General features: G+C 41.8%; 1 protein-coding gene and 1 pseudogene across 1 annotated transcript; one reads left to right on the forward strand and one right to left on the reverse strand.

Annotated features, from left to right (window-relative positions):
* Positions 1–23,212: 23,212 nt before the first annotated feature.
* On the reverse strand, positions 23,213–23,312 carry LOC118075615 (U2 spliceosomal RNA; annotated as a pseudogene).
* Positions 23,313–53,169: 29,857 nt separating this feature from the next.
* On the forward strand, positions 53,170–59,438 carry LOC118088954 (ferritin light chain-like). The gene is made up of 3 exons (XM_035123245.2): positions 53,170–53,556; positions 56,838–56,984; positions 58,058–59,438. The coding sequence occupies exons 1-3, from the start codon at positions 53,383–53,385 to the stop codon at positions 58,553–58,555; spliced, it is 819 nt and encodes a 272-aa protein (XP_034979136.1). The 5' UTR covers positions 53,170–53,382; the 3' UTR covers positions 58,556–59,438.
* The last annotated feature ends 6,642 nt before the right edge of the window (positions 59,439–66,080 follow it).

Genomic DNA, 66,080 nt, shown 5'->3' on the forward strand with positions numbered 1-66,080 from the left:
ATTAAGGAAAGAAAATCTATTTCCAGTACCAGCATTTTATATATGTAAACCTGATGTCAGAAGGCTGGATCCTCGAGAAACTGCTGAGAGACCCCCACTGTTGATGCCTCTGCCCTGGCCCCTCTTTGCTAGTGCTCGCCAGTACTGCTAAGGCTGCCAGCCCTCTTCCTCAGTAAACCAGCCTAACTCCTACCCCACCATTTGTAGGAATAGCACTCCTTTACTGGCTAAAGGAAGGAGACAGGCTAGTCTCTCTCTCTCCATGTTGTTCTTCATGGGATGCAGACTTGCAATAGTGATTGGCCTTAGTTACTGCAGGAGGAACAGAGGCCTGATTAATCCTTCACACTGTAGGTTTTTAAGTCACCTCAGAGGTGGTGCTGTCTAGTGTGAAGAGACTTCCTGTGCCTTTCTGGCTACTTCAGCCATGAGAGTCACAAAAACACAGACTCAAAACGAAAAAGAGGGTTTTGCACTGTTGCAGTTGATACCAGCCAACTGTGTGGGGAAACCACTTCACACAGAGAGCTTTGCCACACCAATTGACACCTATGCTATCTTGTGTTCCAGCAGCGACATGTCCCTAGAGTAGCATTTGAATTGTGTCATAATCCTTATCACTCCTTTGTGCTGTTCAGAGGAGCCATTTCCCCCCTCCTTCTGAGTCCTGAAAATCTTACCAGGTTGAGTTCTCTCCTGCACAGAACACAACACAGTTTCACTGTTGCCTGACTCACTTTGATGTGGGCATTCCTCAGATTGTGTGCACATCAGCATTAACACTAAATTGTGCCGCTTGCTCATCTGCACTATGGTATGCCAGGCAGTACGTGTGGGTTAATCCCTGTTTATCCTTATGAGACATTGAGAAACAATGTCCCCAAAGGGATGCCAGCAAAAGGTCTGGAACAACACTGATCCGCTCCCTGGATTCTTGCCATTCTCATCTCCCATCATGAAGGATGGGCATTACTCACCAGGCTAGGGAAGAAAAAGTGATCGGGCTGCAAGCTGAAAACCATTATCCAGAGAATAGCTTGTTCCAGCTTTTTAACCCACCCTTTTAAACTCTGTTTTATTGTTATGTTATATATTATGTTGTTGTGACCTGCCCCAGGATCCCTTGTGATGAGGGCTATGATGTAAATGCCATATATGAGATTTAAAAAACTAAATTCCAGCAAATTCCGTTTGCTGGAAGCAAAAGGAGGGGGAGAGTGCTACCGGTAGTTCCCATGAGCACCTGGTTGGCTGCTGGACCAGACGAGCCACAGGCATGAACCAGCAGGACTATCCCTATGTTGCATTCTTCCATACTTCTGCTCCAACCAGAGAAAGTGAGGCAGGTGACAACTAGTGGAAGGGCCTTTTTGGGGATGACCACCTGGTCATAGAATGGCCTTCTCAGGGAGGTTTGCTTGGCCTTTTCGCTGCTAGATTGGGGAGGGCATTTTGTGGCCTTGTCTCTTTTTCTACTGTGGCAGCCATTATGCCATGCCTTCTCAGCAATCATTTTGTGACTGGTGCCCAAAGCACCTTTCTCAGAGGTGAGGCTCTCTGGGGGTACAATGTGGTCTCTTCATTCACATTGTTCATGGGATCCTCTTGGTGGAAGTCAAACCATCCAGTTCCAGGGGTGTCAGTTTCAACCCCACTATAATACTGTCCCCCTCACACGGTGCTCAAATGGCAATAAATCATGTGGGTGGGGGAATAAAGGAGGAGGCGTTTTTAGGTTAACATTGGGTTGTTCTTAAATGGTAGCTTACTTTTCCTTACTGGCAAATGCTTCCACTTGTGCAAGTCAAGGCACTCAGGTTTTTTCACCAATATCCCCACCCACTTGAGGTTTTTTGGTCACTTTTGCTGCCTGTTGGATAACCCCCTAGAACAGAATGGAACATGCCACAGAGGGTTATAGGAGGTAGGGGAGTGTAGTGAGAGCCAGGTGTCCTGACTGGTTGCTTTCCTCTAAGGCAAAGCCAGTGTTGATACATCCAACTTTTTAGATAGGGAGCAGGTCATGTCCCCTTTGAACTTAGCTCCAAATTGCAGCCTGTTTACTTTGACCCATAGAACTCAGTGGAAGCCACTGAGAACGGAGCCTAGTATTTGCATAGTCCGGCCCCTTCATTTACATCATTTCTCCCTGGGTTCCATTTCTTGGTTATTATAGTGTGTGGTGGAATCCTTGGACGTGTGTGTGTGTGTGTGTGTGTGTGTGTGTGTGTGTGTACACATGTCTACCTCAAGACAAGATCACTATGCCTTATCACAGCAAAACAGAAGACTGGAGAATTCTATATAAGGTTCTCCTACCAAAAAAAATTGTGGATCAGCTATGAGATTGATAATTCCAGGAAGCTAACCCCTTTCACCTACCTTTTAAGTGTAATCCATCTAGTCTTTGATTAATTATGTGCTCTTTTAAGAGAGCAACAAATGCCCATCCACTGAGAAGAGTAAAAATATCCACATGAAACCCGACTCCAGTCAACACAGCATTAATATCTCAGCTATCAAAGTAGCTTTCCTAGTCATGAGTTCCATCCTCCAGATTCCTGCTAATGATAGCCTACAAAGAGGGCCTGAATGCAGAAGAATGTGTGTATATGTGTGTGTGTGTCACTGAGTACATATTGCTTGTACAGACTTACCTTGACTTGGACCTTGAATGCCCCAAAATTATAATCTGCAAACAAAAATATCCAATTGCAGTGTAACTTGTAGGGGGAATCCAGCCACCCTGATCTGGCATGCTGGATGGGATTTGGATAGGCTGGACGTCTACTTCCACCCAGCCCTTCCCATCTCTGCCAGCCTCTGTTGGAGGGAAACCCCAACAGTGTGAAGCGCCCCAGTGCACCTGTCCAAAACAGCCACTGGCAGCCAGCAAGAACCCCTGGTGCAGGGTGTTTTAGGAGAGGGGCTGGACCATCACTGGATCCTGTGTGGACCCTGCTGCCATCATGTGATGGCAATGTGCCTAGTGTGGGCCTCTTTGTTGTGCCAGCCTGGGGCAGCAATGAAACATTCCCCGCACACACACCTTCTGAGCTGACTGGCATGAGCAGCAGAGTGACACTATTCCATCAAGCCTTGCTGCTGCTGGCCACGGGTTAGGATTGCACCCTTAGCTTCTTAATATGATAGTCATACATATTATAATACCAAAACAGAAATTCATTAGGTAAATAATGCAAATTATGCATCTTCAAATGGGAAGGGAGAGCAAAAGTTCTCCTGTTCTTAAGCAGCTCTGAGATGGGCAGATTTATTATTATTATTATTGTTGTGCCATTTATTCATTTTCTTTCTCTGTAGCCTCAGTACTTACCTAGGTGGAGATCTTATATCACAAACCTATTTCTGTAAGGAGTATCAGTGTGGAAAGTCTAGATGATGCAAAGAGGGTTTTTTTTTGTCTTGTATTTAATAGGAATATGTATTTATTCTAAGCTTTGCTTCAGGATATTTGGAACAACTCATATTAAAGAATATTCCATAGGAATTGTTGGAGACTTTCCAGACAAACATCATTGCATTTATTTATTTATTTACATTCTTAGTATTTTTCTGAATTCTGTGTGACAGAGATCACAGCATCTATCATGGTAGTTATTTTTAGTTTCTTTCTTTGTTATAATTATTGTTGACACACACACACACACACACACACACACACACACACACACACACACATATATATATATATATATATATATATATATATATATATATATATATATACTGGAATTGGGCTGTTCTCCATGTAAAATGTAGCTAAGTTTTTTACCTTTGGATGTAACCGGAGATAAATTCCTATTTCATCCGTTCTTGGAAACATAGCACTAAGACTGGGTTGAAATGTGTCTCTATCCCACCTGCAGCTAGAAAATGACAACACTGTTATCTGACAACTTCAGTCTTTTTTTAAAAAAATAGTGACATTTATATACTGCTTGATTGTAGGGGGGAATCCTCAATGAGGTTCAGAGAATCCAGAGAGCTGCAGGAAATTCACTGCCAAAGAAAGTATCATGACCCAATAATAAGCTATGCAGCCATCACAAAATATGGCACATTTCTGCTCTCTTAGGCTGCTAACTTTACCTGAGAGTAAATGTTACTGAACTCAGTTATGAGTAGACTTACGTTGTCAGCCTCTACTATGGTCTTTTCATTTCAGTCCTACATTTCTGGTTAAGATGGCACATTGTGATGGTCTTACCTTCTCTCCATGCAGCTGTTTTTATAACACTTAAAGGGCTTTTTGGTCCCCTCACCTCAGTTTCATCTGGGAGGGTGAGGGGTGTGTGACCACATGATTAAGTTTCCATCTCAATAACAATAGCAAGGATGAAGGATTTTTATTGTCCTATTCATCATCCTAGCAATAATGTCTCTTGTATGAGATTCACATTTTCCTGGGCACCTGTTGGATTTATCTAGACAGACAGATCCAACAAAAAGGGGTGAATGGAACTGATGGCTTACATCTTCTTGGATCCCATCCAGACAAGCCCTTTCAAGCATTTTTGCTTCTACCCCAGTCCAATTTATGGAGACCAAAATAGGGGACCCCCTGTGGTTTGAGTTTTTTAAAAATTCCATGTACGTTCAACTGTTTTTCAGGGATAAGAAAAACGCCCAAAGGACAGTGGGTTTTATAATGTGCACAAAGAAACGTGGGACAAAATTAAGGAGCAACAATAGAAGAAATCCCCTTTTATTAAAATGTGGTAAATAAAATAATAAAATGTGGTGATTTTTTAAGTTAAGTGAACAACTGTAAATTAAGACAGGGCATGAGGAAAAGAGTACAGTGGTACCTTGGGTTAGAGACGCTTCAGGTTACAGACGGTTCAGGTTACAGACTCCGCTAACCCAGAAATAGTACCTCAGGTTAAGAACTTTGCTTCGCGATGAGAACAGAAATCGCACGGTGGAGGCGCAGCGGCAGCGGGAGGCCCCGTTACTAAAGTGGTACCTCAGGTTAAGAACAGTTTCAGGTTAAGAATGGACCTCCAGAACGAATTAAGTTCTTAACCCGAGGTACCACTGTATCTTCAAACATGGCTTCTTTATATATATAAAATAGTGCAGGCAAAACATTTGAATATGTGCCTGTTTCAGGGCTGGAGAACCTTTAACCCTCCAAGGTCTTGTCCCCATTCAATGTCCATTTTAGCTCAATCCATGGGGGATCTAGACTAGAATCTACAAACACTCCCCTCCAGATGATGAACAGTTGTTGAAAGGCCAAATGGGGGGATGAGAGTCCTTCAGGTACTTTGGTTAGACTGCACAAATAAAATTGGTACTTCAAACTGCTGAGCAAGAAAGGAGTAGCTAGTGCAGATCTTTTAGCATAGACAATATATATTCAATACAGGAGAGGGGCTGTAAGCTACATCATGGGAGGGATGTTTCTCGGACTAAAGTGAAACTTGAAGCTCCCTTGTTATTTTTGCTATTGGATGCGGCATGTTGTTTAAGTAATCTTATTTATATTAATATTATTGAAATGTGGGGTTTTGTATTTTATTACATTTGCTGTTGCTATTTTTCAGTTATTATGAAAAATTGTAGCATTTGTTTGAAATGTATTGCTGTTTTCTTTGTTGTAAGCCACTCTGAGCTTGAATTTTTTGTGTGGAAAAGCAGTGTACAAATGAATGAATGAAGAAATAAGTGCAGATCTCGTGAACCACCTGCTATTTTAATGAAGCTGGGTGTGTGAGAGAACACAGTTTATTGTGTGCCTCCTCCTCCCTCAAATTTGCCTTTATTTTCTTGTACTTAAAGAAAATTGACTGCATTTAGCAAGATCAGCTTGAGACCATTCATTTTCAAGCATTAAGTAATCATTATTTCTCTTCAGCATGTCATGCCCACAGCTCAAATATGCAATCTTTTAGAAAACAGACAAATGTGTTACATATTTTTGACTGCGTCCATGTACATAAAATCTGTGCGAAATCTGGCGTGTGAAATCTCTCTGATTATATAAGGGCCCATGGATAATTCTGAACAATACTTGTGGAAAGTAAAAGAATACACACACACACACACACACACACACACACACACACATTTCTAGACATTTTAAATGATAATCTGAGCATTGTCCCTAAGGAATCTAGTGGATGTACTAATGAGTAAATAGTTTTAAGATTAGAAATCCGGGAATCTTGGAGGCAAGTGTTCAGATGAATAAAGTGGTGTGTTTTAAGAAGCTGGAACTGTGTCCAGGGGAAAATGGTGGGGAGGAAACATGTACAGCACAGCAGGAGGGCACACCATGATAATTAGGGAATTACAGCTGTTAGTCACAGAAAATATGCTGCAGTTGTGGGTCAAAGATTTGAGGTCATGGCACAGGAAGCAAAACTGTAATTTAGAGACTGTGAGGAACTTGGGGCACAAAGTAGAATCCTGCAAACTTCAGGCATCAAAACATATGTCTGGTCTTTGAGAGAACTCATTTGCAGAACTATGTGCATTGGCAACAGGACTGGGTAGCCTCAGATCTTTGATGACTAGGAACCAAACCCCAAGCTGAAATCAGAATTCCAACTTTTTACATGTGTTAAGGCTGCATAAAATAGGATAGCAGAAAACTCTCTGGTAAAATGTGCCAAATTAAATACTGTATCCGAATCCCCTTTGCAGTTGACCGCTATTTTATCTAGTTCTTTCCTCCCGACCTTCTTAGCTACCAATGCATAGAGTGCTACTTTATAAGTTACAAAGTCATCAGTATCGGTCAGCAGCCATTTCACCCTTTCCACCCTATTCAAGCGAGTTCCATTCGGAAACAGGGGTTTTATGAATCGGTCTCTTGGGTCTATATATATCGGGCACTGCAATAAATAGTGGCACAGGTCCTCCAACACAGGGTTGCACACACAGACAAAGTCTCTCTTCATAATGTACTTTGCCATAGCATCCATCCAACACTGCTGAGGGCATCGATAGGAATCGTAATTCTGTGAAAGCGATTCTAAGCACGGCAAAAATCTTCTCATGTGTATCAAGAAAATAAATGTTAAGGTTGTTTCTCAAGTGATATTTAATAGATGTGTCTGGAGAGATAAGTCTCATGTAATAATGACTGTCACGGTCCGGTCAGCGGGCGGTTGAAGCCCTGGCTGAGGACGTCAGGACCAGAGGCAAGATGTGGTGTAGAAGCAGGAACAGGTGCAGGGTTGAGGGTCCAGCAGCAGGCAGTCGCAGGGTCAAGGAGCAAGGCAGAGGCGAAGGTCTGGGAGTCAAGGAGCAAGGCGTCGGCAAGGCAAAGGTCCAAGGGTCGAGGATCAAGGCGTCGGCAAAGGCGAGGGTCCAAGGAGCAAGGCGTCAGCAAGGCAAGGGTCCAAGGAGCAAGGAGCAAGAGACCAGATGCAACCAGGCAGGGATAGCGTTGCGGTGGCAAAGAGCTGAAGGGAAATGCTGAGCTTTTATCCCTCCCAGCTCCTGCCACCAGGTGCAGTGAGATATCTCACCTGAGTGGTCACTCCTTGCCTCTCCAGCACAAGCTGAGGCCTCACCTGAGTGGCCACTCCCTGCTTCTCCAGCACAAGCTGAGGCAGGCCCCAGTCCTGCAAAGCACTACAGGCCCCAGAGCCTGACTCCTGCCCATACTCCTGACAATGATGTTGTACATGGCAGTCTGAGACATTAATCCATTACCAATCTAATGTTTTTGTGGTTTGCTGTAAGTCTTTGATTCAGCTAATCCTGTGTCTGGTTTATTTATTTCCCACACCAAAACAGAAAACGGGAACCAAAACATTTTTAAACATATCTTGGAATTTGTCCATCTCATGTGTGGTGGTGTGTGGTTAAGAGTGGTAGACTCGTAATCCGCTCCTCCACATGCAGCTGCTGGGTGACCTTGGGCTAGTCACACTTCTCTGAAGTCTCTCAGCCTCACTCACCTCACAGAGTGTTTGTTGTGGGGGAGGAAGGGAAAGGAGAATGTTAGCCGCTTTGAGACTCCTTCGGGTAGTGATAAAGCGGGATATCAAATCCAAACTCTTCTTCATCATCTCATGTTGTTTGTGATTTAAGGCACATGCTTTTCTAGGACAACTGCAAGATAACAGCATGGCACTGAGAAAGCTTTCTAGCTTTCAAAGGCAGAAATTGCAAATGGTTCTAGTCCCTGACCAGTAAGAGTTTGAGCTGTATCCAACATTTGTCACACTGAAAGTAAACCCATTGAAACTGACAAGGCTATTTTTGTTTTTGTTTTGTTTGTTTTTTATTTTAAAAAAACTTTATTTCAATTCTACAAACGATACAAAATAAACAAGGCAAAATCAAATAAACAATAAGCAAATTGACAAATCAATAAATAAATTGGCAGAATAACAAATAACAAATTAACAAAATTAACAAAATAAAGAAATTAACATAATATAACCTAACTTAATCCGAACCTTGACTCAAACCATAATTTCGGTATTTCAAATAAGACTTAAGTATTAAAGGAACGAGAATAAAGCTAAAATACTTACTTATAATACATAAAATACACAAAAAAGAAAATAAAAATACAACAAAAATACTTCCTACTATTCATGCATCACTTTCCTTCTTTCTTTCCCTCTATTCTTGCTTTAACTTACTTCTCACTCTTTATTTCATTAATTACATCATTATATCTAATAAAATTTCCTGCTTCTTTTTCAGTTTAGACAAATCACCAAATCGATATTAAATTTTTCTTTTTTAAAATACTCCTCTACACATTTCCATTCAATCATATATTTTTGTTTGGGGATGTTTCTAATTACCGGGGTCATTTTGGCCAAATTCATAAGCTCTACTAATTTTTCCTGCCATTCATAGATTGATGGTACTTTCCCTCCTTTCCAATTTCTGGCTATAAGTAATCTAGCTGCTACAATTGCATACAACAATACATTCTTTTTCTCTTCTGGGATATTATTCGGGACCATATTCAATAAGAATAATTCAGGTTTTTTTTCAAACGTTAATTTCAGCATCTTTTTCCATTTTTCATAGACATTGTTCCAAAACTTCCGAATTTCGTCGCATTCCCACCAGCAGTGGTAATAGGTGCCAATTTCCTTATTACATTTCCAGCATATGTTGGAATTCTTTTTGCAAATTTTCGCAATTTTGGCTGGTGTTAGGTGCCATCTGTAAAACAACTTTAATATATTTTCTTTTATACTTGAGCACGCCGTGAATCTCGTCCCTTCCTTCCACATTTTTTCCCATTGGCAACTATATATGGGCCTTCCTATATCTTGGGCCCATCTCACCATTGTAACCTTTACCACCTCATCCTTAAGTTCCCATTCGAGAAGGTAATTGTATAATTTAGACATTGCCTTATCCCCGTTTCCCAATAATAATTCTTGCAGCTTTGATTTATTCCCCAGAAAGCCAATTTTCTTATGTTTTTCGAAAATACTTTGAATTTGATTATAATGTAGCCAACTTGTACATTCCTGTTTTATCTGTTGGTATGATTTTAACTTTATTTGTTCTCCATTTTTTTCCAGAATGTCTGAGTAGGTCGGCCAGATTTTTCGTCTGCTGTCTTTGATCATCATGGTCATTTCTATGGGAGATGCCCACCAGGGCGTTTTCGGCTCCAGAATGTTTTTGTGTTGGGCCCATATTTTTAATAAAGATTTCTTAAAAACATGATTTGTTATTTCTTTATATCCCCCTTTCCTTTCTTCTAATAAATAATTATGCCAGCCCCACATGTTATTGAAACCCTCTAGATCTAAAATTTCTTTGTTTCTCAATTCAACCCAGTCTTTTATCCAGCACAAGCCCGCAGCATCATAATAAAGTTTTAGGTCCGGTACTCCCCATCCACCTCTATCTTTTGTGTCCGTTAATAATCTATACTGTATCCTTGGTGTTTCCCCCCCCCATATAAATTTACTTAGGCTTTTCCTCCATTTCTCAAAACATTCCTTCCTATCAATAATTGGTAGCATCTGAAATAGGAACAATAATTTAGGCAATATTGTCATTTTGATTGCCGCTATTCTCGCGGACAGAGTCAGATGCAGATTGCTCCACCTTTCTAAATCTTTTTCTATTTCTTTCCATTTCTTTTCATAATTATTTTCAAACAAATTTACATTTTTAGCTGTTATTTCAATTCCTAAATATTTGACCTTTCTCGCTATTTCCCATCCTGTTTTCTCCTCTAATTCCTTCTTATCTTTTTCCCTTAAATTTTTTGTAATGATTTTGGTTTTCCCCTTATTTATTTTAAAGCCCGATATTTTCCCATAATTATTCAAGATTTCTTTCAAATAATGTATATTTTCTAAGGGATCCTCCAATATTATGACCACATCATCTGCAAAGGCTCGTGCTTTATAGGTATTTTCTCCCACTTTTATTCCTTTAATCTTTTTATCTTCCTTTATCTCTTTTAGCAGACTTTCAATTGTCAAAATGAATAAGAGTGGCGAAAGCGGACACCCTTGCCGAGTGCCCCTCGATATCTCTATCTCTCCGGAGAGGTCCCCATTTACAATCAATATTCCTTTTTGCTTTTGATATATTGTGTTTATGCCTTTAAAAAAATTTCCTTCTATGCCCAATTCTCTCACCATCCTTTTCATAAAGTCCCAATTCACGTTATCGAAAGCCTTCTCAGCATCTAGGAATATCAGGGCAGTTTCTCGGCTGGGGTTCCAATCTAAATACTCTATCAAATTTATCAAAATCCTGACATTGGTGTTCATTTTTCTTCTAGGGAGAAAACCCTGTTGTTCACTTCCTATCAACCTATTCAATACAACTTTTAATCTACTGGCCATAATTCCTGCGAATATTTTATAGTCAATATTTAGCAAGGAAATGGGTCTAAAATTTTCAACTTGGTCTAATTTCTTATCTCCTTTTGGTATGAGGGTTATAAAGGCTTCTTGCCACGATTTGGGTATAATTTCTTTTTCCATTATTTTATTTACTAATTCAACATACACTTCTCCTAACTCTTCCTTAAACAATTTATAATGTTGGCTAGTGAGGCCATCCGTACCCGGAGATTTCCCCGATTTTAATTTACCTATGGTTTCATATACTTTCTGCAATGAAATTGGTTTATCTAATAATTCTTTTTCTTTATTATCTAATTTGTCTAATTTGTGGCCTGCAATATATTTATCTATTTCCTCCCTATCAATTTGGTCTCCCTTATATAATTTTTCGTAATATTTAATAAAACACTTATTTATATCCTCTTTTTTTGCCCAATTTTTCCCATCCATCCTAATATTTGTGATTATTCTTTCATCTTGTTTCTTTTTCAGCTGCCACGCCAGCATTTTGCTTACTCTTCCTCCCATCTCAAAGGTTTTTTGTTTGGCCCACTTAATTTTCTTTTCAATTTCTTGACCAAATAGCGTCGATAGTTCCGTTTGTAAAATTTTAAGCTCAGATACTATTTTTGAATCTTTGGGGTTTTTTGCCAATTCTTTTTCCTTTTCTTCAATTTTCTTTTTTATCATATTTTGGTTATTTTCCCGTTGCCTCTTTATTTTATTTTTCTGTTGTATATATAAACCTCGTATAAAGGCTTTGCTAGTGTCCCACATTACTTCCACCCCTACTTCTTCCGTCTTGTTTATTTGGAAAAATTCTTTTATCGAGTTCTTAACCTTACTTACAAATTCTTCATCATTAAGGATCCCCTCATCTAGCCTCCATCTGGTCTTTCTCTTATAGCCCTCCTTTAAACTTAGCATTACTGGATTGTGGTCTGTTAATGATTTTATCATAATTTCACATTTCTCTAATTTGGTTATTAATTTGTTTGTAAGCCATATATTATCAATTCTTGCTGCCGATTTTTGTACTTCTGAATAAAATGTATATTTTTTCTCCTCCGGGTTCCTTAATCTCCAGCAATCTTGTAATCCATAACTTTCTATTAATCTAAAAAACAACTCAGGCAACTTCCCCTCGTATTTTTTTCCCTTTGTTCGATCTATCTAGGTCTGGTTTCACTACTCCGTTGAAATCTCCAGCTAATATAATTTCTTCATCTTCAACCCATTCACCTAATTGACTCCATAATTTCTTTAAAAATTCTGTTTTACCTCCGTTTGGGGCATATATATTTACCACTACCACGTTTCCCTCAGATAGATATAACTTTACCGCCACTACTCTTCCTTCGTCATCTTGAAAGATCTTTTCTGCTCTGATTTTAGGGTCAATATATGTCACTACTCCCTTCTTTTTTTTCTCGTTTGAGGAGGTATATTCATTACCCAAGTGTTTGTTAATCAATACTCTTTCATGTTTTTTCGATATATGGGTCTCTTGGAGACAAATTATTTTCCAACCACCCTTTTTCAAGACATGCTCCACCTTATTCCTTTTAAGCTTATTATTTAGACCATTGATGTTCCATGAGATTACATTAAGATTCATTTCTTTATTACTATATTTGGTTTATTAAACTTTAACCTGGCCAAAGCCTTCGTCAGTTTTAAAATAAGAACTAAATTCCCCAACAACTTACACAATCAAATAGAATAATGAATAGAGAGAGATCTTCTAGGAACAGAAAATAAGGGAACCCCCAGAATTAAACACACAAGTCTCTACTGTCCTCTTATCCGTCTCCCACCGCTGCCAACTCTTCTTCTCCACTGTTTTCTTCCTTCTCTCCTAACAGTTCTTTCCAGTTCCTTTTGCTGAACCTTTCCACCTCTTCTGATGATTTTATAGTTTTCTTCTTCCCTTTGAAAATAAAAGTAAGTCCCTCCGGATACTCCCACATGTACCATGCTTTCTTTTTCCTCAGGCTAATTTTGGTCCACAAATTTAAATGGGTCTACTGTCCATAAGCAGAGGGCACAGGAATATTAATTATTACCCCCCATACACACACGCAACATGCAAGCCCTCATTTCTTCATAAGATCAACATAGGTTTGGATAATCAATGTGTGTTTGTATAAAACAGAAGGCAGTTTATAACATGGATCTACACCCTATTTTGAATTAGCCATATATATATGAAATGTCTTCTTCGCTTGCTGTCTTTTTTTTTTCTTGAAGGACATAGTCATTTTCATTTCACTTTTAATTTGTATGCTGCCTTTCTATAATACTATACACAAGGTGGTTTACAACAACAGCAACAGCAACAACAACAACAACATATGCAACAAAGATCACACACCTTATCTAATCCAATACAAAAAGTCATAATAAAATCATAGCTTTAGAATAAACAACATATCAAATAAAGTAATATTCAACAATTCATTAGAATATAAGAGTACACAATAAAAATTACTCTCAAACTATCAGAAAATAATAACTGAACAGAAATTCACCCTTTAACAATGACAATAAATAATTACTAATCTATAATCAATAAAAATAGCAGCAATTTACAATGCATAAAATACCACAATACATACAAAACCATGTAAATGTATCAAATTGAGAAACAAAGACACACAATTTATAACACAGAATATTCCCAGTGCCTTAACAAGAGGCTTAAACCTCTTTCCCTAAATTTATCACCACACTCTGCTGTCCCCGTGCATAGCTGCCAAGTTTTCCCTTTTCTCGCGAGGAAGCCTATTCAGCATAAGGGAAAATCCCTTTAAAAAAGGGATAACTTGGCAGCTATGTCCCCGTGCATAAATTCTAATCCCAGAATTGAGAACAGCTAGGAGAAAGCACTTTTTGGAGGAAGGGGCTTTGATATATTAGTTTTTAGTCTAAATCACAGTTTCCTGGTTCAGATTAAGTAACAGGAAACTGTGGGTTAACAAATCCCAAAAGTTTTCAGCTGGGGTACACAACAAGCAGGAAGCAGAGAAAGGAGGGAGAACCAAAACACTATTAGACTAAGAATGTTAAATTTAAACCAGTCCCCCACACCCTAAACAGCAAAGGATGGCATCCAACTAAGTCATACCCAGAGGTGGAGACCCATTAAAATCACTGGGCTTGTTTGTCATGAGTAATTTCAGTCCCTTGATTTTAATAGTTCTACATCTCTGAGTATTATGGTCAAGAGTGTTGGGCTAGGATCAAAGAAATGAGGGTTCAAATCTGCACTTAACCATGAAGCTCTTTGGGTGCCTTGAATAAGTCACTGCCCTGCAGCATTCACAGGGTAGCTGTGAAGATAATATGAGAAGGTAGAACCATCTACACCACCTTGAGCTCTTTAGAGGAAAGGCAAGATATCAATGCAGCAAATAACAAATAATAAAGTGTGTCAGTGAAAGATCTTGCACAGCTGTAGATAGATATAAAACTGGGTAGACCACGGAGGGAAAGCTTTCAGCATTAGACAGTAAAGAAAACACCTAATGATGCAGTTAATGAATGATCTAGATCAGGCTACAAATGTCCAGGTCCTATTAGTTTCACTGGGACAGTTAAGCTTGCGCTTCCTATTCCTCCTAAGAAAAAATAATGGAACTTTGCTTAACTTTGGCTGGATCATGCCCTAAGGAAGGAGAGCTTAAGGAGAATGAGTTGCAAATGGTCCAATCAATTGACTTCTTTAAAGCCATGTTTCATGGGAAGCTACAAAAAGCTACAAAAAGCTGCCAGCGTATTAATAGTGGGCTGAACTAATTAGATCCAGCTAATGTTGCAAAGTTTATTTCTGCAACATTGAAACAGCTGTTGGTGTGAAGTCAAAGATTGGCAAACTTGACTGTGATTTCTGCACTACAGATCTCAACGCTCACGGTAAAAGCTTTCACCAGAAAGTCTGTATTGCTTTGGAATGAGCTAAAGGGCCTTTGTAAACACAGAAATGCAGGAATTGGACATTCTTATTCCAACGAAAGTCAGTGGGAGACCAGGGTTCAAACCCCCATTTGACTGTGAAGCTGAAGTTCTAGTCTTGGCTCAGCCTCTCAGCTTAACCTAGCTCACAGAGATCCCGTGGGGATTAAATGAGGGGGAGAATCATGTATGCCACCTTGAGTTCCTTGGAGGAGAAAGTGGAATATAAATGAAATGTATGTATGTAGTATGTATGTATGTATGTATGTATGTATGTATGTATCTGAGTAATAAAAATTAGGAAGGTAAGTGTCTACAAAATATGTGTACATGAATTAGGACAGGAGAATATTTGCAGAGCTTTGCCGTTCGATAAGGCTTGCATATCATCATCACACTCACATATTAACAGAGCCTGCCTTGTAGTAAAAAAAAAAAACCTAAGGGAGACCACTCTGATAACTTCTAATATTAAAATAAATACAATTAGGGGCAATATGTAAAGACTTTTTAAAAACTTATTTCTAAGTATAGCAAAACTGGGAGGAAAGGAGGAGATGGAAACTCCAGGTGTTTAACACAAGCTTGACACATTTTGGACTAATCCTTCTTTGGGGGCATGTTTGCATGAGCCACAGAAAACTACTCTAAAATGTGTTGTGCCTGAATTGAACTTTTCTTTAGAGCTTGGCGTTTCCCCTTTCATTTTTCTTCTTCTTGCTAGTGTTGCCTTTCTGGTTTTCTGATCATTGTAGCACACGAGAAACATAGATGATATTCTACAACAGTTAACAAGCAACACATCTATTTTTAAAAACTAGTAAATAGCTCATCTTAACTGGTGAGATACACAGCTGAAAGGTGAACACAGGGAAGTCATAGATCTGTTTCTCTTACCCACTGCCTCCCCAATCTAGACCTGCTAGAGCAAGGGAGGTGAAGTTGTGGCCCTCCAGTCCAGATGTTGCTGGATGACAAATCCCATTGTCTCTGGCCATTGGCCACACTAGCTAGGACTGATGGGAGATGGAGTCCAACAAAATCTGAAGGGTCACATGTTCCCCATCCCTTTCCTGGCATGAAAAAACAGCAGAGGGAGAACTTGGAGCTGTGAAGGAAGTCAGATCAACTGGCTCTGGGCTTGGATATTAAGATATGTATGATACCTCAGAGTGCTTTGTGGTTTTCTCTGCTGTCTTTTACTTTGCTACTGTTGTTGTTTTGTTGAATTATTGTTTACATCTTTTGTAGGTCAACCTGAAATCCAGGGTGGTATAGAAATGTTCTAAATACATAAATAGCCATTTGGATGTTTGACACTCCAAATTCAGGGGAATTTTTTTCAAATTAGCACCTACTCAACCACAGGAATATGGCAGTTGCTGACTGCTGGTGGGACCTAATCAAATACTTATTAACATGCATCATTTGTTAGCTGAGCTGCTTCAATAGCATTCCTGAACTTTGTAATGTGGATTTCTTCCAAGAAAAATATGGTGGAGGTGAGAGGAAATAATTGTCTATTGACAGACAGATTAAATGCAAACAATGCAGACAGCGTAACAGCAGTTAATGGAAAGTATCTGTGGATGGTCAGAGAAACTGAACTGGAGGGGGAGCATAGCAATTATCTGTGCAGAGCAACACACTTGCTTCTCCCCAGCAGTAAAATACAAAAATTTTGATCACCCAGAGAATCATGGGGAATAGGAAACACAAGGCATGACTCGTACCACATATTTGTTCATTTCTGAGTGTTTTGAAATCATTCAAAAATATTCTCACAATGGTTAACAGCGTGGGAAATGTAAACTTAAATGGAAGACAGGATTTCAACTAAGTCTATCAATTACAATGCTAGGCCTCTCCAGGATTTACAATTCAATGACATTAATATATACAGAACAGATTAATTTGGAAGGTTGTGACTTGGAAATCCTTCAGCTACATTTTCAGTTCTGTCCAGCGGGTGGCAATTGCACACACACAGAGTAAAAGCCCTAAGTTGTGAGCTTCCCTCCCCATAGTGGTGTGTCTGGCTTCTTCACTATACAGCTTTCAGCAAATGCTGAAAACACACCTCTTTACCCTGGCCTATGACACTTGAGATGTATGTTTTCAGGACTCACCCTATTCCTGTGACTGCAATTTGTTTTAACTGTTTTTAACTCTGAATTTTAAATTGTTGTAACCTGCCCTGGGACCTGCTGATGAAGGGTGGGTAATAATAATAATAATAATAATAATAATAATAATAATAATAATAATAATAATAATTGCACATGTGCACATACATACACATGTTTATTTTAATTAATTTATGATACATACCTCCTACCTTCCTGCATGACAATAGACTTCCAAGGCTGCTGAAAACTAAAATGTATTAACCCAATAATGAAATTCTTTTAAAAGGTGGGAACAACTTACACAGGCTCTTGAGTGGAGGACATTCATGGGAATTTTCATGCACCCCTCCGTGTTGTTGCTGATGCTGTGGATACTTTTGCTGCATCTCTTCAACAGTTCCATGGAAACCATTAGTTAAATAGCATCCCCCCCCATCCCCGCCTCTGCTGTGTGGGCTACTTAGCAGCAATCCAGGACTAGGCTGTTTTAGTCTCCAGGACTAGAAGGCATTGCTTCACTAGGTTAGATGGATAGTCGTACATGTTGTTCCTATTAGTACAGCAATAAAGGAATGTCTGAAGCTACCTTAACCTTTTTCCGACTGGTTCATCCAGCCCAGTATTGTCTACACTGTCTTAGCGGCTCTTCAAGGTTTCAGGCAGAGGTGTTTTCCAGCCCAACCAACTGATAATATCCATAGCTGCCAAGTTTTCCCTTTTCTCGCGAGGAAGCCTATTCAGCATAAGGGAAAATCCCTTTAAAAAAGGGATAACTTGGGAGCTATGTAATATCTGATAATATCCCTGGGACTTAGTCTGGGACTCCCCCCATACAAAACCTCTATCTGTTATTTGTAATTGGGTTCTGTGGGACTTTAAACAAAAAAACAAAAAAACTGTTGTTGGGTTTCCAGAACATGAGTTTGTGACCATTTAAAGGTAAAGGTAAAGGTAAAGGTAAAGGGACCCCTGACCATTAGGTCCAGTCGTGACCGACTCTGGGGTTGCGCGCTCATCTCGCATTATTGGCCGAGGGAGCCGGCGTATAGCTTCCAGGTCATGTGGCCAGCATGACAAAGCCGCTTCTGGCAAACCAGAGCAACACATGGAAACGCCGTTTACCTTCCCGCTGTAGCGGTTCCTATTTATCTACTTGCATTTTGACATGCTTTCGAACTGCTAGGTTGGCAGGAGCTGGGACCAAGCGACGGGAGCTCACCCCGTCACAGGGATTCGAACCGCCGACCTTCTGATCAGCAAGCCCTAGGCTCAGTGGTTTAACCCACAGCGCCACCTGGGTCCCATTTGTGACCATTTGTGGGGTACAAAACATGAATATCAATAATGCAAAAAAAGAAAAATTCTCTCTTCCATTGAGGACTGCCCAGCTCTATTAAATCACAATAAAGACAAGGGAACTGTCATCACAAAGAAGTACTCAAAGAAGTATGTACATATGTGTTTGTTTATTTATTAGCAAAAAAATGCCTATCGGATAAAATTAACCCAAAGTCAAACCTAGTCAATCACTTTCTAGAGTATGATAGAGTATGCCCAAGGTTTTTGATGTGCACATTCCACATCCATTTAGTAGGGCATACAATGTAAAGCAAGTTTTAAAATGAGTCACTGTGACTCACATGCACGGTTGATGTGATTAGATCATGGAAAATGTAACACTGATGTGCACAGACATTTGTCATTCATGCTATGATTCCATTGCACCTTATTAGGTGTGTCCAATTATTTCCAGTATAAATTTAGCTGTCAGTTGACTACATATGCAGGTTTCACTTATACACAATGCTAATAATTATGGGTAATTTTTAGAAGTCAGCTTTTTAAAAACTGTACATGATACAAAAATCAAAATGTTGATTTCTATGATCCTCCCAGATTCTCATTAGTATTAGGATGTCCTCTAGGTCTCTGCTTTTAAAATTCAGAATGAATTATAAGAATGAGTTCTCAAGTTCACAAACACTTCTTTATGTATATTTGTTTCTTTGGTTAATTTATATAGCAAGAGTTGTATGTTGGATGGGAGTCTAGAACACACACATATAAAGGTCAATAGGTCTCTGTTTCAAAGATGTTGGGTAGACAATGGACAGGGGGAAAGAGTCAAAGTACAGCCTAATTAAGCCTGAAATCCTATGCACTCTCACCTAGGATGGAGTCCTATTGACTTCTATGCTAGATAGACATGCATAAGATTGCACTGTTAATCCACTTTATAATAATACTGACAGTAACTTCAAACCCTTCAAATGTGTAAAAACTAATTGTTTCAGTTTCTCTTACTTGGCCAGTTCAAAAATCTGAGTAACTGCTAGTAGCTTTCCATTCCCATACTGGGCTAGGATCACTCTAAACTAGTGCTAATTCTAAATACAGGTTCAGAATGAGGTTTTTTTTTGGGGGGGGTTGAAAAATGGAATTAGCCTTCAGGGTTTTCTGAGACCTACCTATCAAGTATGCGCTGGATTATGGAGAAAGCTAGAGAGTTCCAGAAAAACGTCTACTTCTGCTTCATTGACTATGCAAAGGCCTTTGACTGTGTCGACCACAGCAAACTATGGCAAGTTCTTAAAGAAATGGGAGTGCCTGATCACCTCATCTGTCTCCTGAGAAATCTCTATGTGAGACAAGAAGCTACAGTTAGAACTGGATATGGAACAACTGATTGGTTCAAAATTGGGAAAGGAGTACAACAAGGTTGTATATTGTCTCCCTGCTTATTTAACTTATATGCAGAATTCATCATGCGAAAGGCTGGACTAGATGAATCCCTAGCCGGAATTAAGATTGCCGGAAGAAATATCAACAACCTCAGATATGCAGATGACACAACCTTGATGGCAGAAAGTGAGGAGGAATTAAAGAACCTTTTAGTGAGGGTGAAAGAGGAGAGTGCAAAATATGGTCTGAAGCTCAACATAAAAAAAAAACAACCAAGATCATGGCCACTGGTCCCATCACCTCCTGGCAAATAGAAGGGGAAGAAATGGAGGCAGTGAGAGATTTTACTTTCTTGGGCTCCTTGATCACTGCAGATGGTGACAGCAGTCACGAAATTAAAAGACTCCTGCTTCTTGGGAGAAAAGCAATGACAAACCTAGACAGCATCTTAAAAAAGTAGAGACATCACCTTGCCTACAAAGGTCCGTATAGTTAAAGCTATGGTTTTCCTAGTAGTGATGTATGGAAGTGAGAGCTGGACCATAAAGAAGGCTGATCACCGAAGAATTGAAGCTTTTGAATTATGGTGCTGGAGGAGACTCTTGAGAGTCCCATGGACTGCAAGAAGATCCAACCTAACCATTCTTAAGGAAATCAGCCCTGAGTGCTCACTGGAAGGACAGATCATGAAGCTGAGGCTCCAATACTTTGGCCACCTCATGAGAAGAGAAGAATCCTTGGAAAAGACCCTGGTGTTGGGAAAGATTGAGGGCACTAGGAGAAGGGGACGACACAGGACGAGATGGCTGGACAGTGTTCTTGAAGTTTGACCAAACATGAGTTTGACCAAACTGTGGGAGGCAGTGCAAGACAGGAGTGCCTGGCGTGCTATGGTCCATGGGGTCACGAAGAGTTGGACACGACTAAACGACTAAACAACAACAACAACCTATCAAGTGGCGTAAGACTCTCAGAAGAAATTTTGCAGGGATAGATGCCGACAACAAATGAGAGACTGATGAATGACACTATATGTACGTACAGTGGAACCTTGGTTCCTGAACTTAATCCATTCCAGGAGTCCATTCAACTCCTGAAATGGTTCGGGAACCAAGGCACGGCTTCCAATGGGCTGCAGGAGCTTCCTGCAGCCAATCAGAAGCCACAGAAGCTGCGCCGGAAGTTCAGCTTCCAAAGAATGTTCAAAAACTGGAACAATCACTTCCTGTTTTTGATCGTTTGGGAGCCGGAACGTTCAGCCCCCAAGGCATTCGGGAGCTGAGGTTTCACTATATATAGAAAATATGGTATAGTATAATAAAGAATGCTCTGTGGGGAGCTGGCTTCAAGCACCATGCCCATTGGCAGACCAACTCTGTGTTACAAAGATGTCTGAAAACGTGACATTAAGCTTGGCAACATGAAGCCCTGCCATGTGGGAATCCCTTGCAGACGATGACAGTGCCTGGAGACAGACTGTCAGGTGATGTATCCTTAGCCTCCAGAGGAGGGATAATTGCTGGAAGGAGTGCAGAGAGAAGAAATACCATGGTACATCTTCAGCAACGCAACCACACACCATCATCTTCCCCAGCTGCAACAAAACGTGTCTCTCCTGTTTTAGTCTCTACAGCTACAGCAGGCGCTGTAGCCTTCCAACAGTTTGTCCTCACCCCCGAAGGCGCACTGTCTTCCAAGGTAGACAGACAGATGCCAAAAGTACTAGAATTCAGTGGGATTTAAAAGTAGTTAAATTTGACTGGATTGTGCCTATTACTTTCAGAAACATTGTTGCCCTAATATGGATTGTGGAAGTGCAAGAGTTTGCTTACTTCCAATGGTCCTTAAGCCTGCTGTGAAATATATGTTTCACATTTAGCATTTTTGGTATTGAGGTTGTATATGCACACAAACACTAAGAAGCTACCAAGAGGTTTAAGCCTGCAATCTTATACCTATTTACCTGGGTAAACCCCATTGAACACACTGGGACATTCTTCTGGGTATACATGCATAATCTTGTAATTTCAGTTTCCTTTTTTTAACTATGTAAGTGTTTTATACTCATTTTTCATAACAGTCGCCCTGAACAAGCCAATTTGCTCTTGTATTGGCTTGGTTGCTAATGAATGACTATGACTCTCATAAACCACAAAGCACAAATTATTACACGTAACTTTAAAATCCTGAGGTTCAATTTTAGCTTTAAATTGCTAGAGAGTTTTGCACCACATACACACACACAAGCCTTTACCTATACATCTGTTTCAGCCATAATATTTCTCTAGGTCCTCTACAAGTCTATCTTCCTGTGTTTCTTTTTTATAAATAATAATATGTGGCTTGGTTTCCCACCAACCAGCAGGGGACTTCCAAGCTGTCACAACAGTCCTAATCCAGTGGAAAATGATTTTATTGTTGGAAGCATTGAGGAGTGTGAAAGTTGCATGACAGATGGGATTGTGCATGAAAAAATAGTCTCTTAGGGAGCAGTGGATTTGAGCCATAGAAGTAGTGTTCACACAAGGAGTACTGGCTGAGAGTCAAAGGTAAGATTATAATCACATTGACCATTTGATTCTCTTCCTAGATTTGGGTCCATTGACCATGCCTAATGGAAAGACAAAAAGCATCTCTTATGAACCATGAAGAACTCTTAAATGCAGCACAGTCATTCTTATACGCTCTTGAAGTCCAAGGAGTTACTCATACTACATATGTCTATAATATAAAATACTAGCTTAATGGCTCTCCTGAGAGGAGGACAGCTTTGGAATCCTATGCCTCTTTTCAGACAAAGCGAGCGTTACTGACCATGGAAAGGAAGGGCAGGCGCACAATAAGGGTTTCAAGCAGTGTGGTTTTTTCTGCTAAGTTTTCTCTAGTTTAAATGTTTGTGCCAAAAACAACAATTTAAGGTTTTAGAAATATTTCCCGAAAAATACTTCAGTTGCGCATATATTCACCTTTTCATCATGTTTGGTATTGTCATTTTTTCTTTGCTACTGCAGCTTTCCAGCCATTTCCCTGGTTACTGCTTCTTTTAACTGTATTCCAGTCCGTCAGAGATCTCTCTCTCTCTCTCTCTCTCTCTCTCTCTCTCTCTCTCTCTCTCTCTCTCTCTCTCTCACACACACACACACACACACACACAGAGAGAGAGAGAGAGAGAGAATGTGGCATCATGATGCTTCACAGATACATACATGGATTTGGCTCTGTCTGTGAAGCTATCAAGGAGAGAAAATGAAATCAGCTGAAAATGAGGGAAATACCTCCTAGTCATACTGGTAATCTGGGATTACAAAGTGAATGTGATGATATCACTATGCTACATAGCTAATCAGATTTGGCTGCAAGATGACATCATGGATGACAAGTCTATCAGTTTGCCACATATTCTATATTGCCTAGCCATAACGAAGAGGGTATACAGACTCATATAATAGCTGTATTATGTTTTACAGACATAGAATTTGAAACTGGTTTGTGCCAAAGGCATATATGTTGTTGTTGTTGTTTAGTCGTTTAGTTGTGTCCGACTCTTCGTGACCCCATGGACCATAGCACGCCAGGCTGTTGTCTTTGTCCATGGAGTTTTCTTGGCAGAGATACTGGAGTGGCTTGCCGGTTCCTGCTCCAATAGAGGACATATCAGATATTAAACTGATAAGAACAGATACTACACTTGATCTTTGCCAAAAGGCCGAGAAGTCCTACATAATTTATAAATTTACATAATTTACATAAATTTACACAATTTACATAAATTTACACAATTTATAGTCCTACATAATTTCATAAAGTCTTATCATCATTTGATATTGTCCTATATGGGAGCAAATGGGAACTCTTATGGGAGTAGGTTATTTTTGTTTCTTTGTACAGAAGAAAAAACTACCCCAAGATGTTGATGTTGATGATGATGATTAAAAACGTTGTGGATTGTCAGATCACCAAATGCAGAGAACAACATTTTCCATTAGGAAAGGTAGTATCTGAGAGTGGCTGCCAAGACCATATAACACTGGTCCTGAAAGACCTACATTGGCTCATAGTACGTTTCCAAGCACAATTCAAAATGTTGGTGCTGACCTTTAAAGCCCTAAACGGCCTCGGCCCAGTATACCTGAAGGAGCGTCTCCACCCCCATAGTTCAACCCAGACAATGAGGTCCAGCTCCAAGGGCCTTTTGGCAGTTCCCTCACTGCAAGAAGCGAAGTTACAGGGAACCAGGCAGAGGGCCTTCTCGGTAGTGGCGCCCACCCCGTGGAACGCCCTCCCATCAGATGTCAAGGAAATGAACAACTATCTGACTTTTAGAAGACATCTGAAGGCAGCCCTGTTTAGGGAAGTTTTTAATGTTTGATGTTTTATCATGTTTTTAATATTCTGTTGGGAGCTGCCCAGAGTAGCTGGGCAGAGTATAAATTATAAATTATTCTTATTCTTATTATAACTCAGAAACTGCCTTGCATGCAGAAGTTCTTACATTCAATTGCTGGCATCTCCTGGTAGGGTTGGAAGACACCCCCATCTGAAATCCTGGAGAGTCACTGCCAGTCAGTGTAGATACTACTGGGCTAGATGGATCAATGGTTGAACTTGGTATAAGATAAGGTTACCAGATGTCCCCGTTTCCCGGGGACAGTCCCCGGATTTACAAATCAGTCCCCATAAAAAATCCATTGAAGTTGAAAAGTGTCCCTGGATTCATTTAAAAAATCTGGTAACCATCATATAAGAGAGCTTCCTATGTTCCTAGCAATGAAAGCACGAGTGACCAAACAGGAACAAAGGATCTATCTTGGCAAAATGGCTGCATGTCATTCATAAAGTGATTACTTCAGGGTGTTCATTTTTTCTTCTCTCCTGTAATCTGTTTTTCAAAAGGTAGTTAAAAACAACAAGTTGCACTGTATTGAATAATTGCTTATTTCAGTTCGGGAAAAAGATGAGGCTGCGTCACGTTGCCACCCACTGATAACACTCAACCACCTCTTGGGAAGAAAACAGCTGGCTGACACCACAGCTTAAATGAGCAGCGATTAACCTTTGGCTGAATTCTTCTTGTTCCAAGCTGCATCATTTCAAACAATCCCCTTCCACCTGCTAAAATCTGGTGTTTTTCTCTTTAGGTTTCATACAGTTCCAAAGTTCTAAATCATGACATTTGGATTACGGCAAGTTTTGCAAAGCATAAACTAGCTCCAGTGCCCACAATGTTACAGCTAAGACCCACAAACTAACTGTGGTCAATCACCTCAAATAGATAAAAACTCATATTTGCTAAATTGTGATGTGACCAATGTAGAATGCACACACACACACACACACACACACACACACACACACACACACACATTACAGGAAATTGCAAACTGCTCCAGGTGAATTAGTGGAAGTCTACTGTACTAAAACTAATCTTGTTGTGGAAGAATAATCATGCAGTATTAGCTGCAAAGGGGAGAATGTGCCTAAAATTGAAACTACTAATGAAAATAACATACCAAAAATGGACTGTATTAGGAGAAATTGCTTACAAAAATGTGTGCATTAGTCAAAACTGCATACAAAAATGTACTTATTTGGAGAAATTCGCACTAAAATGTTGAATTTTCACAACTTGATCATGTCTATTGATATCAGTGGACCTACTCTGAGTATGAATTAGTTGGATGCATACAGCCCCTTTTTATCCTGCAACATCAAGCATTCATAGGACCACTGTTGAATACCTCAGTTCATTCCTTACTGGGAGATCCTAAAGTGTGGGGCATCCCTCAGAGGTTCCATCTGCTTCCATTTTTATTTGGAGAACTGGGATAATAGATTACAGAGCCACAAAGTTCACCACACAACTCTGCCTTGTCTTTTCAGTCTCAGAGTCTGAATTTAACCATATACCAGCTCCTCAAATCCCTTAAGTACGGCAGGTCAGCTTCTGCTCCTATTGTGAAGTGTTAGACATTGGCTTCAGTGGAGCCTGACTGGTCATCATGTCAAGACATCATATTCAGATCAGAAGAACATTGGGGCTAGAGAATAACCCAAGTGCAGGTCAGCAGGTTATATTTGTTTGCTCCTGAAAGAGCCAAAGCAAATTTAACCAGAGATCCAAGCACAGGACATGAGCCAGTGTGGCCCAGTGGAAAGAGCATTAGGTTTAGATGCCCAGTTTCAAATTAAAGCACATGGCTTTCTGGGTGGCCTTGAGAACTGAGACCACATCTCCCAGGTGTTGTTGCTTTTTAACAGTCCAAATGAGCGAAACATTGACCCTCGCAGAGTGCTACGGTTATGACGATCCTCTCACCCGCCAAGCTGGTGATTTTTCTGCACGCTAACCCCTTGGCCTGGTGTGGAGCATAATTTTGAAAAGTAACGATGCCACCTAGCCTGTTGTTGTTGCTTCTAAATCTTGTTGAATAGCAATGGGACTGTGTGTGCATGTGCCTTTCCCCCACTGTTCTTCCCTTTGCACTTTGAAAAGGGAACTTCTTTGCAAAAAAAAAGGGTATATAATAAATAATGCTGGAGAGATTCTGAAAGGCCACAAAGTGCTCTTTTCATTCCAGCCTCCCCTTAGATGTGCAGGTGCAAGCAGTGAGGCAGCAGGAGTGTAGAAAGAAACTCTTAGCCTCCTAGACGGTGTAATTTCCAAAGCTGATATAACGGTCAAATGGCCCACTGAAGGCACCAGCTCCTCCCTGTCTGTCATCATCCGTGCCTTATTGTCCGGGCTTTTTGCTTTGTTCGCTACGAGTGGGCATGCTCTGTTTCTCAGCCATTTGCCAGCAAACTTGCTGGCGTGCTGCCCACCTTAAGTACCGTGCAGGCAGGATGGCGCCTCCGATACTTAAAACAATATTTAATGTTTTACATCATTGCGGGCTTGCGGATTAATTTCCAAATCCATGAAGTAACAGCGGATCAGCATGTGGCCTGGCTAATGCCGCGTCAGGAAATAATGCATGAGGGGAAGAGATTAGTGAGCGGAGTGCAAGAAATTATAGCCAGCATTAGCTACAGAATAATTTTTCAGCCTGCGATAAACTTCCTTCTCCTGTGCACTGCAGAGGGTCTTACAATGGGCTTAGGGAGGAGAAAAGCACATTCGGAGGTAAGGGAATCTGGGTAGAGCCTTAGACACAGCTCTTACATGGAGGCAATGTGGACCCCTCTAGAAGACAAAGGCATATTTTGGAACAGTTTAAAGAAAGCTATTAAAAAACCCATCGCAAACCCACACTTGGGATAGGATTTTCTTCCCCCCAAAAAAACATGAATGAAAGAATTACTGGGTCTTTAAATTTGGTATATAAATCTACCCCCCACATTCACAAGGATGATTGAGCAAGACTATATGGGAAGAGCAATCTTATCTTTAAGTTTAATATATCTATATATCTATATATCTTTATCATGGGTAGGCAAACTAAGGCCCAGGGGCCGGATCTGGCCCAATCGCCTTCTAAATCCGGCCAACAGAAAGTCCAGGAATCAGCGTGTTTTTATATTAGTAGAATGTGTGCTTTTATTTAAAATGCATCTCTGGGTTATTTGTGGGGCATAGGAATTCATTCTCCCCCCCCCCCAATATATACTCCGGCCCCCCACAAGGTCTGAGGAACAGTGGACCGGCCCCCTGCTGAAAAAGTTTGCTGACCCCTGATCTATATATAATTAACCTTCTGTGAGAAGAGAAAATGACCAGAGTTTGGGGACAAATAAGCCCTTGCTGCCTCGACATTGTCATCTCATGGCAAGAAAATGAAAATAGACCCAAATAGTCCAAGTAGTTTTGGCTGAACTATACAAGCCTGAATGCTTTAAAGATAGGGGCTTCCAAATGGGAGGATTATCCTGGGCCAGAAATCCATATATGTCCAGTTAAGCACATGGATCTCTTGACAGAGTCCCCTTTCATTTCAGTGAAGGACCCAGTTCTCACACACCAATTGACTCCCTTCGGTGAGTTTAATATGAAGGCTGTTGCCCATGAAGAAACTCTGTGTCTGCATTAGAGCTCCTGCCCCAGGATGGGATTGCTGAACAAAAATAAAGGAACTCTACATACCATTATTTATTATTCATTTATCACCACCTTTCATTCATTCATTCATTCATTCATTCACTCGATTTATATCCCTCCCTCCCAAAGGATACCATGGCAGCAAACACATTCATATATTTTTTTCAAAAGCATTCTAAAAACGGCTAAAACTTTCTAAAAACAGTTACAGCTTTCCTTCGTTGTTGTTGTTTTTTTTAAAAAAAATTCTAAAGACAGTCTAAAACATTCTGCCATCCAGTGATCTCAGGGTGCATTGCAGTGAAAATCAGAGGATCTCTATGGTGTGCAGGGCTAAAATGACATGTCTCTGTATAGATCATTTTAGAGACACTTTTCATTGTTTCGACACAAAGCAAAAAAAGAAACCATTCACGTTCCTGGACTCCTGGTGATTCATCTCATTTGGGATCACAGAAATAATGCTGAACAGCACAACACGTGAAAGAAAATTAAAACTAAAAAAAAAAATCAACAGGAAAGAAGCAATCACAGCATTTGCCCACACATATCAACACAGACAGGCAACATAACCCAATGTACATGGACATCAGAAAAAGGTTGTGCGGATGAAACATGAGAATTCAGGAAGATGACGCAAGACAAGTAATGTGGAACAATGCCTCCTAATTACTGTATTTTTCCACGTATAACAGCCCCCCCCCCCCGTGTATAAGACGACCCCTATTTTTGGGGACTCCAAATTAAGGATATCAGGGGAGATTGCCCAGAGTTCTTGAGCTTTTTTGGGAGGGGGATTGCCTCGATGAAGCTACAAATCGTCTGCTCGCTTGCCGCCAGCAGCTGCCAATCACCCGCCCAATTGCCGCAGCAGCAGCCAATTGCCAGCAAGCCTTGCTGCAGCCACCAGTCACCTGCCCAATCGCCGCTGATAATCTCCTGCTCGCAGCTGCCACCAATCACCTATCCCCCTCTGCACTCTCCGCGTATAAGACGACCCCAAATTTAAAACATTATTTTATAATAAAAAAATTGTCTTATAAATGGAAAAATATTGTATATCCGGGGGGTTGTGGTTTTTTGTTTTTTTTAGTATAAGCAGTTGTGCATTCCTTGCTGCAAAATCTACAGTTAATCACATCATTTGGGAATTCTATCTTGTCTGAGTAGGTAGATTTCTCATCAGAGTATAGCATTACAATCTTAAACAGAATGCTTGCGCTTCAGCTACAGGTGCTCCCACCCTTAAGAACATGCCCCTTAACATTTTAATTGGAAAACCTGTGCCACTTTGTAGTGCGATCCATTTCAAGTGCACACTGGTAAGGTGGGTAATTCTATCCCATTCGCAGTTTTATAACAATCCAGGCAATTTGAATTAACAGTGTAAATGGAGAGTGCTTGCCATAAACATTAAGCAGTTGCTTTATTGAACATGTCAAGTGCATTCCTCGGTTTGGTCACAGTTATGGTTAAACAAAAGAATTCAACAAAGAAAATAGCTAGCAAAATTCACATATGACAAAAATAAAGATGGTCAACAACAAGGAAAGAAAATCACAAAACCAGAAACTTGGAGAATATAATGTGTATCCCCATTACTACTCAGTTTCGCTTAAATCTGTTTTTACACCCAGTTTCATCACCTTTCAAAGGCATTGGTAATTTTAGACTTTCATGCACACCTAAAAATGGGAATGATAAAAAATCTTGTTTACAGTAAAAGCAGAGAGAAGGGTACCACCAAAGTCACTTGATTGATTCAGTTAATCAAATGAAATCATTTTTGAGATGGGGCTCAAGTGTTTCAAACTGCCCCCAATAATATTTGAAGGGATAATAGTATAATAGCGAAATCCAAGGCATGTTTACTCAGAAGGAAATTTTCCTGCATCCAATTGCTCTTATCTGAGTGTTTATTGGATGGCTACCTGCTTTGTCTTTGTGATGCAGTTCAAAAGCAGTCAGCCCTGGCACCTATATTCAATGTCTGTGCTCAATCCTGGAACACATGGAGTAAAAATAGGTAAAATAAGTGCTCGCAAGCAGGTGTGGAGTGCATTTCCTTTTACTACTTTTACTACTGAATAACCATAGACAGTGCCTGACATCAGGGATTAGCTCGTTTCCGAGCACAATTCAAAGTGTTGGTGCTGACCTTTAAAGCCCTAAACGGCCTCGGTCCTATATACCTGGAGGAGCGTCTCCACCCCCATCGCTCAGCCCGGACACTGAGATCCAGCACCGAGGGCCTTCTGGCGGTTCCCTCACGGCGAGAAGCAAAGCTACAGGGAACCAGGCAGAGGGCCTTCTCGGTAGTGGCGCCCACCCTGTGGAATGCCCTTCCATCGGAGGTCAAGGAGATAAACAACTACCTGACATTTAGAAAACACCTAAAGGCAGCCCTGTTTAGGGAAGTTTTTAATCTGTGTTATTTTAATGTATTTTGGTATTTGTTGGAAGCCGCCCAGAGTGGCGGGGGAAACCCAGCCAGATGGGTGGGGTATAAATAACAAATAATAATAATAATAATAGCCATTCATCTTTAGCAGGAGAATCTTTCAGATCAGACAGTGTTGTTTCTGACCAGAGCTTCTGTATCTGTATCTTTTTCTAGAAATGAAAATCTGAGTATGGCAGGATACATGTGCAAATAAATAAAAAGGAGGACTTCAAGACCTGTCCCAACAATATTTCTCCTTTTTCACCATGATGTGGTTTAAAAGTGAGAGCATAATAGAGAGAGAATGAAGTAATATTTCAAAGCATTGTGCCTGGCAACTACCTTTGGTAATTACCACATGAGGTTTATTGACTACATGCTTGTTATACTGATAGGTATTAGAGAACTGGCAAAAAAAGAACCGATCTGGCTTCATAACTAAGAGCTTGAGGCTGCACACACCCCATATATTTAAAGCGCATAACCCCACCCTAATAAAAGAAAGAATAATGGGAACTGTAATTTGCTAAAGGTGCTGGGAATGGAGCTCTGGCAGGTAAATTACAGTTCCTAGGTAGTTGCCAGGCACAATGCTTTGAAATATTACTTCATTCTCAGTTCCTAGGATGCTGGGCTCCCCTTCATGGATCAATGCCTTGTCGTGGCGAAGGGGCTTGAATAACTCAGAGAAGCTATGAGCTATGCCATGCAGGGCCACCCAAGATGGACAGGTCATAGTGGAGAGTTTTGACTAAACGTGATCCACCTGGAGAAGGAACTGGCAAGCCACTCCAGTATCCCTGCCAAGAAAACTCCATGGACAAAGACAACAGACAAAAGTGGTAAGGACCTAACAGAAGCAGAAGACATCAAGAAGAGGTGGCAAGAATACACAGAGGAATTATACCAGAAAGATATGGAGGTCTCATACACCCCAGGTAGTGTGGTTGCTGACCTTGAGCCAGACATCTTGGAGAGTGAAGTCAAATGGGCCTTAGAAAGCATTGCTAATAACAAGGCCAGTGGAAGTGATGATATTCCAGCTGAACTATTTAAAATTTTAAAAGATGATGCTGTTAAGGTGCTACACCCAATATGCCAGCAAGTTTGGAAAACTCAGCAATGGCCAGAGGATTGGAGAAGATCAGTCTACATCCCAATTCCAAAGAAGGGCAGTGCCAAAGAATGCTCCAACTACTGCACAATTGTGCTCATTTCACACGCTAACAAGGTTATGCTTAAAATTCTACAAGGCAGGCTTAGGCAGTATGTGGACCGAGAACCCCCAGAAGTGCAAGCTGGATTTCGAAAGGGCAGAGGAACCAGAGACCAAATAGCAAACATGCGCTGGATTATGGAGAAAGCTAGAGAGTTCCAGAAAAACGTCTACTTCTGCTTCATTGACTATGCAAAAGCCTTTGACTGTGTCGACCACAGCAAACTATGGCAAGTTCTTAAAGAAATGGGAGTGCCTGATCACCTCATCTGTCTCCTGAGAAATCTCTATGTGGGACAAGAAGCTACAGTTAGAACTGGATATGGAACAACTGATTGGTTCAAAATTGGGAAAGGAGTACGACAAGGTTGTATATTGTCTCCCTGCTTATTTAACTTATATGCAGAATTCATCATGCGAAAGGCTGGACTAGATGAATCCCAAGCCGGAATTAAGATTGCCGGAAGAAATATCAACAACCTCAGATATGCAGATGACACAACCTTGATGGCAGAAAGCGAGGAGGAATTAAAGAACCTTTTAATGAGGGTGAAAGAGGAGAGCGCAAAATATGGTCTGAAGCTCAACATAAAAAAAACCAAGATCATGGCCACTGGTCCCATCACCTCCTGGCAAATAGAAGGGGAAGAAATGGAGGCAGTGAGAGATTTTACTTTCTTGGGCTCCTTGATCACTGCAGATGGTGACAGCAGTCACGAAATTAAAAGACGCCTGCTTCTTGGGAGAAAAGCAATGACAAACCTAGACAGCATCTTAAAAAGCAGAGACATCACTTTGCCGACAAAGGTCCGTATAGTTAAAGCTATGGTTTTCCCAGTAGTGATGTATGGAAGTGAGAGCTGGACCATAAAGAAGGCTGATCGTCAAAGAATTGATGCTTTTGAATTATGGTGCTGGAGGAGACTCTTGAGAGTCCCATGGACTGCTAGAAGATCAAACCTATCCATTCTTAAGGAAATCAGCCCTGAGTGCTCCCTGGAAGGACAGATCGTGAAGCTGAGGCTCCAATACTTTGGCCACCTCATGAGAAGAGAAGAATCCTTGGAAAAGACCCTGATGTTGGGAAAGATTGAGGGCACTAGGAGAAGGGGACGACAGAGGACAAGATGGTTGGACAGTGTTCTCAAAGCTACGAACATGAGTTTGACCAAACTGCGGGAGGCAGTGCAAGACAGGAGTGCCTGGCGTGCTATGGTCCATGGGGTCACGAAGAGTCGGACACGACTAAACGACTAAACAACAACAGGATGCTGGGCTACACAGCCTTTGCTATGGATCAGGAAGCCCCGAGTTCAAATCTTGTTTCTGCCATGACTTCACTGTGCTTAAGCAAGCCAGTCTCTCTTAGTCTCATATTCTGCCCCATTCATCATGCCATGCAAATTCTTAAGGGTGAGAACACCTGTACTTGAAGCACACATATTCTTTTCCCATCTTGGTGCCCTCCAAATGCTTTGAAATACTCTCACCATCCTTGACTGTTGGCCATGCTTACTGGGAAGTTGTAGTCCAAAACATCTGGAAAGCAGCATTTGGGGAAAAACTCACTGCAATCCAGCCAGCCAGCTGAAACCTCTCTGTCATTCAAGTCTCCTTCCCCCCTGGTCACAGGCTACCACACATCCTAACATTTTCTCCCTTGCCTGCAAATACAAAGTACCATAGCTGGGAGACAGAGGACGTGCTTTGCATTCAGAATGTCCTACATTTAATCTCTGACATCTCTGGTTAAAAGGAGCAGATGGTATGATAAGACTACTGGCCTCAGATTCTGGAAAGCAGCTGCCAGTCAGTGTAGACAGCACTGGGCTACATGGACAAACAGACTGGGCAGCTTCCTGTGCTCACACAACCTACAAATTCCACCATTCCTTCTGCTCTTTTCAAATCCACTGCACTCCACACTGTTTGACAATTCTGTGTTTCTGATTTTAGTGGAGTTTATTTAAACAGAAGGTGGCTTCCAGAAGTGGCCACAACTGGGGTGGGTAAGGCAGAGGTGGTTGGTGACCCCCTGGGGCTGGTAGAGCAGAAGGCAGGGAAACCAACAGTGGGTGGAGCCAGAGCCAATGACAGGCCAAACCAACTCATTCTGCTTTCCCCCCTATCTTCCTTCCCTACTGAGTTTTATGAGGTAAACACTGAGACTAGGGAGGAGAAAGCTGGGAGGAGAAGGCTGACAGGCAGACCCAGCCTCTGAAAGGCAGTAAATAAGAAGGCAAGCAGGTAGAGGCCAGACTGAAGTTAGGGCAGTGCCCATTCACCCTAATAGCCCTAATAGTGGTGTCCTGAGCTTAACGCCTTAGATCAATATTCTTGGCCACTGAGCACAGGGTAGGTATGAAAAACTGCTTCAAACCAGACAAAATCACCTTATATGTGGGTTAATGAACTGAGAGCATGAGCTTGTGGGGGTGGTGTGTGTGCAGAGGAGTCAATTTGCAGGTTAACTCTGAGTGGCCACCACATATCTATATCGTTGTATGAATCAGCACATACTCTGGAGCAGTCTCGTGAAATCAGTAGGTGGCAATCCTTAATATTTATAGAAGGAATTTAAGAAGGATATAGACAAGCTGGAATGTGTGCAGAGGAGGGCAACCAAGATGAATAAGGGTCTGGAAACCAAGCCTTATGAGGAACAGTTGAGGGAGTTGGGTATGTTTAGCGTGGAAAAAGATGAAACTGAAGGGAAATAGGATAGCCACCTTCAAATATCTAAAGGGCTGTCACGCAAAAGATGGCACAAGCTTGTTTTCTCCTGCTCTGGAGGGTAGGATGTGAATCAAAGGCTTCAAGTTACGAGAAAGGAAATTCCGACTAAACATCAGGAAGAACTTTCTGGCGGTAAGAGCTGTTTGACAGTGGAACGGACTCTCTCAGAAGGTGGTGGATTTTGTTGGAAGGTTTTTTATAGCTTGGATGGTCATCCATCAGTTGAGATTCCTGCAATGCAGGGGATTGAGCTAGAAGACCCTGAGGGTCCCTTCCAACTCTACAATTCTATGACTGCAATCACTGGCATTAAAAATGAAGAGATATTGCAGATGAATACTTACATGCTTACCATCAAACCTGATACATGTATAGGATGAACAAAGTGGTCACAGAGGTGACCATTCTGATGCCAGCCTGACGGCTGAAAGCATAATTGCATCTGTTTAACTGCACTGACCTCTGGTCTTTGGTGTTATAATTTAAGAACCAGCTGTATATTTAGGCTCATGAAACTGTAGTAAGTTTCAAGATCTGTCAGGCCAGCATAGTGGGAGGGTGTCATTCTTCTTGCTGATTAGTTCAGACATAATCTCCAGGGGAAAGTAAAACATGTGGCTCCTTGACTGAGACAGGTGCATACTACTGTCACAACCACAGCAGGTGTCAGTTTAGTTTAGACAATGAAGTTATGGGGAAAATTGAGCTAAACAGCATCCAAAATATATTTTCCAAAAGACAAAAATGATCTGGTTTACAATGAACATTTGGAAAATAATTGCGATTAAAACCATCATTTTCTCACATTTACCACCAAGTTGTAGTGCAGTAGTAATAAAGGTATTTATTGATATTAAGGTTGCAATCCTTTACATGCTTATCGGAGGGGAAACCTCACTGAGCTCAGTGGGGCTTTCTTTGAATAGATGTGCATAGCCTGATGCTATTGGTGTCCTTGTGTCCCACCTTTCTTGGTAGAATTGGGGTTGGTGTATTTAGGAATAGCATTGCTCTTAACCCCAAGGCTGGGTAGCTAGGTATAAAAGGGTGCCACAAATTAGCATTTATTGAGAATCTAGTGCTGGGGGGACTTTCTCAAGGGCTAGAGATGAGGAAGAAATGTGATTCAATTTGCTTTTATGGGCGATCTTTGCAAAAAAAAAAGAGTACATTAGGCAAATGTATATATTAGGGGGGAAATCACACTAAAATGCTGAATCTTTATAAGGACCTTTTTCTCTAAAATTTGCAAACTGATGCGGAAATGTGAGTTGAGGAAAAATGAGAAATTGTAACAGAAATGGCCAGATTTTCCCATCCTGATCAAAGACACTTTTTAAAAAACTACTGCTGTAACTCTGGTATGTTAGAAGCATTGCTGAAAAAACATGTCATTGAAAAATGATATATATTTTAACCAAAATTGTTTTGGGTTTCACAATAAATGCTAATTTGTCTTCTTCTTGTTGTTGTTGTTTGTTAGATTTATATGCTGCCCTACACCAAACGTTCTCAGGATAGTTCACAACATAAAATACAAGATAAAAAGACAAATAATGAGAAAAATCAAAAGCAACAAAACAATAGCTGCCCTCCCACAAACACATTTTTTAAAAAGCCAGACCATTGCAGGATCCAGACAATGCATTGGTCTATGCAACTGTTGGGCTAAGCTGGCTCCACTGAACCTGGAGTTATTTCTTACCCCAGGTTGGTTGGTTGGTTGGGTTTTTGCCTGCTAGTGGTGCTACTCCATTTCTGTGGTCTGGTTTTTTAGCTGGGTGGGTAATACCTAGGTAAGGCAAGGCTGTTTGCTGTCATGTATCCGGGAATGAGAGAGAAATTCAGCTCCATTTAAAAGTGTATCAACCTAATTTGCACTTTCCCAAATAATATTTGAACCAAACTGCAGCCATTCTTCAAAATTTGCACTTCTCTGAATTTTGCAATGTAGTTCTCCAGCCAAGTAATGGGCACAAAAATGCACATACCAGGTAGGGTAAAGTGTATATAAAATGCATGCATTACTGAAACTAACATGCAAAATTGCAGAGTATCTAGCAAATTTACTTGTAAAAGCATGTATATTGGGCAAAAATGTGTGCATTAGCAGAAATTCTCAGTAAAATGCTGGTGAATTTTCATGAGCAAAAACGTGCAAGCTGATGTGGACTTGCAATGAACTGAACTTAAGGGGGGGGGGAATTAGAAGCAGAGAGAAATTGATAAATTTAGCCATCCTTACATGCATCAGATCCCCCCTATGCCTCTATCTGCCCACTATTTTCATTTTAAAATTCCCTAAGTCAAGAGTGGCAGAAAGCTCCGCCAATGATCACATTGGTGTAGTAAGTGAGTAAGCAGGTTATAATAAGAACCATCATCAAAACAATTAACACATTCCTAAAAATACCAACAGCATTTAGCTAACTGAAGATAGCTAAACATGGTAAAAAAGGGCTAAACGAAAGAAAGAAAGAAAGAAAGAAAGAAAGAAAGAAAGAAAGAAAGAAAGAAAGAAAGAAAGAACTTCCAGTAAGAGGAAGGACATTCCACAACTGTGGTGGTGTCACCATGTTTAACACTCTGCTCTTCCCTAGGAGTGGAACGTGAACTTAAATCCTGGACAGGAAGAGGCATTCAGGTTCCAAACTGTTTATGGCTTTAAAGATAAGGCACTGAATCAATGTCAAATGATCCCTCCTGACTGTACCACTTAATACTCTGGCAGCAGAAGGCAGCTACCTGAGCGCCTGCAGAAGAGTAATTTCAGACTGTGCAGCTTATGTGTGAGGAAAAAATTATGTCAGCTGAAAATCCTTCTAGGCAACTAAGTGTTAAATGCACTGGAGCCATGGCCTCCTTTGCATGTGGTCACCCAAAGGCAGGCCTAAAACCACCAACTAACTTCATCATGAGTGACAAGCAGAGATTTGAACTAAGGGACTTCTTACACTCCCACCACACAACATTCATTAAACCTGCCACTCTTCTGGGAACAAACCATTAATCATGAGAGGCTACATATCTCCGTTTGCAGCCACAGTTATGTGTCATCAGAAAGGTTTCGACACTTCTGTTTCCCTTTTCCCGAGCACTGATTTGTAGTGGTAGCAATAATACAGCAAGGAGAGTAAAGAGAGAGTAAATTTAAGCAGAACACACTTGTAACATTTGATATACAGTGGTGCCTCGACTTATGAATTTAATCCGTTCCGAAGGCACCTTCATAAGTCGAAAAATTCGTAAGTCAAAAAACGCCATTGGAAATGCGATTTCCCATAGGAATGCATTGGAAACGGAAAAATTCGTAAGTCGAAGCAACCCTATCTAAAAATTCGTAAGTTGAAAAATCCCTATCTAAAACCGCCACGGTTTTTTCGTAAGTCGAAAAATTCGGTTGTCACGTTGTTCGTAAGTCGAGGTACCACTGTACTTTGCAATTGTGTATTGTTATTAGTTGTATATATCTTCTGTTTTAGAACAAACCACACACAGTGGTTATTACATTCCGAAATTGTTTAATGAAACTTACTTTTTGATATTTTCTAGGTTACAGGGTTCTGTAACTGTCATGTGCAAAAGCTATATTTTCAAGAACACTGAAGGCAACAAGCACGGTGACTTCCTGATGGTCTGCCTCTGATGGGAGGTCCAGACAATGTAGATGCACATAAGACAGATGATCTGTTCTGCAGGTGCATTGCAATGCAAAGTTATAAGTAGCAGAACGTATGGTGGGCCTAACCTTTGTGTGTCCAAATCCTTATGACCTTGCATTCAGTTCTGCCTTAGGTCTCCCAAGTGGAAAATTGCTGTCATTTGTAAAAAGATAACAAGCAGACCACCCACTGTACATAAGTTGTTGCTGGTTTCTATTCCTACCTGCTGTTTCAAGCTGTGGGCACCTTCACAGTGTCCCTATGTTTGGCTGGTGGACTATATTCTCCAGGCACCTGTTAATGTTGTCAGTCTTCCATGATTTGTACCATGTCTGAAAAGGGGAGAAAGAACCACTGTTGTTTATGGCCTGCTGTCATTTTTCTCTGTGTGGGTGTGGGGTATTTAAATTCTTTTGGAAGTTTTCTATGTTTGTCCAGATCAAAGGAGGAGGAGTTATGGGCACAGTTTTACAAGTGCCTTGGCTGGGAGATCAGATACATGTGCAACATTGGTATTTTCGACATTGACTCATTAAGAATTGTTATAATATTCAGCACATTCAGACAAGCAAAAGAGCCTGCAATTGGAAGGGTGGTGCTATGTTTCTTTTCAGGCATTACTGGAACTTTTGAAAAGGTTTAAAACTGATTAGTTATGTGATGAAATCCTGACTCAATTTTTAATTTTGAAAATAGGATGTGTCATTTTCGTTTTTGTACAATGAAATTATGATATTATGTTTAATTTAACTCTCTGTTATATGTATCACAGATAGCTTTGTTCAATGTATTCTATAACAGTTCTTTCATTTAATTGTAACATCCTTTCCTAACCTGGTGCTCTCATGATGTTGTTGGTTTCCAACTCCCATAAGTCTTAGCCATTATGGTAAACGGTCAGGAATGAGGGCAGTTATAGTGCAACAACATGTGCAGGGCACCAGGTTGGGAAAGACTGACTTAAATATGTTGTATACAAGGAAGGAAGGAAGGAAGGAAGGAAGGAAGGAAGGAAGGAAGGAAGGAAGGAAGGAAGGAAGGAAGGAAGGAAGGAAGGAAGGAAGGAAGGAATACCCTCAGCCAAAAGTATGTAGAGAGATCTAATGTGAGAGGCAGATAGATCACACTGAGCAAAAGTCAGTTTCAGTAATTTTAATTGCTTTACCTCTGCATTTATTTCTTAGAACTCTCCAGGTACTGCCTTCTGTAGATCTTGACTTTGTGTGGCCTATCTGTACCAACCTGTTGTTTGTGTTTTCATAAGAGTCTACTTTAAAGTACCTATGTGTGTGTTTGTACAAGAGAGCATTGATGGGTAATGCAGGCTTAAGCACAGTAGGCCCTTCAGAATACTGTCACAGAGGAATGCCCACTTCTGATTTATGAGCACATTATAGTTATTCAGGTGGAGCAGCAGGACCTGGTCGTAATCTCCATTGTACAGATCAGATGTGTTTTTAAGTTCAACAGATCAGTCTGGAGTCACACTGATGGTCAAAGGGTGGTTAAAGGGGGCTTCATTCCTATAGGAAGGTCTTAAAATAATAGAGCTAAAATTATCCAAGCAATTGGCTTCTACATCTTTACAAGCCAGGATCAAGTACTGTCTGGGTTGTGGGTTTTTTGTTTTTTAAAAAAGAAATGATTCAATTAATACAGTCTGATAACTTGCAGCATGTTGTTTAAAACACACACATAAACATTTATGTCAGCTTTCAAAACTGGCCAGGAATGCCAAGTTTCCCTTGTCTGTATAGCAATTATTTTCATGTCAAACACAGTTTATCCAAGAAGGATTCCAAGGCCCATTCACACAAGAGAGACCTGCTTCTGTGTAGATGTGCCTATGGACAGACAAAACAGTGGGGTGATTTATGGAGACAGCCGCTTCATGTAATGGCAGAGAAACAGAGAAAATACAGCTATGATCTTCACGCATTTATTTATTTAGCAAACATCTCTAATAAGCTGCTGTTTGAGACCATAGCAGCTTACATTAATGCTAGCAGCAAAGTTTGGGTCAGGTGACTATTTGCAAATAGGTATAAACTGAGCTAGAAGAAATGGGATCTGTGGGATCATGTCCAGACAGTAGCACAGGGAGACGGCTTTTCAGGCTCCTGACAGTTACATTATCCCCAATGCTCTTTAATATCTACAGGAAGCCTCTGGGAATGATCATTAGTTTTGCAGCAGGCTGCCATCACCAGTCTTATGACACCTCAGCTCTATTTCTGCAGAGCATCTACATCAGGAGAGGTCATGCAGGCTCTGGACCAGTGCCAGAATGCAGTGGTGGGATGAATGAAGGAAAATAAGCTGAGCTCGAATCGGGCAACTCATTATGTCAAAGACATTGGTCAATTGCCTGCCATAGATGGAGTTTTACTCACCTGAAGGAGCAGGTGCACTGTTTGAGGGTGCTTCTGGATCCAGCTCTGTCACTAGAAGCCCAGGTATCATACCTCTTCTATGTTCTATGTCAGGCTTCCTCAACCTCGGCCCTCCAGATATTTTTGGCCTACAACTCCCATGATCCCTAGCTAGCAGGACCAGTGGTCAGGGATGATGGGAATTGTAGTCTCAAAACATCTGGAGGGACGAGTTTGAGGAAGCCTGTTCTATGTGATGGTAAATAAATCCAAATTTGGCAATTTTAATCATTTGAAAAAAAATTCGAGGCAAATCAGAGAATTTAACAATGGGTGATGTGGCTTTGGGAGAAAATGCCCGTTGCTCTTGAAAACTGAGACCACCCCGATGTTTCATGAATCCATCAAGCAGTAATTGGGGGAGTTCATTGTTTCTATAATGTTGAAAATGGAGCCAGACATGCTCTAAAAAGCAAATTAAATAGTATAAATTGGATTTGGTTTCTTCCTTTCCTTTTCTTTCACCACACAAGTTTTACAGGAAGGAATTAACTGAGAAGGGTAACTTAATGACCTAAAGGAAAGAATAAGATCTGTGCACACTTACTCTCTAAAGGGCCCCGTGATGCTTTTCCATCTAAAAAGCCTACTCTCAAAAGGGGGGAAAGTGACTTTCTGTATCTATAGTATTACTGTATGGCTTCTCCTCCAAAAAACTCCATGTCACATGTCCAGAGCTTCAAGCATCCAAACAAGAATGGAGAAATTTGCTCCCTCTTGAGTGAAGTCACGCCAGTGTTTAGGCTGGAAAGCAACCCTTGTTTTTTTCCAGAGAGGTAGTGATTTAATCAAGGCATTGTTGGAGAGAACTTGTTTCTGTTTTTTTACTGACCGAAAGGCTTTTAGCACTTTTGAGATTTGCCATTCTATTCAAAGCAACACACTCTAACGACAGCTTGAACCTGAGTTGTACATTGCCTGCCAAGAAGTGTCTTTCTTCATTTGATACTTTACACTGATGTATTGCACCTTGGAGTGTCTGCTTTGCTCCCCAAATGGTGAGGGAAATTCAAAGGTATTATATAAAGTAATAGAGACAATCCTCATGCGGGACCACTCAGCCTAGAACTACGGATAAATAATGAATACAATAGAGTCAAAGCCAATTACTTAGTCATTATCACCTTGCCATTGCAAAGGTGCTTTCCTTCAGCTTCATGTCTCAAAGTCTGGTGTGTGGCTTTTCTGACTTCTTCTATGTACAGTGACATGCAAGGTTGGAGGCAAAGCCTAAGCAGTGCTGTCGTTGGGTAGTCCCAGTTGCATCACCTTTTATCTGAGCCCAGTTTATTGAAACCAATGGAAGCTTTCCAGGTCCCCTGATGGAATCCATTTGCCTGTACTTTCCCCAGCTTTTTCATCTTCCAAACTTTACACCAGGCATGTCCAAAGTCCGTTGGGGGGGGGGGGCAAATCCGGCCCGCTGGTTGGTTTAATCCGGCCCCTATGGCAGTTTATTTCCTGGGATAAACTCCTTAAAAAAGCTCAACAACTTCAATCCTAAAACAAGGTTAACAACTTTGGTCGGCCCTCATGGCCCTTCACTTCATCAAATCTGGCCCTCTTTGGAAAAAGTTTGGACACCACTGCTATACACACTATATGTTAGCCAGTCCTAAGCATTAAGTTTGGACATAGGAAGCTGTCTTATATAGAGTCAAACCACTGACAGGCAGCAGCTTCCCAGGGTTTCAGATAAGCCTCGCCCACCCCCTATATCTGGAGGTTGCCAAGGACTGAAGCAGGGATCATCTGCCCCCCTCCTAAAGATTCACATAGTGCTTTTAATGCCACTGGTGTTAAGCTGCTCTTCAAAGGCAGCCATATGTGACTGTGCATTTCTCCAGTGTAGCCAGGTGGCATTTGGGCATAGTAGTATCTGGATACATTAATAAGGGGCTTTCTCCCTTGCATAAATCCAGGCGTTCCAGAAGAGATGTTACGTACTGACTGACAGCTGGAGCTGTCTATCTCCCAGAAACCAGGCATTGATAATCATTAAGACAACCCTATTAAGTTCTGACATAATGTCAGCAATATAATATTAGCTCTGGTCAAGTAATGCATAGGAAGCTGCAAATCATAAGGGACTTCTGTTTTTAAAGGTTTTTAAATAAAAAAAAATGTCTTGGAAGTACTTGGAATTAAATGTGGTACATATTGTTTAAATACTTCCTTGTGTTTTTCACTTGACCAACAATGTTTTGGGGTGTAGACAGACTTTATATCAAGCAGCTGCTAAATTTGTAACAGCATTTAGCATGCACCCCATGCATTGATTCCCTTATTCAGTTATTTCTGTGAATATGTTGTTGTTGTTTTGTTGTTGTTTAGTCGTGTCCGACTCTTCGTGACCCCATGGACCAGAGCACGCCAGGCTGTGAATATGTTTGCAAGTAAAGAAAGCATTTGTGGATACTGAATGCCATCATCTTTGCTTGGCTTCCCATGTGGAAAGTAAGTTGGCCACTCTCTTCCTGTATGTTAAACTGAAACCAACCACATTGTCTTGTGTGATTGCAGCCTGGTTCAGATGCTTGATGTGGTTTCCTGTGGGAGCTAGATTGCATTGAAGGGTTGCTAAACTTTTGAACGGAGTAAGTGACAGGATTTTGTGCAAAAGAAAAAATGCATTACGGCATGCTGTAATTGTCATGTTTAGCTTACACACACACACACACACACACACACACACAGACACACACACTCGTTGTTTAATTTCCCAATAGTGAATGAGAGAGTAACAAAGTCTTATTTTTTCCAAAATAGATTCAGACTGAGCAGCCTCTGACGCACTTCAGACTGAGGTGGGTCATTCTGCAAAGTGGGACCCTAACTGAATCTTGTGGTTGGTGCACAATCCTAGTATATAGCAGTCAGGTGCACCAATAACCTGTTCATACACATTTTTGTCCTGGCTAGTGAAGCATGCAGGTTTCAGACAGGAAAGAGGCAAAGGTGGGCAAAGGAACCCTTGGCTCGATAAGGTGTGAGGCACCCTGGTTGCAGATGATTTTGCTGCCTCTCAGATACAGGAAGATCAAGGAACATCTCCAGGACGGCAGCTTGCAATCAAGTAGCAGACTGGGCAGCCACAGTTTCATTCTACCCTCTTCTACCAGAAACAAGGTCTCCATCTGTTATTTTCTTCTCTGCAACCCTCACACTTTGAAACAGCATAAGAATGCATGGAAGTTTTCTAACCACTGGCCTTCACACAATCCACCATTTATAAGCTAATCCTCCTTAGTTAAAGAGCACAAGGCCTGGTAAAGCTTCTGTGTCCACTTCTCTTATTCTTCATTGTCCACACTGTCAGGGAGAAGCTGAAGAGCTAATCAGTGTGTAATTCAATCGGTGTCCAGGCTGTGTCACAGCACAATGCTTAGCCTGTAGTGCCACGGGTTAAGTCAGCCAGCTACTGTTATCCTCGGCAGCAGGTGTGAAGACTGTCACTCGGTATAATTGTATGTTGCCACTTAGTTGAGTTCCATTGCTGACGCTACTTCACTCAGCACTTAATGAGTGTTTTTCCTGCAGATGCATAGTTAATTGTAAACTGCTAAGTGTAAAAAGGGCTCTTCAGATATTATGGCATTGCGCTGGGAATTCTTGCATCATATTAGTGAGGGCAAAGAAAGACAATCTCACTTTGATAGACATTGCCAAAATCTTTCCAGTTGCTTCCAAGTCCTCATTTCCTGACTTCGGACCAATAAGTAATAACATGTGACAGAACTGGTGTGTGTACAGTTCTCGAATTGATAGTGAAGTTCACATTGTGATTTGGACATTTCTAAAACCTTTGATTTGATCAAATTCTGGGAAGCAAGGTGATCAAAGAGTTATTTTCATTAGATTTCCTGATCACCTTTACAGTGTGTCAGTATATACATTGTGAGATAACTATGATTATTTACAGGCAAGTGTAAAGTGAATAATCTGAAAGTTTCTGTAAGTAGCAACCATCTTGCTAATTAAAATATTAGACAAAATCATGGAGGATAAAGCTATCAGTAGTCATGATCACTGAAGAGGCATGCCTCTAGAAGCCAGTCATAAGAATAACAGTGGGAAAGGGCATGTTCTTCTTGCAGAATTCCCATAGGCTGGCCACTGTGGGGAACAGGATGCTAGACTTGAAAGGCCTCTGGTCTGATCCAGCTGCACCTTTCTTACGTTCTTAAACAACAAAGAGCTTTGTGGCACATTAAAGACTAACAAATATATTCTATCATAAGCTCTCATGGCCCATAGTCTACTTCATCAGATGCAAGAAGTGCTGTCCTGAGTTGTCAGTGCAAATGTATATATATTTCTTTACATGGTTGGGGATAGAGAACTATAAACAGTGAGGTCTGAAGGAAATGAAATATCTTATGCTTAGAATACCTTTGCATCCGTTGGTCTCTAGAAGTGCATTGCAGTACAGAAACAGCTCCTGACAGATTTCTACAGAAATGCTCTTATTCATCTGCCATGTAATCCTTGGGTGATGATTTTCCAAGTAAAGATTTTAATCATCAGAATAACTAAAACTCCTGCCCTTCTGCCCTTTCCTCCTTTAGAATTCAAGAATTGCATGTAGAGATGGAATAATTGTGAACATTTCTGCTCTTACACAATTTCTCCCAAGATAGTTGTTTTAAAAAGTACCCATATACCTGGAGTTTGGGACCTGATCAATCTCTCCTGCCTGTCAGCCATTTCTTATGCTGTTCCAGTCTTTTCCCAAATACCATAATATTTGGTTTTATGAGGTTGAGTTTTCCTTAATACAAAGATACAAGATCCATTGCCATTTTCAATATTCTCCATTTCCAACTTGTAATTAAAGTTACTAGTCAACTGGGGGGGGGATACCAGCCCTGCCTAGTGCATAATCTTCAAAAGTAAGCAAGTGAAGTTTTTCATGGCATAGAGATTATGAAGTTTGACACCTGTTGGCAAAGGCTGCAGATCAAGTTGAAAAAGCCACTGGAACAGGATCTGGTAAATAACGAAACTTTGGTAACCAAAGTGTAGGTGATACACCAAATTAGAAACAAAATATAGACATTCTGAAAACTGAAAACTGTAGAAGTAAAGGAAACTGGCTGCACCATATAAAGAAATACAGTGGGACCTCGGGTTACAGACGCTTCAGGTTACAGATGTTTCAGGTTACAGACTCTGCTAACCCAGAAATAGTACCTCGGGTTAAGAACTTTGCTTCAGGATGAGAGCGGTGACCGGCAGCGAGAGGCCCCATTAGCTAAAGTGGTACCTCAGGTAAAGAACAGCTTCAGGTTAAGAACGGACCTCCAGAACAAATTAAGTTCTTAATGCAAGGTACCACTGTTTATCAAGACTACAGATGGACTTAGCTGTTGTCTGATGGTGCTTTTATCAAGGTGGTCAAAATGTAATATGACCATCACTGTAGGCATATCTGACAAGTCTGCTTTTGCCTAGAATAAGTTGCTTGCTGGTTTGCTCTAACTCTGTTTCCTTATCATCCATATAAAGAAAGTCGCTGCAACTCTCTTCTAATCTAACTCAGAAGACAGTCTTCCATTTCTTCCCTCAAAAGGCCCTCTCATCTATGCTTTGGTTCTTCTCACGAAGGCATTCAATCTGGTTTTCAATTGTACCACCTCATTTTGCAGGTGAGGTCTCACAGCATGGATGATTCTCTCACGGCAGAGGGTGAAGGGGGGTATTCCTTTCCTTCAAAAACCCAGAAAAACCCAGAAACCTATTGGGGGGGGGAAGGTAAGCAAGCCATTAGGCAGAATGACACTGTTGCCTCAGGCAACTGATTTTTGTTTCATGAAAGGGTAGCAAGCTTTCTTTCTTTCTGTCTTTCTATCTCTCTATCTTTCTTTCATTCCAGTTAAGGACAGGGAGAAATGGTTGTGAGATTTGCTGCCTGATATGCCAGAATAACTTGCAATAATAACTTGACCGTTCTTGGGTACTATGCACCTTGACTGCAGTGAGTCTCCATTTAGCTGCTTCACCTCAGGCAACAATGTGCCTTGGCTCTGTCCTGGTCTTTGGTTGTATGTGTACCCATCTCTCATTAAGATGGGTCTCTGCCATCTGAAGTGGAACAATCCGCACACATACTTACCATCTCAGTGAGGAATAAGACAGAGTCATGATGTTAGGAGGACAGACATATTACAACAAGGACCCTAGTCCTTCGTATTGGTGATAACAATGCACATTAAAACAGCTGCCAGAGGATGGATGAAGCACCTGCTGTGGAGAGCAGCAGCTGGAGTTCATTTTGGGTCCAAAGGGCTGGGGCCAAGCAGACAGGCTGCATGTGCACTAATCCAGCACCATCACCACCTCCACCACTGACAGGTGCCCCCTTGAAGAAGGAAAACTATTTGGGGAGGAACCCAAGTTTTATAAGAAGAACAAATCCCCAGCTGGCTTAATCAGCAGATCTCCAATTACTTCAAGGGAATTATAGTGACTTCCATAAGTGAGGATACGACCCGTTCCCCTCCAGTTGCTGCCTTGGCTCATTGCTCTTCATTTTGCTATATTATTTCTCTCTGGCTTAACTGTGAAATGAATTTTTTAAAAATTATCATTATTTTGTAAAACACTATATAGCTAGAATAAGACCCCATTCTCCTCTAGTTAGCATTATCACAGTGTGCTCTAATTATTGGCTCCTTTCCCCTATGAAGTCATACTCTGACCATGCCATGCAGCCCTTCACAATGATGCATTGAGTAGGATAAGTGCGGCAAAGAACCTCTGAATGAAATATTGGCACAACAAGTGTTCCCTTAGAAGAAGGAAAATGTGACCTTGGCAAATGTAAGAACAGCATCCACAAAGAATTCTGTGGTAACTGATTAGTAGATGACCCAACTGAAACTCCTGGAGTGGAGGAGGGTGGCGATAGATCACAGAGAGGAGAGCTGCCAATGTCTCAACTGGTTCTTAACTGTATTTTAACCTGCAGTAATTAGGCAGGTGAGAATATTTATCTCCATGCTATGGAAAGTTTCAGCTTCTAATTTCTGCCTATCTTAAAGGCACATCAAGAGAACATTTGAAAGGTAGGCAATGCTGATGGAGAATATTTGTCTAGGGTGAAGTCTAGAGAAAGACTTAGCAAACAATTGGCTGTCAGGTCCCTTTGAGTTGCTTCTTGGTAAAATTTGTCACGTTCTTTAATTTACTGGACCACCAGGTACTGGTGGTGGTTCCATTTTGGCTTCTTTGCGTGCCTTCCAGCACATGGGGATCTCCAAGCAAGAATACAAAGAAGGAAAACAATGCGTTGAATGGAAATGCACCATTCTCCACTTCAAATCCTCCCGCCAAACCTGCTTTCCCCTATACTTGCAAAACAGCTTTGCTAGGCTTGTGTTAAACGTGTTTTGTGAATACTGTAGGCAGGGTTGTCAGGTAAGATTGAGTGGCAGCCAACCTTTAACAGAAAAAAATATAATGGGAGAAGCATAATGTTTAGCTACACAAAGCAGAACATAGCCTTTAGCTCCACAAATAACCATCTTTTAAAAAAACAAAACACACAAAAAAAACCCATTTCCTTTTTTTGGGGGGTGGGGGCAGGGAAGTCTGACAAAAGTACCTTACACTGAAGACTGAACCCCAAACTATAGAGCACTGACACAGTAAATCTGGCTCAAACCTGTTTTTGTAAAATGTCATTGGCATAAATGATATTTTATATAAATAAATTATATGGAGGGAGGGAGAGAGAGAGAGAGAGAGAGAGAGAGAGAGAGAGAGAGAGAGAGAGAGAGAGAGAGAGAGAGACTGGTGAAATAAATTCAGCTTGTATAGTCTTCAAGCTGTTATGGATCTGTCTTGGAGGTACATCTGTTTACACTCGGTGTGGATGTGCCAGTGTACTGTACAATGTCTCACACTAAGCCTGAAGGAAAGGTCATCAAATGGTTTTAGGTTTCACAGGTTTCTCTATATATAAACTACTGGTTTCAGATTATGCAGTAAGGCCCTTGGATGAGAACTCTGCATATAATCTACTGAGAACATGTCTTGTGCAAGTTATGTTGGAATGATTGGGATAATATTGCGAATGCCACAACAAACATCAACATCGAATATATATTTTACAAGCCCTTAAACATGAACCAGTCAACCACTTCCTGGAAAAGTCCCAATGGAGATACTGGCACAGGAGGAGCAAGGAGACAGAAGGGGCAGCCCACATTCTCCAGCAAAGCAAAGAACAGGGCTGATGGATAAAACAATTCTGTCACCTATTAGAAAAGAAGCACACAGGACAGACAGGATGATGTTTTCCCCCCTTAAAGGCAGCAGTCAATTGGAAGAGATAAAAAGTAGCATGTCTTGAGGCAGGAAATTCAGTTCCAAATCTCCCTGGTTTTGGATCTAAAGGACTCTCCAGCCACCACAAAGGGACAGATCTGATAATATTGCAATCAAATCTTACTGGGGTAAGATGCTACCGTACATTTCTGACTGTCTTAAACATACTGTGGAGAGGAAGAATTTGCAGTAATCTGCGCCTATGGCAGGGGTGTGGCATCCTAGCCATATTTGCTCTACGCTGCAAGTGGTGTGTAGAGAAAATGAATGAATCACAGAATCATAGAACTGGGAAGGATTCTGGGAGATCTGCAATACAAGATGCAACTACTGCATCCCTGACACAGAGAGGACCATCTAGAGGACTCTGCTTCTGAAGACTCCACCTCCTGAAGCAATCCGTTCTATTGTCAGATAGCTCTTGCCATTAAGAGCTTAATGTTTACTCAAAATATGCTTTGCCTACAATTTCTTCCCATTAGTTCTAGTTTCACCCACTGGAGCAACAGAGAACAACTCCCAGATATGGAGGAAGTAGGAATTGCATGAGGAGCAGGAGTCAGCAAATGACTTCTTCTCTCATAGCAAGAAAGCACAGGCAACATAGCTGTGAAATAGGGACTTGCTGCATGACACCTCCTGGCCTACAAAGGGAATCTGGAAATTTCCCTAAGCCCCCTGTGGGCTTTCCAAAGTTACATTGCTGGGGGGTGGGTGGCAGTTGGACTGAAAATGTAGGGCACACTGAGGTTTTAAGCTGGGGGGGATCTTTGGTCCTTCAGCTGTTGTTGAACTATAACTCCCATTAGTCCCAGAGAGCATGGCTAATGGTCAGCAATGATGGGTGTTGTAGTTCAGCAATATCTGGAGGGCTACAACCAATGGATGGGGCTAGTTGGATGGCTTTGCCTGAAAAATGAATGAGAAACAGAACAGTGCTTTTAAAATGAATGTGAGAGGCAGACAGAACTCATTGTCCCTACTGCTGCTGCTGCTGATGTCCTTGTAAGCATCAGGCCTTGTGGCTCAGACCTCTCCTGCATCCTAATCCTCTAAAGGTGATGAATGCAGATGCCAGGTTCAAGCCATGGGACAGCAGAGTTGCTCCTGAAAATAGTGCAAATGCTGCTATGGTGCTTCTGTGTAGTCCATCTTGCACATTCCTGTGGTGGAAGCTGATGAGTTTTTCAGGGTGCAGTCTGAATACAGAATGAAATGGGTGGGGGAAATTCTCGACCAGGCTGTCTTTCTTCATTAGGTAGTAGAGTCCCAACTCTCCAGCCAAAATGGCGGTTTTATGCCACAACCAGAGGTTATGGCCCTCTGGCCTGCCTACTGACTCTGGAAGCAGAGATTTGCCCAGGCAGGTCTCTCTACTGCCCTTCAACAGAGAATACTGGAACAGATATTTTTAGGGAGCTGGCATAATTGACATATTCATTATTAAACTGTGACATAATGAAAAGGAGAATCAAAGGTTGTGTGCAAGCAGTAAGGGAGGGAAATGTTTTCAGCAGTAATTTAAATTGCTGTGTTATGGGCCACTTTTAGTCACTTGTAGCACATGTAGTACACCCAACTAGCCCAGTATCAACCCATTCACTTTTTTTTTAACTACAGAAAAGACATCCTAAAGTGGTTACAAATCTGGTGATTCATAAGACTTTCACACTGCCTCTGACTAAAAAGAAAAAGAAATCTCTGCACCATAAAAACTGAGCTTTGGAGAGCAGCTGCACATCTTCTCTGCCAAGTGGAGATGCGGTAACTAATCCAGAAAATGAACAGAGCAACCGTCTTGCAGGATAAAGAACTTCTTGAAAACAGGCAACAAGTTCACATGGGTGTTTGAGTAAAAGATGGAAACTATTTCTCCTCTCCGTGGATATTATTAACACCACGATCATGGCTTTATTTGCCCACGCAATTTGGCAGAGCAAAATTCCTGATGTTATTCTAATGGGGAGCTTTTTCCATACCTAAATGTGATTATCACAGGAATGGTGTGACATGGGAATGACCCGGTGTCATCTGGGCTTCAGGCTTCATCCTGACTCTGACAGAATGAAAGCAACGGGGATCGCTCGTGTGTGTCACTTGGATCCTGCCTAGGTTGGCTGTGCACAGGCATGAGGCCAGGGTGCAGGCAGCTTGGGGATCTGAGCCAGTGCAAACATTTCCTAAGAGTGATATTTAAAACATTCACTCTCAAGCATCCCAATGTGTACTGTGCTCTGCAGGCAGAAGCTTGGTGGAGTTCAAGAGTTTTGTGCCAACACAACCCTTTGAGGATTACAGCTTGGCCAGGCTGTGTGATCTTACATGTGCAACCTTAAAAGTTCTGTGGGAAACCATGGTACTCCCTCCAAATGTATTTATCAAGGGTCTTTTATTTTAATACATACAAAAACAAAAAACCACTCCAGTTAACCTGTGAATTATTGACTATTGTCTTAGACAGAGTTCCTCATATGCCTACCCTGTGCAAACATGTTAGCAAGAAACTCTTCAAAAGATGAATAACTTTAGTTTAAAATGTAAGGCACTGATGCAGAAACACACACATCCTATCACCCATCCATGTGCATTTGAATGTTCTCAAATTTCATGTGATAATTTAAGGTATTTACTCTAATAATTAGAGCATGTAATGGGATTTATGCAAATGTAATTACTGTATGAATTGATAGGGAGTAGTACTTTTTTAACAAAAAGAAATTCAATAAGCATAAGCTGGTAGAAACTCAGTGAACAGAAACTTATCACATTTGAAAGCTACCTAATCACACTTCTGGTTCGCTGGATTCTGAACATTCCTGTAGGTTTTTTTCTTTTAATAGTTGTGTTTTCTTCTCTTAATGGTTGTTTGAAAAACTGCAGATTATTACACATGATAAAGTAAATAGGTTACCACAAAACATGGATGCTCAGCTTTTTCATAATGCACCTCCCATGTGTTGCTTTTTAAAAAGCTGCCCAAATCTCAGCAAATACTGTATTCAGCATGCAGCCAAAAGCTTTAGCTTACCCTCTATCTCAGCACGGGGGCAAAGAGACAAGAAGAAAAGAGAGAGAACCAAAGTGCTAAGGGTATTTTAAAAGTTTTGTTGATTTTAATTGTTGTTTTTAATGATTATATACAAACTATATACTGCAAGTTTGCATCACCAAGATATACTTAATGGGTCTTGCCAGGGCTATTTACTTAATAAAAGAAACTGGTTTATCCACCTTAGCTGTCCTCCATGGGCCAATCTTGCAGTATATGATAAGAGGGGGGAAAGGTAGCTGGAAAATTGTAAATGACAAACAACAACAGCAACAAACAAAACAAAACGCCTTCTGCACTTCCATAATTTGGAACTGGACAAGAGACCTGCATGTGACTCACCAAGGGAACACAGGAAAGAGTGGATAGCTCTTGTGTACTTGGTGCTCTCCTCAATCAGTAACTGTAGCACTAAAGCAGAAGGGAGCTAAAGAGATAAGGAAGGTTTAGCCGAACAGCCACTGACTTGGATTGCATATGCTGAATGCATGTTTAAATAGCAGCAGTCAGCACTGTGACTGGCATAGTTTCTATATGGCTTGGAGGTAACCTTGTGACTGATCACTCTCTCAAGCCCTGCCTGAAATTGTTTGTGCTCCAAGGTCAAAGATGGACTGTAGCTCAGTGGCAGAGCATCTACTTTAAGTCACTGACTGGAAGCAACCTTAGGCGAGAAATCTGCACAGATTGTGCCTGGAGAGGCATTGGTGGGTTCTTATAACCTCTCAGGTAACTGAGGAGGAAGAAAGCGGGACTGAACTAGTGAAAAAGGTCTTGCTGCCATATATTTGGAGGTCTTTAAGTGGAGGCTTGACAGCCATATGTCAAGAATGCCTTGATGGTGTTTCCTGCTTGGCAGGGGGTTGGACTGGATGGCCCTTGTGGTCTCTTCCAACTCTATGATTCTATGATTCTCTATTTAAAAACTCAAGATTTAGTCCACTTCACACAAGGCAAGAAAATCCCTATTGTTGACCATGCAGGCATTCAGATTATCTGTTTACAAAGTGAACCCATATTACATAATGCTTGACATCTCAATGGCAAGAGAGAATGGGACTGATTTTTAGTAAAAATATGCTCAACTGAATGTAGTAAAATTCACTGCTTGAATCCGGAGTTTGTTGCTCCTCTTTCCCATTTCTCACTTCTGTAATCCAAATACAGAAATGACATCGGCTAGGGCTATTGGATCTCTATTTCCTGGAATGTGCATTCACTTTGGGGTGTACATTTTCCCCACCACTTTCTATTCTGCGATGTGTTCGGATAGCAACCTTCACGAGCGCTGCTTTCCAGCGTGAGACTGCGCAATCCTATGCAGTGTATAAAAGTATTCAAGAAAGCCTTTCGGCGAGGCGAGTTCCCAGGTTAAACGGGCACAGGACTTCAGTCTTAGAAGAGTGTGCAAAACGCCACGATATAACTTAGGAAGGGTGTGTGCGTGTGAAGTCTCGCAGCGAATGCAGGTCAACGTGCCCCTTCAAGCCCGAGAGGAGTTCTGTCACGGACCGTTAGGCACCTCCGTCCTGGCGGGAAAAGGCGTGTGGGAGCGGGCCCGCCCGCGGCCAGGTGCAGGTGTACGCCAGGTGCCAGCGACCCGCCCTGCCTCTGCCCCTGGACCCAGGCGTTGTATATATAGCCGCGAGAAGACGGGGAGCGCGCGCGCGCCTCTTCACCTTCTTCCCTTCACGAGCTGCTGCTTCCTGGTTGCTTTTTTAAAAAAACAAAAAAAAACCCACACTCGTCTCTTGTTTGATGTTCCAACTTCAGGCAGCTCCTCAGTGACGCGGCGGCCGCCCGTCGTGCCTTGGGCTGGCGGCTGGACGGAAGGCGAGGCCGGCGGTGAGGAGGCACAGCAGGCAGCAGCAGCAGGAGTGGGCCATGGCCGAGCCGAGCCCGAAAAGGCTCAAGAGCGGCCTGCCCTTGTGCGCCATCCACCGGCATGGCAGAGCTCTGGGCAAGCTGGTGAAGCAGAACTTCCCGGCCGTGGTGGAGGAAGGCCTGTGCGGAGTCACCGGCGCCCTGCTGGAGGTCTCCTACGTCTTGCAGATGCTGGTAAGGCCACCGCGCGGCGACCTGCTTGGCGCGCGAATGCAGGCCTGGGGCGAGGCACTGCGGTTCCTTCGGCGCTCCGCCAGCGTCTCTTTCCTTGCGTTTCTACATGCCTCTTTTCAGGGCCACAACGAGGGCTCGCTCTGGGTTCGCCTTTTCCCATCCTGCCTCACCTCCTCACCTCGGGCCTCTTCAATTGGGGTTCTCTCTTTCCTCATTTCTGCTCTGAGTTTAGGCCTGACTTGCACGTCCACGATAGCCAGTGCTCCCCACCCCACCCCACCCCGCCCCAGGGTGTACAGTACCTGCACTTCTGTAACAACCTCATGGTGACTACCGGCAGAAAAAAGCACATTGCTTGAGTTCTTCTTCCCATGCCTCAGCCATCAAGCAATGGATATTCTGGTATAAGATAGCCCACGTTAAAAGGGGGGGTAGGAGAGGGCCGGCCCTATGGCCAGGCTGGGTGGCGCAGGGCGCCAGGGCGCCCTCCCGTCAGGGGGGGGGCGCCATGCAGCCACGCCCGGCAGCCGCGCTGTGCACTAAGCCCGCCCACCACGCAGCAGCACCCGGCAGCCACGCTGCGCCCGCCCACCCACCACGCAGCAGCACCCGGCAGCCGCACTGTGCACTAAGCCCGCCCACCATGCAGCAGCGCCCAGCAGCCAAACTGCGCCTGCCCACCCACCACGCAGCAGCACCCGGCAGTCGCGCTGCGCACTGAGCCCGCCCGCCCGCTGCGCTGGGAAACGGGGCAGGGGGGCGCCAGAGGGATCCGCCGCACCACGGCACCAGGGATGCTTAAGACGGCCCTGGCCATTTTGATGCCAGAAGTACTTTTTGTGGGCATATACTTACCTAGGTCATGTGGATGAAGGTAAATGGACCCCTGACCATTAGGTCCAGTCAAAAACGACTCTGGGGTTGTGGCGCTCATCTCGCTTTACTGGCCGAGGGAGCTGGCGTACATGTGGCCAGCATGACTAAGCCACTTCTGGCAAACCAGAGCAGTGCACGGTCATGTCATGTGGATATACCCTAGCAATTTTGATACTGCCATGAATGAGCGAGTCCGACAGTACCACACATCTTATATATTGTGGTACATTTTGCTGCTGTATGAAATTACTATATTCCTATATTCACTGTATTTACAGTGTCTAATATTTCTTTTAAGGTTGTACATGGCATATAAATAGTGTTAATAATATGCATAGAAAATAATGGTTCAGCATTTACTGCAAGCGGACACTTATAAACTGATGCAAAGCTATGGTTCAGCTGTGTTCCCCTTTGTATAACTCACTTCTGTCTGTTGCTATCTGTCATGATTTCTTTTTATATGAAGTCCTAATTTTGGACAAGTCCTGCATCTTAGGAGGCCCAGAACCAAGGAAGGAAATTTACATGCTGACTGACTCACTCTTGGATATGTGAACAGTAGTGAATCAGTTTTTAAGAGACTCAGTGCCTGTAAGTATGGGGGCAGATGTCAGGCCCTTTTCACTTGCAAAAAAAGAAAACAACCTGTTAAATGAGTCTGGTAGGCAATTGACGGTAATGAAGCTACACTGATTATACGGTAGAGTAAGAGAATCAAGGAATGAAGAGCAGGGATGGGGAAAGTGATGAAGCAAGGGAAGAAAAACTGACTCAGAACTTAGTGGTGGGAAGCTGTGACAACATCCTTCAGCTGTCACTGCATTCCTTCTAAAAAGAGAAAAGGGGAAGCTGCTGACAACACTGCCCTGATTAGATATAAGGATCACAGTTCAAGATGACAATATTCTCAGAATATGAGAACATATTTTTCCAGCAAAAACAATGAGGAAATGGGTGAATAATAGCCTTAAAGTCCCATCTTCTCTGCAGGCATAGAATGTACTTGGGCATTTGCTGGAGCTTAGTATGAATCTGGATCTGTTTCATATTGTTAATGATTTTCTTCATGTTTTAATGTGGTTAAGACCTTAGGGAGTGTTTGCTTATCTCATATATCTATCTGATTGGCCACTGTGAGAATAGGATCGTTGACTGGATGGGACATTCGTTTATTTGCCGGGCTCCTTTTATGTTCCTTTGAAGTTTGAAGGAGGGTAAACTTGGTAGGCAGTAAACTGAAGTAAACTGAACATGAAGAGTAGCAGCGATCCAAGACCTGATTCTTACATTATGAAAGTGACATCGTTTCGATTTCCCCATGATTCCATTCCACACACTGTTTTCAATAATGTAAGAATTCAGAAACCATGTGGAAAAATCAAGCTTATGTGGGAAGAACAGCAATAACACCAGGGGCCAGATCTGAAGGAGGGGTGTGTAAGAAAGCAGTAACATGACACAGGATGTAACTATGGGAGAAGAATGGCAATCATGTTGCCTGTATATCCCCCTGCATACTTTCCACTCTCCAACTACTACTCCAGAGGCAACAGCTTCTAACTTTCTGCAACAAAAGAAGGGACAAATGGTACAGCCTCTTACATTCCTTATCCTTACAAATATCTACTGTAGAAATATACTGTACAGCATCCTGATCCAACCAGAGATCTGCATGCATAAGCAGTCTTGTGTGCATGTTTTCGTTTGGATGAGCATCCTTATTCACATCATCATGTGTACTTGAGTCCTCATACACTGACTAGGTGCATATTTTGATATAAATGAAAATATGCACCTGTATCAATTCCCTCCCACCATCATCCCCCCCATTCAAGTACTTTCAGCTTTTTGAAAAACATTTCAGATGTTTCTGCATTCTGTAAAATTAACAGGGTTTACGTCTTTTTAATATAATTGTGCTAAATCAGATCCCAGTCACATTTAGCCATGAGTGAGGAGTATGTGGTTCACCCTATGTCATTGGGCTCCAACTCCCTTTATTCCCAGCCAGAATGGGCAGTGGTCAGGGATGTTGGTAATTGTTGCCCAATTACATGGGGCCTATAGTCTCCCTTATTTGGAATATTAGTAAATTTTCTGGAAAACTAATTGCCCATGACTACAACTAAAACAGGTTATATGGTCTTTTGTCCCATGTACAAGTCTTTTTTTTAAAACTAAACATACACATACCCCAGGGTACATGATTTGAAATATCCTTTCTACCCATGGCAAAAGCAAAAGTTTGTGTTTTACTTCTAAAATATATAGGTTTTCCAGAAATGTTTTTTTCTTCTGCTCCTTTTGAAGTTCAAACCTAAGTACTGTAAACATTATGCAATATTATTGTACCTTGTATGTGAACTGCAGTGGGTGTTTTGTTGTCTGTTTGAAAAATATAGGGTGAAATCTTTGATCATGCTGACATGGCTCTACCAAATGTTTCTAAATTCTTCTTGGACCACGCTAAGGAGGAGAGGGAAGAAGCAGAAGCTCTCATCCAATACCAACATGACAGGGGAGGCCTCTACTGTACCAGAGTTATCCAGGTATGTGGCAAAGTTTGTCCTCATGCCAGAGGTTTGACTTCATAAGATGTATGTCTCATGTAACAGATCAAAAGAGAACTCGCACACATATCCCTTACGGTGTGAGCTACATCTGCATTTAGCTACATCTTTTTTTCATGTTAGCCTAGAAGCATAAAGCGAGAATACATGTGTTTTTTCTGTCATGTTTCTGCATGACACCTAGTGGGTTTCATGCCTCTCACAGTGAAATGATAGGGTCAGATTTGGAGCTTAGCTCCCCCCCCCCAAAAAAATACAAATTTTCTTTTTAGACACCAGTCTTATTGCATTTATTAAAGAGGGGGTGTTTTTTTAACACCACTGTAACCATGATTTGAGTTCCTCCCCCACTTCCAGAATGTGAAAGACATACTGTATGCCCATATGTTAACAGGTATAGAAGTGCTTTCACCCTGCCATCTCTTGCAATTTCAAGCAAATATGTATGAAAATTATTTTGTCTTTCTGCTCCAAGGCAGCTAATCTGGGAGACCCAGCACAATCCATATCCTTTGAAAATCTATCAAATTCCATTTGATAGGCCTATTTGTTTAATCTTATCTCTTGTGGGCATCCTTCCCTATGCAAGCGAGCAGCACCCACATGAACAGCACCATTCCATGCTTTTAGATCCCATCCTTCCTCCAGGGATCTGAGGGTAGAGTACACGGGTTCTCTTCTTTTTATTGGAGATCTGCATGGATCAATGTTACGCTCATGCAATTTTATGCAGCTTCGTAGCAGTATGGGTTGCTACAACCCATTCTAGGCTTTCATTACTTTATTGGCAATGAACATATTTTAGGGATCAATATTATCCACACCAATTATTCAAACACTTGGCTAACATATCATCATATAAAAGCTGTAATAAGCTTGGTGAGCTGCCTTGTGTGCATATATTAATTTTCTATATCTGTATCCCACAAATCTCAAAGATGTTGCTCAGAAGACAGAGGTAAGAGGATTACAGCACAAGCAAATGAAAATGTGGTGGAAACAATTGTAACGTCTACTATTTGCCATCTTTCTTCTGCTCTTTGTGATTCCAGAAACCACCCAGTGTGTTAATAAGCGGTGTGGCGGCAGCTCTGGAAGTAGCCCTAGTGCAATGGAAGATGATGGCGGGCCATTTTGAAGAGCTTTATGCTCTCAGTATCAAGAACTCAGACCCTCACACTGCAAGCACAATTAAGAAGCAATTTCTAGCACCCAAGATACAGAAGATCAAGCTGATGGGAGATCTAATTACCAATGCTCGTAGGCTTAGGAATGCCCAAGACAGCAGAGGTGACCTTGAGAACTATCTTATAGACCGTCTGCAAAAAGAACTAAAGATTGGGACCCATTCAGAAACTGACTGCAGTCTCCATGCACCATTTCAGAAATTTACAGGAGCTGCAACTGGGCGACAGCTTCTGCGAGAGGAGTACCCTCAGCCCAAGAATGGGATAAGGCCAAAATACCAAGGCCAGTGTTGCTCCCTCTCTCAGCCTCGGTGGAAGGGCTTGCGGGAAAGAGATCAAAGGCAGGAACACAAATGGCATTAGATTGGCTGGGATATGAAGTAGTGTTATGATATTCATACATCTCTAAATTGTCCCAGAATAGTTGTCTATAGGTTCACATGATTTGTGAAAACAGTCCCCACAAACAGGGTAACTGTACAGGGTAACAATGATTTGGTCATTGTTGATTTTTTTGTTCATTATACTATGTTTGAAAAAGCAGTTATTCCACCATGGACTGCAGTCCTTTCTATGAGTGCAGGAACTCCTTACCTTCATATAAAAGCTATATTAACTCTTACTCACAATATTGAGCTCTAGACAATCATGTAAAAAGGTAAAGGGACCCCTGACCATTAGGTCCAGTCGTGACCGACTCTGGGGTTGCGGCGCTCATCTCGCTTTATTAGCCGAGGAAGCCTGCGTACAGCTTCCGGGTCATGTGGCCAGCATGACTAAGCCGCTTCTGGCAAACCAGAGCAGTGCACGGAAACGCCGTTTACCTTCCCACCGGAGTGGTACCTGTTTATCTACTTGCACTTTGACGTGCTTCCGAACTGCTAGGTTGGCAGGAAGACAATCATGTATCTCTCTAGTATAGTCAGGCATTAGGCTAGCTTGAATAAGTGCATAAATGATAACCTTGTATTTTTCTACTAAGTAGTAAGGGTCTTTTATAATGCATTCCTTTAAAATAACAAGATAAATTTGATTTTAATATTTCAGTGGTTGCCTTGATAGAATTTTATTAACCTTACAGAGACTTCTATTTTAGTGTACATCCATTTTTATGCTTAAATGGTTTTTTTTTTATTGCTACATAGCTTAATGTAAGCACAATAAAATTGTTTACCTTGGTGCGTTGTACTTACATTTTTAAGGTGGTATTTTAATACGAAATATTTTACTACATATTTGATATGCCTGCAATAGCAATTATAATAAAATGTTTAAAATTTAAAAATGAAATATATCTTTTGTGATTTTTTTTTCATGATCAGCCACATGTTATCTCTTTGCTGGACCAGTCCTGCCAATAGTAAGTTTGAGGGTGTCAAGCATTTGAGTGACTGCATGTGAATGGTTGCAGATATACTACCTTTGCTTTCCAGAGCAGCTGGAATGTACAGTTATGTATGAGTGCAAGGAGGGGGTCAATAGCAGACCACACTGGGACGTCTCATGTTTCAGCACTGGGGTACAAATAGGTAGTGGCAGTACAGAATCAGAATTAGGTTAAACCTAGCTAGCTTTATGACAATACATTGAACAGAAAAATATGATAATATAACTGTGACTACACTCAGCATATTTAACATAATGCTTTAGAATTGGATGAATACGTTAGTGGAAGGGTTTTTATAGTACATAACTCCCACTTTAAGCTCTGTAGAAAATAAGTTTATTTTATTCCTCAAAGAGTAACTTTTATTTTAACACCAACCAAATGAAGCAGGGGGATAGTTTTGTTGAGCTAGTTTTGTTGACCTCAATCAAACTATAATACTTAACATCAGTTGAATAAATATTTTGCATATGCTAATAATCCGTTCTGAAGTTCAACAATTATTCACAAATCCAAGTTTTAATAAAATTTCCATTCCACAATTCCAGTGTATAGCCTCAGTTCATTTGTTTTTTAAAGCAGCATGTTTTGTGGAAGGAAGCAACATGGAAAATGGGGATTTGCTTTGGATAAGTAGTGTACATCTAAGTTAGTTAGTTAGTATGACTGCTTGAAAACTGGCCTTCCAGGCTTGTAATGTCATGAAGATTACCTTGAAGTAGCAAATGCAGCGTCAACAACCATACCATCCCTTCCTTAACTGTGGAGTCATAGGCCATACTATATGGAGCAAGGAACTCTTTAGCATGGTGAGAAAGACTGTTCCAAATAATTCTTGGATGGGTTGTTCCAACATTGTAGGCCAAAACTTATTAACTCCTGTTAGCTCACAATATACAAGTGGCTGGGGCAACCCAGTCAGATGGGCAGGCACAAATTATTTCTTTGTTTCGGAGAACATCCTACTGAACTAAGTGGTACTTAGGCTGAGATTTTATTTCTGATGGCTTTCCTCAGATTATCCTTCCGACCTAAATTTGTCCTTTGCATCTTAAATAAGCAAGATGTTATTAACTTCGGAGAAACTATTCCTCACAGGCTTGCAAGATATTTCAGGCACCTCCCATATTCATTCTATTTTACTCAGTTTCCATACATAGATGAGAAATAACATCAAAATCGTGAGCCTTGAATGGTCTATGACTAAACTTCTCCATTCTAAGCACACTGAAAATCAGTGTCACGTAGTGGACGGAATGTCTGCCATAGCCTGAGGAAGCTGAGGTTCTTATCTTCTCTCCTTACAACCATGAAGCTGCTTAGGTAGTCTTAGGCCAGGGGTCAGCAAGGCTTACCGGGCATGGGCTGGATCACTCCCGCATAAAGTGTGCCAGACCGGTCCAGCACGATGCTGGAAATCGTGTCTGTGCATGTCCGAGGCACCGGAAATCGCTTCTGTGCATGCCCAGACACCGGAAATTGCACCTACGAAGAAGCAATTTCCGGCATCTGGGCATGCGCAGAAGCGATTTCCGGCGCCGCGGACAGGCGCAGACGTGATTTTCGGAGCCGTGGAAAAGAGTCCCTGCACCGCGCTGCACCGGTTTAGCGCAGTGCGCAGGGACTCACCGAGCGGGCGGCTCAGTTCAGGGGCAACTTGTGGGCCAGTTAAATGGCCTCTGTGGGCCACTTCCAGCCCATGGGCCTTAGGTTGCCTAGCCCTGCCTTAGGCTGATTACTATACCCCCCCCCAACTCACCTCTCTTACCACACAGACTTCTTGTTTGTATGAGAGAGAGAAGAGGCAAATTGTGTATATGCTGCCCTGAACTCCTTGGAGAAATAGTTGGATATGAAATAAGATAAATAAAACTACACTCTTGTTTATTTGTTAAGTTTGCTGCATTTAGTCATAGATCCATTTAGTCATATAGAGGATACGACTGCTAGTCACAATGGCCATATGCTACCTCCAGGATCAGGTAAGCATGCCTCTGATTAACAGTATTGTGAACAACAGCAGAAGAGGGTGACTCTCCTCATGTTTTGTTTGCAGTTTTCCTAGAAGCACCTTATTGGCCTCAGTAGAAAAAAAGGGATGCTGGTTTAGATAGGCCTCTGGTCCAGCAGGGCTGCCATCGAGTTCACTGGAGAATACTGCATTGGCCCACATCCACATGGTTATACAGTAGTTCAAAAGACTCTGCATCCTTTATGCCAGATATTACCATCAGACCATATTATAGCCTTCTGAATGGTACTGGAAGCTCAACTGTAACAGACCAAAAAAGACAAAAAGAAGACATTTGTTTAAAATAAAGCAAGATTTCACCTGCTAGCTACTGGATCGTTTTAGAAAGAGAGAGGGAGCATCCCCTAGTGGACTATAAGTATAAAGCAATATTGAAAGAGTGTTGGTCTGCTAAGATACCAATCTTTGTCACTTATCAAAAGGAATCCATACAAAACCTCATTCATTTTGAAGCCAACCTGAGCAGTTACTGAGCTTTTGAGTGTTGCCTTTTGTACAGACGTCAGGCAATTAATCTTGGGCTTCCATTTGAGTCTGTGTTTAGCACACACATTTCAAGTATCATGGACATGTGGTTTGTTCATTTATATCTAAAAGCTGACTGCAACATAGTTTGCAGCAACATACCACTGACTAGCTACTTCTACATATAAAAAGTGTTGACCCTTACATGTGCTATATTAGATGAAGAGAAAGAAATGGATACATCTATTTTTCTTGAGGTCACTATGGTAAAGGAGACTAATGAATATTAGTCTTTTAGTGCAGCAGCAATTGTGATTTGGAACTCCCTGCCTATTGACATTAGGCAGGCACCCTTGTTATATTGTTTTAGATGCCTGCTAAAACCTTCTTTATTTTATTTATTTATTTAATTTATATACTGCCCTATACCCAAAGGTCTCAAGGCGGTTTACAGAAAAGATCACAATATGTTAAATCAAAATAAGAACAGCAAGGCTACCCAGATGTATAACATTTTCAGATACAATTTAGCCATCTATGTTTGTTTTTTGTGTTTTATTGATGTTTATCTTATGTAAACTTCTTTTTGAACAGTTTTGTATTTTTTAGCTGTGCTTTATCAATAATTTTATTGTGTGCACTGCTTAGAATTTTATGATTAAGCAGCACATAAAGTTTTCAAAATATAAATAAAATAGTGCATCATAACCTCCTGTTTTTTCCATACATACATACCAGGGTGTTGCACACAGCATAGGTGGGACAAAATTTGCTCCCCTTTACAGCAACAGGTTTCTCCCCACTATAACTCCTTACGCTAGTTTTGATATTGGGATACACCTTGAAATAGTCCAGGAAGCCAGGTGTGGCTAACCTGTGACCTCGTCCATGTTGAAGAGGACAGCACTCAAACACCCTTCATTTCTGACCATTGCTGGCAGGGGCTGCTGGGAGTTGCAGGCCAAACAGCATCCATCCGGCCACAAGTTAGCCATCCCTGATCTAAGGGGCATAAATACCCAGCATCATGTCTTTGATGAATCCAACAGATCTGATTCCTATTTACAACTAGATTGACTCACTAGAATCAAAGACCTAGGAGAGCAACTATGGTACATATCACAACAACCTTGCTGGATACAATACACCAAGTGCCTCAGGCTGCAGTCCTACATATTGCTTACTTGGAGGTCATAGCTGCCAAGTTATCCCTTATTTTAAGGGATTTCCCTTTATGCTGAATAGGCTTCCTCGCGAGAAAAGGGAAAACTTGGCAGCTATGTTGGAGGTAAATCCAACGGAACACAATGGGACTTACCTCCCATTTAACATTTTACAGCTGATTGCCATTGCCTGTCCTTCCCACACGTCTGGAAAAGTTGCTACCCATATTTAGAGGGTCTCTGCACTCCCTTTAAATCTTCGATCCTCCCCAACGGAGCTATTGGAACCCCACTTTTTGGGAAGCAACAACAGCCCTGTATCCTCAGCTGCTAGAAACTGTTGCAACCTCAGATTGTTAGGTCTTCAAGGGATATTCACTGAAGACAGGGTTTTCATAACTGTGACTGAAAAGCTCAAGCAGGCAGCTGGAAGGGATAGCTTAGGCTGCGGGGAAGCCTGGATGGGAAAGCAGACCCTTTCTTTGGCCAGTGTGAAGAAGCGTCTCCCTGTGCATTATGAAAGCGTGCCACGCCAGTGATCAACGTGCAACAGCCGGCCTGAGGCTCCTCTACTCTTGCTATGACAAAAAAAAAAAATCAGAATCTGTTAGCTGATTTCTGGGCAATTTGAAGTAAACCAGTTTGGGGTTTTTTCCCCTCCCAATTGTTTAACAAAGATCACAAAAAACAACAACAACACACACTTCTCCGCTTCCTCAACTTATGCTACTGGGATTTGTTGGGGCTCCACATGGGCGATTGTGTGTGTGGAGCGACTGTGAGCTCAGTTCAGTTCTGGTACTCAAACGAACCCCTGGTCTCGGAATGGTTTAAGAGTCTGCCTCTCGCACCCGGCTCTAGTTACCGGAAAACAAAATCGATTCCACAAGCCTGAAGTTTGCCGGTTCCTGGGTTCCTGTATCAGCGCCATCCAGCTCCACTTAAAACGTGTTTAATTCACGTGTCAAGTCAAGTTCAACTGGGCTTACTTCTTAGAGCTCCCAGGAACCTTCCTCACTCCACCCCAGAAAGAGCCACACTGGCTGCTTGGGGGGGGGGGGTATTTACCCCCCCACACCCACACACAATAGTGCGATCCGATACGTGCCCAAGTAAATCCCACTGACTTTGTTGAGGCTAGCTCAGTGTGCATTGGATAGCAGCCTCAGTAGGTGTAATACTTAGGACACCGAGCTCTCCACCCCCCACCCACCCCGCAAAGTAGCTAGAGAAGAAAAAGGAACGCGCTTTGGGAAAGGTCCATTTTCTCCCAGGGAGGCTTGTCTCGCCAAAGGCACACTCGGAGCCTGAACGAAAGTTCCTACACGACTTGTTACACGACTCCATTCCCTGGCAAAAGTGCGCAATGCGATCCCAGGCTCCCTTTGGGGCATTGGAGGCCTGGTTTCCCCGTTCGCCCCCCCCTCCATCTGAGGCTGGGATTTTTGCAGTTGTGGAACTCCTTCCTGCGATTAGAATCGGTTGGTTGGCTGCAGGTTAGCAATCGTGCGCACCGGTGTCCGTCCCCCCCCCCGCCCATATCCTATTTAAACACAGAAATAAATACCGCGCTAGCGCAAATTGGATTTTAAATGTACATCATCGCTGCCTTCGGGGGTCCAGATGTCTCCCGTCTGCGAATCCGTCACATCGGAATATTCGGAATAGAGCATAGCTGCCAAGTTTTCCCTTTTCTCGCGAGGAAGCCTATTCAGCATAAGGGAAAATCCCTTAAAAAAAGGGATAACTTGGCAGCTATGGAATAGAGGCGACTCAGTCACAGCGACTGCAGTGCGAAAGTTATAACTAGAATACTGACCCGCCCGCTTAGCGAACTGCTCGGTTCTTATTAGACGCCTGTCGCTGGTGTTGGCGTCGAAGCCATAGAAGCAAATAGGTGAGAGGTGATCTCCCTTCTGACGAGGAGCTGGCGGGGGAGAGACGCAGAAAACTGGCGTGGCGAGGAGAAGTAGCTGGTTTCGGTCAGATATAATCAGAAATTATCTGAAGATGCCTCTTCTTTTCTCACCCCCACCTTTTCAAAATCCTGCCTGTCGTTTGTCCGAAAGGGGGATAGGTATCCTCACAATCCCACAGAAGGTAAAGCCATTAAGTGGGAACGTTTACAAGAACGCTTTCATCTTTTCTTATTTTTCTTTTAAAGAGCTGATGGGGAGGGTAAACCTTGTTTATTTTGAGCCACAACACTTCTCAAATCACAGGAAATTGATATAGAAAGAAATAAAAGGCACAAACCATAGTCCCGCGGATTTCAATGCAAGGCGTTTAAAGCCTTGGTTTGATTGTTGCAAGTGAGTTTCTAAAAAGTATTTCGTTTCGGCTGTGTTGTGCTCCTACGGGAGGAAAAGCACACTCGTGCCCCTGAAGTCGTTAGCGCACATCGGTTCATGAACGGAATCGGGGACAGAAACAGATAACTCTGAGATAAACGATTTTTTTTTAGTGAAGCAACACACACACACACACACACACACACACAAACACACACAATATCATTAACACCTGATATTACAAATTCAGATCACCACCTCCCAACAAAGTAAAATAAAATAAAAAGTTTAGGAATGTGAAACAAAACGAAATAGTTCCATAACACGATTACTTCGATGGGAAAGTCCAGCAGAAGCGCTTTCCAAACGGTGAAAAATGTTATTTAAGTATTTAGAGGCGAAAACGATTCTCCTAGAACGTCTTCACAAACCAATCAACATAATTGCCGCGTTATTTATTTTATGATCCCTGATAACCCCCCCCCTCTCTCACACACTCTTGTAACAGTAAGGTGTCCCCCCCCCACACACACACCTTTCGCTATAGGCT

Source organism: Zootoca vivipara, chromosome 1 (genome assembly GCF_963506605.1).
Source record: "Zootoca vivipara chromosome 1, rZooViv1.1, whole genome shotgun sequence".
Lineage (NCBI taxonomy): Eukaryota > Metazoa > Chordata > Lepidosauria > Squamata > Lacertidae > Zootoca > Zootoca vivipara.

Coding starts and splice junctions, on each gene's coding strand:
- LOC118088954 (XM_035123245.2), top strand. CDS start 53,383: ATGGCCGAGCCGAGCCCGAAAAGGCTCAAGAGCGGCCTGCCCTTGTGC. Junction 53,557..56,837: donor CCTACGTCTTGCAGATGCTG/GTAAGGCCACCG, acceptor TGAAAAATATAG/GGTGAAATCTTTGATCATGC. Junction 56,985..58,057: donor ACTGTACCAGAGTTATCCAG/GTATGTGGCAAA, acceptor TTGTGATTCCAG/AAACCACCCAGTGTGTTAAT.